General features: G+C 40.3%; 1 protein-coding gene, 1 non-coding gene and 3 pseudogenes across 4 annotated transcripts; 1 reads left to right on the top strand and 4 right to left on the bottom strand.

Annotated features, from left to right (window-relative positions):
• Positions 1-18,885: 18,885 nt before the first annotated feature.
• Trnan-auu (transfer RNA asparagine (anticodon AUU)) lies at positions 18,886-18,958 on the bottom strand. The gene has a single exon. It is a non-coding gene; the product is annotated as a tRNA-Asn (tRNA).
• Positions 18,959-23,416: 4,458 nt separating this feature from the next.
• On the bottom strand, positions 23,417-26,159 carry LOC139942657 (paraneoplastic antigen Ma1 homolog; annotated as a pseudogene).
• Positions 26,160-26,469: 310 nt separating this feature from the next.
• Positions 26,470-29,713, top strand: LOC139942656 (zinc finger protein 862-like; annotated as a pseudogene).
• A 31,515-nt stretch (positions 29,714-61,228) lies between these two features.
• On the bottom strand, positions 61,229-67,099 carry LOC139943243 (uncharacterized). Of its 3 annotated transcripts, XM_071940066.1 has the most exons (10): positions 65,293-67,099; positions 64,721-64,875; positions 64,332-64,547; positions 63,992-64,237; positions 63,775-63,851; positions 63,461-63,666; positions 62,821-63,183; positions 62,581-62,727; positions 62,269-62,479; positions 61,229-61,917 (listed from the first exon to the last, which is right to left on the bottom strand). In XM_071940066.1, exons 1-10 carry the CDS (start codon positions 66,331-66,333, stop codon positions 61,610-61,612), a joined length of 2,970 nt encoding a protein of 989 aa, XP_071796167.1. In that variant the 5' UTR covers positions 66,334-67,099; the 3' UTR covers positions 61,229-61,609. The 3 variants fall into 3 exon arrangements, with proteins under 3 accessions (XP_071796167.1, XP_071796166.1, XP_071796168.1); XM_071940065.1 differs by having other exon boundaries at positions 62,581-63,183; XM_071940067.1 differs by having other exon boundaries at positions 61,761-61,917; positions 62,235-62,479; positions 62,581-63,183.
• Positions 67,100-68,655: 1,556 nt separating this feature from the next.
• Positions 68,656-71,129, bottom strand: LOC139942655 (piggyBac transposable element-derived protein 4-like; annotated as a pseudogene).
• Positions 71,130-72,089: the final 960 nt, after the last annotated feature.

Below are 72,089 nucleotides of genomic sequence, written 5' to 3'. Positions count from 1 at the left end.
GGATAATGCAACCAAAAACCTAGACCCAGTAACTCGGGCGCTGTACTCCTTTTGAAACAATATTTGACTTTATCTGTCGTACTAGCGCCCCAGAGAACGGAACAGAATTTTAACAAATACACTGTTTTTCGCGACACCCAGCCACAACAAATGCCTCAAAATGACAAAAAGACCAAACAAAATCGCTCAAAAATCGCCTACTCTATTCTGGATACGTCTAGGATGTAACATCGGGCATTTAATTGTACTCACGATCATTTTTTAAACTCCAAATTGATGATTTTTAACTCCGCATCGTGGAGCGATGACAAGTCTGCGATTTTCGGATGTGTATGATAATGAAACATGGCGTCCCAGTGTTTAGATCAGGTGGTAGTCGCATCACGCGTCTTCGGTTTGCTGGTAACGCGTTGTGGGTGGATGTCCATCAACGGCTGTTTAATGCTACACTTGTTACAGGCATTGCAGCCAATGCTATACATTGTACACAGGGACGGGTACAGGCGCTGCAGCTAGCGAGTGCCCACGTGCGTTCAATCATGAGCAACGTAACTTATCCACGGTGCCGGGTTGTTGAAAAATTAGCTAATAAGAACTAGAAAATGTCTCACGTGACCTAATTGTAGCTGAGGGCTATTCAGACTGTTTATCAACGTTACTTTAGGCTAACATGTTTGTCACTCAGATTCTACAAGCATTCATTTTGTGATTTTACCCCTGTATATTATTTATTTTTGGTCCAGCTATCTATTTTTGGTGACCTAACTGTTTCGCGTGACCTAATTAGGTCAGGTGACTCAGACAGTTGTTTGGTATCTTTCTTTATGCTTGTTGTATGTACATGCCTCTTGTAATCTTCAAGTTCAATAGTGTGAAGCAAGATACAGGTAGTATTTTCAGGCTCTTTCAGGCCTAAGTGTCAGAAAGTTGCAGCATGTCAAGTCCATTATGTTCGGTGTGTGAGGCAGAGTATCCCTTCACTGGGAGGAGTTGGAATGAACGGCGGGCAAACCTGTGTACTCCTTTGAAACATGTCAAAGCGACAGGGGATTCTTCAATCGGTTTATTTCTGACGAAGTTGCTCGGAGTTGATCCAATATAAGTAAACATGTATTCGAAATGGGTGTGCTTTGATTGTCACGTAATGATCAAGAAGGCTCATCGCTCCCACAGCATTTTTAGTGCTTCAGAAGTAGAGTTTCGTAATCAGTTGAGCTACACAGGTAATTAAACATTGATTACTAGTCTGTTAATGGTTGGGTCTTCCCTTCCTCTCTGCTTTCATTCAAGTGCTTCATTCCCACCACCTGAGCCCCCCCCCCCCCCACCCCCGAAAAAAAAAGTATTCATATATATAAATAAAAATAAAATTAATAAATACATAACTTAATAAATAAAAAATAAACATAATAGTAATGTAAAATAAAACATAACCAAGAGAATCCCCTATTGGAGTGACGGATAGTAAACATCTATCTAAGCGTCAGTTTTGAGGGGGTACGGTAAAATAGGGTAGCCGCGTACGTCCAAAAGAATGCAAAAGGCATGGACAACTCGTACGCACGCAATTATAATTTACTACGTGTTCACATGGGAAACCTCTGAAATTAAGAAGAGGGACCTAAACAGCGTAACACGCCATTGGGGTTTAGGTAGTGAGGGTGACACGCCTCCCGCCTTCATTCAGAAATTAAACACAGGTAAACATTTTTTTTTTTTTCTTAATGAGGAACCCAATAACAAGGGTTAATGCGTTTAGTTATTAAATTTGTTGCTACCGCACCCCGCCTTTTTTGGTGTAGCTGTGTTCCTCTACGATTTTTTTTAAAACATTACTTACACAAAAAGGCTACATTGGACAATTCGGACATTTAACAAGAAGGAAAAGGGAACTGTCTCCCCTTGGGACACCTCTTAAGACGCGTAAGCGACCGTATGCGACGAGTACACCAATGCACGGACAAGAGTATCCTGTTGCTACTGAAAGTCTGTTGATGTCCCCTGTAAGTGCTGCAAGTGCTACACCTGTCAGGCCTAAACCATTTCGAACGAGGAAAGGAACACGTGTGTCGATGTCAAGTGTCAGTGCCGCATCTACTTCATCAACCCTAGTGATGCGATCTCGTCGTTCATGTCAGGAAAATAAATTAAACTAAGTGTCTTAACGTTTGACTCAATCCTAATCAGATTTAAACAACTATGAGATTAAAAGATTAATACAAATACAGACATATACTAATTTAGTAGATATAGTCCTATCCAGGCCCTTTACCGTGAATTGTTTTTGGTGGGGGGGGGGGAGGGTGGGGGAGGAGCGAATATTAAGGAAAAAGTATATCGGCGCGTTAGGGCTAGAAGGGGGCGTGTAATGGGCTTAAGTAGCAGCCCATATGTAGAAAGCCTATGTACACCATTTTCATAGTGTAAAAAACCAAAACAACACGGAAGTGACATTCGTAGTTCATGGTGTTTTCGTGAACAGCAACGTTTATGGATTTGTAATTTGAGGATCGGTTTTATAGAACTTCTTTTGCACTGAATTCTTCATGATTTAGGATTAGTCGACGACGCACATTGTGAAAAAAAAATTGCCGCGGGGGCGATGTGTTTGTGAGTACGAGGCTATAATTTTGAATAAAATATAATAGGAACGAGATTGACATTAGACTCAACCGCGCGTCTTCCAACCCTGGAATTTCGAGTTGTGTGTTTCCCTTCTCGTCCACGTCTTCATGGAAGACCGCAAGCCGCATATCGGGCCAGCTGCCGGGGCGGCAATTTATTGTTAATGTTCAGTTTTTTTCAAGCACACCTTGTGGTCCCGCGATGTAAGCTTATAAAGGTAAACTTACAGTTTCTGATTAGAGAAGAGTGTTTCACGAAATCCAAATGTATACCCCCTACAACTCACCCCAAAATTTTACATCAAATTCACACTGAACTCGAAGACCACAGATTTGGAAATGAAAAATACGGAATCCCGGTTTAAACCGGAAGATCCTTATGCCTTGCAAAGTATACAGAAGAAGCGTTCCACATATATTTTGGGATAGGGCAATTACTACTCACAGCACTCTCTCTCAATATGCATTTTAGGAGTACATGAATCAAACTGATTTTTGCAAGGTTGACCGAGGTCTCTCTGTCAATACACAAGACCTAAATGGCAAGTAAACATAAAATTTCATGAACAACTTTGTAATTTTGTAACACTATGCTCTTGGGTTCAGTCCAATTCACTCTCATGGAATTAATGTGTAATGTAAAATATATTTTTTTATTAGTATGTTGTGTTAACTACAACAACGTCTTTCAGGAATTTTCAGGTTTGTATTACTAGAAACTCAAAGCAGTATGATTTCTTTGTAATATTCATACAAGTCTTTCAGCAAAAGGGCATGGTGTCCAAAGGATGCATTAGTGATACAATGTATTAGTTTTCCTATCGATTAGAGAATGCATACCGGAAATGATTTTTATTAACAATGTCATTATGAGAATCACCATGAGATACACTTGGCATAACTGGAACTTACGCCATCATTATCGTCTATAAGATTGTATGAAGTATATCTCAAGCATCCATTAAACGTGTATCAGTAGAAGAGCAGTTGTACAATTTTCAACAGGGATTAGTTCTATATAGCACGCGTAATATCTGTACCTGTGATTCCCTGAAGAGTCATGTTGCTTGCATTACGAAAGCGTCTGGAACATCAACTTCAAGCAAATCTTTCGGAAACAAAGATATATTGTCTTTTTACCGCCTTTTTCTGGGTTAAAATTAACATCATTTTGTTTTTCTAGCTACGGCCAAAATGCATGATCTGCAAATGCAGTCAACTTTTAGATGTGTTTGTTTTTAATTCAATCTAGCACACTATTTTTTTATGGTTGCAAGATGGAAACATCTTCAAAATATTCCCGACCGACCACAACGTGCATATGGCACACAGTTTATTTTTCTACATGGATGAGTTTTCGTCGACGACGAGTGTTTGTTCCTTGATGGGGGTGATTGCTGGTTAGGTGTTGAGTCACGACGTATCTATATTTGTAAACCAAGAGTCGCTGTTGGGCGCGATCGGTCAATCTGCGCGATCAACCGATCGCGCTGCGCTATTGAACAATCAAATTAAGATCAATTGGTCGCGCAACAATCGGTCGATCGCGCAATGACATCTTTGCGCGATTGACCGATTGCGCTACGAGTATTTTTTCCCGTTATCAGCGGATCGCGCAGGAAAGTCTTTGCGCGATCTACCGATCGTGCAGGAAAAGTTTTGCGCGATCAACCGATCTTGCAGGAAAAGTTTTGCGTGATCTACCGATCGTGCAGGAATGGGTTTGCGCGATCGACCGATCGTGCAGGAATGGTTTCGCGCGTTCGACCGATCGTTGGGGCGATTTCTCAAAGCAATAAAATTCATAGCAGGACAAATTTTCAGTATCACCATAGTGATTTATATAGTGACGTCACACTACGATTGATTTGCAGTTACAATCAATGTTACATCTTTGTGAATTCGGCCCCTGAACATCAGCCGATCGCGCCAAACAATTCCTGCACAACCGGCCGATCGCGCAAAACCATTCCTGCACAATCGGCCGATCACTCATAACCATTCCTGCACAATCGGCCGATCGCGCAGAATCATTCCTGCACATTCGGCCGATCGCGCCGAGCCATTCCCGCACGATTGGTTGATCGCGCATGTTCGTTTCCAAATGTTGCGCGATCGACCGATTGCTGCGCGACCAATAGATATTTCAATAGCGCAGTGCGATCGGTCGATAGCGCAGCGCGATCAACCGATAGCGCAGCGCGATCAGCCGATCGCGCAGATTGACCGATCGCGCCCAACATCGCCATAAACAAAGAGAGGAGTTGATACCAATGAACGTTGCAATGCACCGTGTAATAATTTTCCTAGGTAAAAAGTGTCCTTTTCATGTCGTTTTAATTTCATTTAAATAGGCAACGGGAAACAGAAACGTCTTTTAGCTACCAGTAGACGCTTATATCGTTTCTGTTTCACATCCTCCAGTTTCCGTCTTTCTTTCTTTTTTGCCATCTTGCTTTGCATTGGTGTATGAACTTTCAGATTGGGGGTTCGTATTGAATATGATGGTAACAACTGGCGTGATGTTGTCATTGCATTTGGGATGTGCACATGCAGGGAGGGGCCGTCTCGTCTGTTGAAAGAGTTTAACGGGATCAGTTGAGGCCAGCGTGCTCGAAGTCAATTTCTCCCACACAATGAACTTGCTTGCTGTCTTACAATACTTTTTTTTCCATGATGATCTTTGTCGTCGCCCTCTTGGAGGTTGGCGATGAGGATTCAGACTTGGATGAACAGCAAGAGATTTAAGGAACGGTTTGTTTGGAAACGCTGATCGTTTTCCGATGTTGTACTTCAAGAACATTCCCAGTACCTGCATATTCAACATTTTGGTTCAACAGCAAAAATTATTGCCAGGTATTCAGCATCTGCTCTTTTGTGTTTGATTCTTTAACTGCAAACAATACAATTTTTCTAGCGTACACGTAGTGTATTGTTTATTTGGATGTCTTTTTTGCAGTAACTACCTGGCGACAGAATCAAGTCAAATTTCCATCGATACGACCAAACAGCATTATCCTGCACACCGCATTATGCGCCCCTCACTCGTTCCCAGCTTGATTGTTTATGTTGGGACGTCAACTTGGACCCCTTCACAGGACCACCAATAACCGCTTTCTCCTAGATATGAGGTCGCCAGCACAATGTCCCAATTATGTTACTTCAAAGGGAACCGTTTCTCAAAATTTGTGTATGCTATCACCAGCTCGCCAATGCTTGTTACCAAGTAAATTGTAATGGTAACAATCATTTTGAGTAATAAAACATCGGTAACAAGTTATTTTTATACCCATTGGAGATGGGTGATTGGCTTTACCGCCTTATATTCTGTGTCACTGCTCCCTTTATTGGATCGTTAATGTTACCCTTAAATGGCACGTTGTAAGCCAACACGAGTCCACAGGTGTTGACTTTAAGGTTGGTTTTTTTTTCCGAACTTTGTATAACCTAATTGAAAAAAGCTTGTTTGTCCCCATGTTTTTAACAACTTTTGTGTGGCAGATAGGACGTCTCTCAAATACTGAATTGAATCTGCCAGCTTAATGTGGTATGCCTGTCTTAAGAGTCAGTTCAGGTAAATAGTTGACATACTTGCTCACGGTCAAAAAATGAATTTTTTTTATACTTCGTTGGTGGAAGGGCCTTGGGGTGCAAGTAAACAAAATTGCATTTTCAATTCTATATATAGCCCGATGCCATGGTTACGGCTCATTTTGTTTTTTGGCCATTTTAGGCCGATTTTGGGGTCTGAAAAACTGGTTTTTAGCTCATATTTACAACTCCACCCAACCAAAATGCAACATTATTTCAAAAAACCTTTTATATCACTACAAAGTATCATCCTTGGCCTTCCTTGAGAAAAACATTTATTGCTTTAAATAACACCCTTGTGCTATTTTTGCATTATGCCTTACAGTATGTTTTTAGAACTTGCAAAATCAACATTTTTTCCCTATTTTTGGACCCCAACATGTCAACGTGGGGTCTCAGAAAATTTCCCTTTCGGCTGTGATTAAGGACGACAGTGGTCTTTCAAAATCTGGTGTCAAAAACTTGGGCAATTGTGTCCTGTTGTGACAGTACTGCCTCAAAACTAGACTTTTTTCCCCAAAACATGAAAAATGCCTTCTTAAGGGTCTTTTCCCATAATATCGAATTACGTGTCCACGGTAAAAAAAAAAAAAAGAATATTTTTCATTTTTGTGTGGATGGTAGGATGGTAGGGACTTGGGGTCCAAATAAACAACATTTCCTTATAAAATCATAATATAACACGTTGCCATGGTAACAGTTCATGTGTGTTTAGGCCACTTTAGGCTGATCTTGGGGTATGAAAAACTGTTTTTTAGTTAATATTTACAACTCCACCCCACCAAAATTATTTCATAAAACCTTTTACATCACTACAAAGTATCATCCTTGGCTTTACTTGAGACACAAAAATATTGCTATAAATTTCCCCCTTGTGCTATTTTTAGAATGTGCATTAGAGTATGTTTTTAGAACTTGCAAAATCAACATTCTTACCATATTTTTTGCCCTCAAAATTTCATTTTTTCAGGGGTCTCACAATATTTTCCTTTCGGTTTTGATCAGGGCCAAAATTTGTCTTTTTTATTTCTGGTAAGAAAAACTTGGCAAGTATATCCTGATGTTAACAGTACTGTCTCAAAAATAGACTTTTTTCCTCAAACAGAAAAATGCATTTTGAATTGTTTTTTCTTCATATTGAATTTCTAACATTAAAAAGTAATAATTCTATCAATCTTGCAGCTTTTCCTTAGCACTTAGTGGATTACCCAACATTGATCAGGAACTGTTGATGACCTTAATTTTACAATTTGCCCGGCCCAGCCCCAATCATATTTCTTGACATTGCATAAAACAATGTTTTGTGAATAGCGCCTCTTTTTGTGAAAGTATTCACTTTCGGTTGTTATTGGTGTTTTCATGTCTTCTGGGTAGAAACACTGTGTTTATTGTATCCTGTTGTGACTGATCATGCCTTAAGTATAGTAATTTTTCCAAAAACAATGCATGCTTGTTAAAAATCTGGCACTGTTTCCATGCCCTTTGAGTAATGAATACAAAGTTTTTATTTAAACATAATGGTATCCAACCAAACCATAACCAATGCTTTGCCACTGAGAGTTCTTGATTTGGCTACTTTACCTATTGTACAGGTATGATTCCCATTGCAAGTAGAGTGCGATGAGCATTCTTTACAAGTTGTCTTTAATACGGTTACCGCTCGATAGTCCGAAGGTTCGATGGTCCGAAGGTTCAATAGTTCGAAGGTCCGTTAGTCCGAAGGTTCGTTAGTCCGAAGGTTCAATAGTTCGAAGGTCCGACAGTCCGAAGGTTCGATAGTCCGAATGGCCTGTTAGTCCGAAAATAGGATAAGGTTAAATATTCCGAAGGTTCGGTAGACCGAATTGACAATAAGGTTCGATAGTCCAAATTGACAATAAGGTTCGATAGTCCGAATTGACAGTAAGGTCCGATAGTCCGAATTGACAATAAGGTTCGATAGTCCGAATTGACAATAAGGTTCAATAGTCCGAATTGACAATAAGGTCCGATAGTCCGAATCGACAATAAGGTTCGATAGTCCGAATCAAAAGCAATAAGGTTCGACAGTCCTCGTATAGCAGGCGCACCTTGGTGTTCTCCGAGAAACTGAGTATAGTGACTATCAAACCCCGAAGGCCCGTTTCCCGACAACTTTTTCCTAGGAATTGTTGACATTGTTGACCCCAACATTAAGTACTTAGGAAATACTATTGATAAGAAAAGCTGTTTTGTTTTATTGTATTTTCTTTTTGTACACTTATAAACTAGTATATCGACTGTGTAACTGTCACACGAATTCTTATTACCTGTAAAAAGTTATGATATTGACACTAATATAAACTTAATTTACAATTGTATTGATGTCGACTGTACAATGCTGCGGCAGCTGTGACCGATTAGTGATTAAAAACGGAGAAATCAAAGACACACTGGGTGTCAGTTCAGCTACATAATTATAGAAATATTTCCTCAAAACTACATTTGACCAGGTTCTTATATATAGAAGAATAACTTCAGAACATACCTCGGAAACAATTTTTGGGTATGTCTGCCCACTGGAGTACAAAATGAGGCGATTTCTTGTCAAGGTTGGGGGACGGGGAACTAATAACTGTGAAGCGCTATCACTGGGCCGCTGTGTTAATTTCAGCCGCAGATTAGAAACCTAAACCCGATGACATAAAAGGGTATATATCAGGGGGGGGGGTAGGCAGAAGATTATTATTATTGTTATATTATAATCCCTAATTACCTATTGCCGGTTATCTCCCTAATAACCCATTGCCGGTTATAATAATAATAATTATTATTATTAGTTTTATTTGAGTGGGGGGGGGGGGGGGACACTCCCGTTGCCGTCCGATCGCGCGATATAATGGGGAGGGGGCGTCAAGTGTCATTATGTCATTCTGCTCCACCTTCCAATACGATGGAGTCAGACTATTTAAACAACTTGTTTTGTCAATTCGGACTATCGAACCTTATTATCGATTCGGACTATCGAACCTTATTATCGATTCGGACTATCGAACATTATTGTCGATTCGGACTATCGAACACTATTGTCGATTCGGACTATCGAACCTTATTGTCAATTCGGACCATCGAACCTTATCGTCGATTCGGAATAATGAACCTTCGGACTGTTGAACCTCGTTTTTGTTTCGAACTATCGAACCTTTGGACCAACTAACCTTTTTTAAATTCGGACTACCGAACCTTCGGACCAGTAAACCTTCGGATCGATGAACCTTCGGACTAATGAATCAGCGGCGAAATGGTTAGATACTTTGGATACAGTACTTGCTCACTTTTAGAGCCTCTTTGTTCTGATTGGGATGAAAATGTTTAGTTAGGTAGCGGGCAGGGGACCAAGAGGACTGTTATAAGGCCATGTAAAGACAAGAACAGTAAAGCTTGCTCATCGCACTACTTCTCTTCTTGCAATGTGAATCACACCTGTACAACTAGGTAAAGTAGTTATGACAAAACAAGAACTCAGTCGCTTAAAGAGCATGGAAATAGTGCCATATTCTTTTAACAAGCATGCTCGTTTTTGTTTTTTATCAATTCAAACTAAGCAATTCAAAATGCATTTTTATTGTTTTTGGAAAAATTACCAGTTTTGAGGCAGAAGTGTCACAACAGGATACAATAAACCAAAGTGTTTCTCCCCAGTAGACATGCAAACCATAATGATAGCCCAATCAAAACAAAACGGGAAATATTCCGAGAACCAATAAAACATTAAAGACAGTACAAACTTTCTTGATGTGCAAGGGGAATTAAAAAATGTGACTTTCAAAAAAGAGGCGCTGTTCACAAAACTGTTATTTTATTTTATGCAATGTCAAGAAATATGATTGGGCCAGGGCCGGGGTGGGGCAAACTATAAGATTTAGGTCATCAACAAGTCCTGATCAATGTTTGGTAATGCACTAAACCTACAAAGTGCTTATAAAAAGCTGCCAGGTTGATGGAATTATAGCTAACTTCTTCATGTTATAAATTCAAAATGAAGCAAATATTTCAAAATGAATTTTCTCTATGTTTTCGGGGAAAAGGGTCTATTTTTGAGACAGTTCTGTTACATCAGGATACAATTGCCCGAGTTTTTCTTTCCAGAAATAAAAAGACAAATTATGGTCAAATTATGGTCCTGATCAAAACCGAAAGGAAAATATTCTGAGACCCCTGAAAAAATGGAATTTTGAGGGCAAAAAATATGGTAAAAATGTTGATTTTGCAAGCTCTAAAAACATACTGTAATGCACGTTCTTAAAATAGCACAAGGGTGAAATTTATAGCAATATTTTTTTGTCTCAAGTAAAGCCAAGGATGATACTTTGTAGTGATGTAAAAGGTTTTATGAAATGTTTTTGTTTTTTGGTGGGGTGGAGTTGTAAATATTAACTTAAAAAAACAGTTTTTCATTCCCCAATATCGGCCCAAAGTGGCCTAAACACAAATGAACTGTTACCATGGCAACGTGTTACATTATGATTTGAAATGTTAATGTTGTTTATTTGCACCCCAAGTCCCTACCATCCACAAAGTATAAAAAAAATATTCCTTTTCTTTTACCATGGACACGTATGTCGATAATGTGAAAAGACCCTTAAAAAGGCATTTTTCATGTTTTGGGGAAAAAAGTCTAGTTTTGAGGCAGTACTGGCCCAACAGGATACAATTGCCCAAGTTTTTGACACCAGATATGGAAAAACCAATGTTGGTCCTAATCACAGACGAAAGAAAAATTTTCTGAGACCCCTGGCAAGTTGACATTTAGGGGTCCAAAAATAGGGTAAAAATGTCGATTTTGCAAGTTCTAAAAACATACTGTAACGCATGATGCAAAAATAGCACAAGGGTGATATTTAAAGCAATAATTTTTTTTTCTCAAGGAAGGCCAAGGATGATACTTTGTAGTGATATAAAAGGTTTTTTGAATTAATATTGCATTTTTGTGGGGTGGAGTTGTAAATATGAGCTAAAAACCAGTTTTTCAGACCCCAAAATCGACCTAAAATGGCAAACAATTAAAATGAGCCGTAACTATGGCAACGGGCTATATATAGAATTGAAAATGCAATTTTGTTTACTTGCACCACAAGGCCCTTCCACCCACAAAGTATAAAAAAAATTCATTTTTTGACCGTGAGCAACTATGTCAACTATTTACCTAAACTGACTCTTAAGAAAACTAATCACCATATTTACAGTCGAGTGGTGGAAATTGCGGCGAATTAATGTTTATGATTTAAAACAACAACTCTAGAACTAGGGGAAAGTTAGATTAGAAACATTGTGCACTTTTCAAAACACCACACTTTTGGCACTGGTACGAGTATGACCCGCCACGAATCATGGCAGGGTACATAATGTTCGGTAGTGAGGGCATTATGTACCGCAGCATACAAAATATGCACACAAGGTGCTTGCATCTCATCTGGCACAGGATTTGGTAAAACGTCCTACTTAAGAGTGTGTCCAGTTTATACAGACGTGCTGTGTCTAGCTTTGAGTTCTTCAACGTCTTCACTACAATTTCGGTATCACTGGAACTGCTTTGAAGTGGTTTACTTCATATCTGGAAATCGCACCCAAAATGTAAAAATTGACGGGTCCTTCTCATCCAACACTACACCACGTTTTGGCGTCCCTCAGGGGTCGGTGCTCGGTCCAGTGTTATTTTCCTTGTACTTTTCACCTGTTGCGAACATTGCTCGTAACCACGGTCTGTCCGTTCAGCTTTTCGGGGATGACGCACAACTATATCTGCCATTTGTCTCCACGGACGCAAACACTGCAGTTGCTCCTACAGAAGCGTGTGTTGCCGAAGTTAAGGAATGGATGGTCGCAAACAAACTTCAACTCAATAGCGACAAGACAGTCATCCTCTTGCTGAACTCCCAAAGTCAACATCACCACAACACCATTCACAGCATCCCGATTGATGGCCATGTCATTCCTTGTAGCAACACAGCTAGAAACCTTGGTGTCATCTTTGACAGGCACATGAACTTCACAACCAACGTCAAAAACTCCTCCCGCATCGCCATGTACCACTTGAAGAACATAAACCACATCCGCTCATTGCTCTCTGACAAAACAGCAGAGCAACTCATTCACGCACTTGTAACGTCTCGGCTCGACTACTGCAACTCACTCTTATATGCACTTCCAGCTTCCACCTTGCATCACCTTCAGAGAATCCAGAACATTGCAGCTCGTATCCTAACACGCTCAAAAAAGTTTTAGCATATCACCCCGGTTCTTCAAGCAATACACTGGCTCCCTGTTGAGCAACGCATCATCTTCAAACTCCTTTGTACAACATACCGTTGTATGACAGAGACTTCATCCCCGTTGTACTTGCAGAGGCTTCTCCTGTCGTATAAGCCCGTTTGCCAGCTAAGGTCCAGTGATGCCAACTTGCTTGCCGTTCCACCTTCCAGGTTGAAAACCTATGGGATAGAAGTTTCTCGGTTGCAGCCCCCCGCCTGTGGAACGGCCTGCCTCTCACCCTTAGATCACAACCTGACATTTCTTCATTCAAATCCAATCTCAAAACTTACCTCTTCAGTCAAGCCTACCATTAATTTTTCCCTTGGTCATATTTTGGCGCAGTGAATATTCTAGATACCAGCGCTTTATAAGATTTACTATTATTATAAGAAGAACTTCAACAAAATGAAAAAAAGGTACAAAGTTTCAATCGTGCACTGAACAATAAAAACAGCTTGCTCCAGAAAAATACTAAAACTAAAAAACTAGAACTAAAATCTCTCCGGCAAACGGTGGGAAAACTTCAATGCACAGCTACAAAGAATATCATACGAATAAATACAAAGAATACCGACAACATCACGCACGCAAGCACGCATCTCCTGGCAAAGCTGAAGGAGTTGAGACAAAACATCTGAAGAGTGATTAACAGCTTACCGAAGAGGAAATGAACTTTCTTCGGAGTGATATCAAGCCACCGCTTATAAATGCATCAGGTCACTTTTCTGACACTGTGGAACTTGCCTTCATGACATTACCTAGCCTGGGAAGCTCCCGAAGGATGTCTGAAGTCACCCGAATTGTTCGTTGAAGGTTTGGCAAACCTACTGCCGAGAATGATTTGAAGGTTGTAATTCAGCGTCCACAATACAAATTGCTGTTGAATTCGGCAATACCAAGCATGCAACCTTACACAGCGTAAATACCTCTTTGACAGTGCATTGTTTCTGTCTGTCTCAGGTGAAGCATTCCTTGTGTAAACAGGCCATCACTGAGACCATGGGTTGCACTGCAGAAAGACAAACAAATCATATGTTGTCACTGCACCTGAATGGCTGGACTAGGAGAGACATGTTCGCATGCTGCTGCATCCATAATTGCTCTTGAAACCATTAGGATGAAATCAAGTATAACCTGTACACACTACCATGTCAGTGGCTTAAACGATCAAGTTATGCAGTTGAGTATGCGGTAGGATCAAGTATTAATTTCAGCAACCCGAAGAAACCAAAGCCTTGCACCACTACAAGTACAAGTACAGAAAGAATCACAAAACGGAAGCAAATCACTCCACCCACAGCCGAAGTGAAATACGCCTTTTACGAGGCTCTGTCAGAGGCTTATTTACTTGTTACCTGGATAGCTGCTATTCGATTATGGAATTCAACGGAGTGCATATGATGATGGCACTCGCCTTCGTCCATGTTGACATCTGTGGTAACATTTTGAATAGTAGATTGCTGCCAAATCCAGTCGGTAAAACTGCGAGAGTATCCTCTGTAACTGCTTTTTTCAGCACAGCGCCTGCATAGGCTTTAAATAACAATGGCATTACGACTAGTATTGATATTGGCCAAGGCCAGCTTCGACTTGAGCGTAAACTAAAAAATTGCTGGATTTAGCCTGACAGGACTGACATTTTGATTCCATACCGAACATCAACGATACTGTCCGAATGTTGACAGAGCCTAGTCGGAGATTGTTGGTTCTGGGACCCAGACTAGTATCCGCTCGGATACACTCTCCCGATAGAGGGCCTCCTTTCAGTGGAGGTTGGAATAACGCTAGATTGGATATAGCTGACAGCAGTGCTCTGTCAAACCCATGCACGTTGGGCGAAACGAGTCCGACACGTGAAAACATAATGCAGTAGCTCAAGCGTTGAATAACTTTAGAACTTTTTGAGATATATAGCTTGGAATTTGGGTTGGTCCGTAAATGATATTAGGAATTGGTGGTTGTGCAGAGCGTAGTGATTTTGTACACACAGCAATTACAGATGCGAGTATGCGAGCCCTATTTACATATTAATACATCAACACATTTTTTTCAACTTGCCCAAGGGATCAACCTATATGTCCCCTTACTATTATTTGTATTTATGGCCGATTATTATTATTTTTCTTCTGTTTTTCCCTTCGAATTCCCCCTTTTTAATGAGCATATCTTGTCTTGTACTGAATAGTTTAACTCGTTCATTACTAGATAAACTTGTTTTAACTTGGAATGGTATGGAAACCCTTGAATGGTGTACATCTAAATAGTTACCTAATTGGGAATGTCATTAGCAACATAAATGCAAGAACCTTCTGTCTTCCATCCCCAAGGTTATTAGAGATAAATAACAAGCGACCCTTGGCATGAGTCCCATTTTTAGCATTTTCAATGATGGCTCAATTGAGGTTGCCAACACGGAGAGGAAAATGATCTGTCATGCTGCTGAAAGATGAGTGTGGGTTCGAATCCCGGTCGTGACACTTGTGTCTCTGAGCAAGACACTTGACTATAATTGCTTCTCTCCACCCAGGGGTAAATGGGTACCTGTGAGGGCAGAGATGGTTCTTGTGGTTGATTTAGCCGAGTAGCGCATATTAAAGGAACACGTTGCCTTGGATCGGTCGAGTTGGTCTTTGAAAAGCGTTTGTAACCGTTTTTTATAAAATGCATATGGGTAGAAAGATGTTGTAAAAGTAGAATACAATGATCCACACAAACATGCTTCGAAATTGCGTGGTTTTCCTTTTACCTCGACGACTATCACGTCGGCCATTTATGGGGGTCAAAATTTTGACTCCCATAAATGGCCGACCATGTTAGTTCGCACAGTAGAAGGAAAACCACGCAATTTCGAGGCAAACTTGTGTGGATCATTGTATTCTACTTTTAAAACATCTTTCCAACCATATGCATTTTATAAAAAACGGTTACAAACGCTTTTGTTTTGACCAACTCGTCCGATCCAAGGCAACGTGTTCCTTTAATGTTGCACAGGCTGCATACTCCCTACCAGGGAGCTGAGATGGTTTAAGGAGTGAATTAAGACCCAGTGACCAGGGGTAAACATGTGAAGTGCTTTGGGACGCCCTCCAGGTGTGAAAAGCGCTATATAAAAACGGGTTATTATTATTATTAAGATGGGATTCCGGCCGCAAGGTTTTTAGGGCTGTCCAGTGTTGAACATGCGAGAGCAGTTGGTGTCACAGCGAGCGTCCACGAAGCTTTGGGGAGTTTAACATCCAGAGCAAGCTTATGATTGCGTTCTGCTCAGATGGGGGCTGCAGTGAACATGGGCCATCGAGAGGAGTTGCTGCTTTACTTCAGAAGGGTTCACCTTGACTCGTTTCAAACCGTTGTGTGAACCATGTCGTGGAGTTGGCAGCCAACGATACTGGGGTTGAGATTGTGGTGGAAATGCTTAATTCATTGTATTTCCTTTAAGAGAAGAGTGCTAAACGATGAAGAGAGTGGCAAAGGGTGAGTGTTACAATACATTTCTCTTCATAACTCGTCGGTGTTAATTGATCTTTGTTTCAGTAAGTACTGAGCTCCGAAGTCAAGAATGAAATGGTGAACAGCTGATGTAAGATTTTGAAATTGTTAGCAGGGACCTTTAGATTTGGGTGAACGCGGACTTAGTTCACATTGTAACATGCTTCGCTGGGTCGCTACTCTCGCTGGTCTCTTTTCTTGAGTGGCATTAGTGACATGGGTGCCGCGTGCGCCTTTATAAAGGCTTCCTTCACGTCGAACACGGCTGTGGTTTTTAGAACGTATGTCCTCACCATATATTATGGGTTCTCAACTTGTGCAGATAACGTTGGTGACGACTTGACGCATGTACGTATAACAATGCAGGGAAACGTGAAAGGATTGGATTACAGAGCAATTTGCATGATGCAACTAATGGACAAGTTAAACAACACGTTAAAAGGTAGGGTGTTTTCAAAAGAGGTATTGGGTTTGGGGCTGTAGACAAATCTGGTTACCACATACAGCTGCAAATGGAGACAGTATTTATAACCAGGGCCTATATAATTACCAACAAAACAAAAACGAAAAAATCCTGTGTTATTTTACACTTTATTTATGGAAAATAAATATACAAAAATTATTCAGCTATAATAAAATGGAGGGTAATGGTGAGCTATTCAACACCAGTGTTTGTTTGTTGCAATGTGTTGGACTGTCTTTAGTTGGTGAATCCGGTGTGATTCTCTATGCTTTCGGTGTGTGTCATGTATTATTGTGTGGTTTAACATTTATTGTTAATAAAGGTAAAAAATAATAATGCATGAATAAGTATGTGTTTTATAATTAATTGTATGTAAACAATTGCGTTTAATATTTTTTTTTTACATTCGCGCCCCATAGCGTCATGACCCCTAAACTATGGTTATGACGTCACTTGGAAAAAAACACAACTGTGGTCGACGTGAACGAGGTCTACGTTCACTTGTGTCACATCCCGGAATTTGAATTTAGCAAAGACATAACCTTCTGTAGTTTTGTTTGATACACACACAGGAGAGGGTCAATCACACACAATATCCACAGATGCATTTATGAATGAAACTATTTACATTTATTCACAAATCTCCCTATTTACAACACAATAATTATTATTTATACAAGAGAGCAATACTAAAACACAATTTGCTTATAGACGTTGTCACCACGGAGGCTCCACCCGTAGTGTTTTTTGGGGGTGCGGTACGTGGAGTGTCGGCACCAGGCCCGCCGAATACCAAAAGTCCTTCTCGTCTACAACAACTCTTTCGTTTCGTCCTTCCGGTTTGTCTACATCTATCTCTCTCTTCCACCATGTGCGGTTCTCCCTTCACGGGTAATAGTGGGGTTTCTTCTCCCAGATTGGGACCAGGTCATTCTTTCGATCCTGGCCTATGAGTAGTATAGTAGTTGTACGCCAATGGAAATGCTTAATGATAAGTTGAAAAATAGGTCGCACTTGATACACTCGTAGCACTCAATTGCTCAAACAGTAGAATACACAGAATTTAATCTGGCAACAGCTCAGTTCTCACTAACTGGCTCTTAATATCGAGGCTGACAAACACCACGTCCTCTCCTCTGGGGCCAATTTCATAGAGCTGCTTAAGCAAAAAATTTGCTTAAGCACGAAAATAGCTCCCTTATTTTACACATGTTACTGGCCAAAATTTCCTGCTATATACATTGCTTATGACTAGTATTAAGCTGTTGTTTACTTAGCATTACAATTGAGTGGAGTCTTGGCCGGTAATCTGATTTTACTAAGCAATGATTTTTTTTGCTTAAGCAAAATCTTTTGCTTAAGCAGCTCTATGAAATTGGGCCCCGATCTCAAGTCGCAAGTGCCAACCCAATTAACATTTTCTCCAGACGAAAGATTTTTGAAACCCGCGAAAAGGTGTACCCCGTGACTTCAATGTATTGTTACAAAAAGGGGTGCATCATCGAAACAGAAGCACTACTGGCCCCATATAAATTACAGCCAATCACAGACGATTCTGTCAACCTTACGTAACTCTCATTCATAAAAATGAAGTCTACGAACGTTACGGGCCCATTGGCCATAAAACCCAAAATCTTGTTACTCTGTAACGCAAACTTAACTTTGTACAAAATAGTCGTTTCTCAAAACTAATTCACTTCGTGACAACTTGAATCTAAAGGTCCCTGTTATCTTATTTAAAGGAAGCTAAGACCATGCACGAAAGTGTCAGAAAACCGCAGAAGGCAATGGTGCCAGGTGGGTTCAGCACAAGGCTCGAGCCTGCAAGGCCTTAGTTTCATCATATACGCCCACCATCATATATCTCGAAAAGCATTGACAAAGCCCACATGGCCAAGGAATGCACGAGATCTCAGGATGCATGGAGACGACATGTCAGATTTCCTGGAGAGTTGCGGCTGATCGCTGGAATGATCATCGTGTAGTGAGATCTATATTGTTCATTAGCTCCGCAAGGAAACAACATTGTCAAACCAAAAGTCTTCAGAGGATATACAATACTCAGAGTCGTCAAGATCCTCAGCTGCGGATTATTCTAACACAAACTATCACAGATTTTTGTGGTTGAACAAAGAATCGACTAGAGTGTGAGTCGAACCAACGACCTCCGGATTAACTTGCCGGCGCTCTACCAACTGAGCTATCTAGCCCAATATTGGCAGTGTCCCTATTTTGTCAATATCATTGTTTGGGGGTGCCAGTCAGAAGCCAAACAACCCTTAACTGCCGTGTAGCCAGGGATCACACCCAAATTACGATACAACCTGGGAAGCGGCAGCTAGGGGATCACCTTAAGGGGATGCGACTTTTTGTTCAGATATCAATAGAAACCACAAGGAAAACTGACTGGGTAAATTTGTAAATGATTTTTGTGGTTGAACAAAGAATTGACTAGAGTTGGATTCGAACCAACGACCTACGGATTAATGTGCCGACGCTCTACCAACTGAGCTATCTAGCCCTATATTGGCGGTGTCCCTATTTTGTCAATATCTTTGTTCGGGGGTGCCAGTCAGAAGCCATACAACTGTCAACTGACAGACTTGCTTACCTTCAAATCGTCAGTGCAAAAGCATTGTGGATGACTGGCAGTATCTAAAAACTACCATTCACAAAACATGTGTCAACTCCAGAAACAACCTACAAAGAACTTATGCCCCCCAAAAAATCAGAGAAATAAAAAACAACTGGTGGCAACTTAGAGCCAGAGAGATCCAACAATTCGCTGATCCAACACTTCGCTGATAATCATGATACTTGTTACTTCTTCAGTGCAACAAAAGCTGTGTAACACCTAGCTCCCGAGGACCTGCGTTCCCTTCATGGTACAACCCCGATTCACAATTCAGTATCAACACTTGTCGAAAAGAACACTTTCAGTCACTTCTAAAGGGACAAGGACAACTACAGTAGGTGCTACACATGCTCCAAATGCAACCAAGCATTTACACGCTCCCACGACCACACCAACACAAAGTCTTTTGCAACGTCAGTGTGTTGCACCAATTCCCTGATGGCGCCTACCACAAGGGAATCGACATCGATGAAGCGCTGCTTTACTACCCCTACAGAGCTACTTTGATTTTGAAAGTTACTTTCAACCAATCCCCGGCAATATATAGCCCAATGCAGACGCCAATTTACAGTGAAAGTTGGCAACATGTCCCTTTGAAAGTCAGCGTCATGGCCAATAACATCCTAAACCTCGAGGCTCCCAGATGTTTTGTGAAAAGGGGAAATACTGAAGAGCTTGTGTCACAGATGGTGGACTACCTCTAAGAAGTACGCCAAGCGGCCTACTACTGTATGTTGGAACAGTTTGAGGGTGTGTTGGCACTTGAATGATGCCGTTGATCAAGAAAACGGCGGCGTTGACCAGAACCACGCTACGCCACAGGTTACGGAAGAAGAGAACAAGAAAATATCTGCGCTCGAAAAAGTGAAGGAGTATCTCAACAAATTCCTGAGCTTGACTTTTACTTGGGGTCGTATGACTTCAATCTCATCAAACACTTCTTGTACCGTAGGTTGCAGCTAACGGACCCCATTGATTTTCGCATCAAGCGAACGAGAACATTGATGTTTGTCAAGAAAAGGATGCTTCCCTACGAGTGGATGAACGACTTGGCCAAGTTGCAACTCCGTGTCTGGACATCTGGAGGGATGAGGAGATGACTAAAGTGTACTGAGCACCACTTCGTTCCTGTTCCAGTTTAAAAAAATCTATGCAAACCAACTCCAATGGGTAAGTAGTTGAGATAATGATCAAAGGAGCGGAGATCTTGATGGGTGTCTTATGCGTAACACATCTTTTGCAACATCGGATCCACTCCTCTACGCCAGACACCATCTTTGGCCAGTAGAATCTTGGTCTAACTAAAGTGACTACCCTCTCCACACCTAGATGTCTGAAGTCCAAGTGCAGGCCTTTCATTGCTTTGGTTCTATAGTTCTTTGGTAACACTAACTGGAATCTGGCATGACCGTTGGAATCTATCGATCTTCGATGCAATATTTCATCTCTCAGAACAAGACGATTGAACTGGCCGAGCATAATGCTCAAGTTCTTGGAGAAATCATCAGATACTAAACTACACTCTATTACAAACGCATTTATAAAGCGCACTTACAAAAAATGTATCACAGTGCTTTACACAGAGAGAAAAAAGAAAAGAAAAAAAAATGACAAACATACAACAAAATTTAGAGTAATATAAATATGTTTTGAGGGCTTTTCTGAAGACTGCTAATGAAGATGATTGGCGTATGTTATAGGGTAGTCGGTTCCACAAAGTAGGCCCTGCAGCAGAGAAACACCGGTCACCAGGGGGATGATCAGAACTCTGTTATGTTTGACAGATTGCAGTCCTCCTTTAGTTGGAACATATGGATTAATTCTTTGAGATATAGCAGAGCATATGTGTCAGTGATACATTTAAAAACAATTGTGATAAGTTTTCAATGGATGCGTTTTGAAATACAGAGCCAATGAAGTTCACGGATAAGTGGAGAGACGTGGTCATATTTCTTGGCGTGGAAAATGAGCTTTGCAGCCCGGTTTTGTAGATGTTGAAGCCGTTTGGTGTCTTTGGAGGAGAGACCCGCAAGCAGAGAGTTAACGTAGTTGATCCTTGATGTTACAATTGCTCTTACTGCGTACCGGCAGGCTGGTTGACTAAGGAAAGATCTTATCCGAGACAAATTGCGAAGGTGAACATTGACAGCACTGGATATAGAAAAAACCTTGTTTGACATGCGCATTGATTGGTCGAATACAACACTGAGGTTCTTTGTTGTTGAAGCCGGAAGAATTACTTCAGAGCCAACCTTAAATGTCGCAGAAGTTAGCAAGTCCGTGAAAAAGGGACTCGCAGCAATGAAGAACTCTGTTTTAGTTTCATTTAACTGAAGCATGGTATTTGCCATCCACCTCTTTATGCTCAGAATATAGTTGGAAAGGGAAGACAGGGCATCATTAACTTCACATTGATTACGAGGGTCAAACGAAATGTACAATTGCGTGTCATCTGCATAAAAGTGAAACATACCAGTTTTGTCGTACCGCCATCTTTGACAGACTTGATAAGTTGACTAATATCTGCAACAGCTTCTTGCTCCTTCCTTCAATCAACATTATCCAGACCGACCATCTTTGTCTCAGTGTCTGGATTGCAGAAGAGTGACGGAACTGCTTCAGCACTCATTGCCATGGAGTACACAAGAGGTTAGGATCATCATCTGCATTTGAAGATGGACTAAAAACATCACAGGCAAGATAACGAGCACAGATCGCATCACCAGTTCCTTGCCACAAGTACGGTATCTCTCCTCACTGTCCTCTTTCAACCGTGCCTCTAGATCACGGATCATCTCGTCCTGGTTAAACTCTCCACTACCGACAGAATTTGGGTCAGGTCTCCATTAAGCTTGGGCGGTTCCAGAAATTTGGGGCTCGATTCCGGTTCCGAAAAAAAGCTCGGTTCTGAGACATACCCGGTTCCAATTCAGCATAAAACATATGCCGCCCGTCCCGAGCTCACACACACACACAATTGAGCTGATCTATTTTAACTGAAAATAACCACGTTAATCAGACATCGGGCCCGAGCTCACACACACACAATTGGAGCCGATCTATTTTTAACGAAAATACCAGAATACCCACCCCAAGTCAATCAGACATTGTGCCACCGAGCACCTATTCTCCCTGCATTTAAACAAGTCTTTAATTTAGCCGGCAGTACGTCCGTTGTGTAGCAGTACAGTAATTCTGTAGTGCACAGCATGTCCGTAGTGCATGATGTCCGTAGTGCAGTACGTCCATAGTGCAATACATCCGCAATGCAGTACGTCCGCAGTGCATGCAGTGTGTCGTCTCTGTACATACAAGTGTACATGCCTGTACATGCATACAGTACTGTGTGTTTTGTGCGTGGGGCAAGCTTTTATGAATATGGATATATCGGCAGCCAATCACAACGTGCTGTCTATACATGCACATGTATATGCATGAGATGTACATGTATACATGTGGTGGTTGTAGATGTCTATGCATTGGAGGGGGCTGTGCACTGTGTATGCAGCCACACGTGACAGTTGATACTCATGTCGGCTTAAGGCCTTTGCACACTGTATCTGCGGTCACCGCTTTATACATCAATCCTCAATTTCTAGAGCCGGTTTGTCGCAGGATCGGCTCCACAGAGCCTTTTAAATTGAGACTCGGTCTTTTAAAATCAGAACCGACAAAAGCGGGTACCCAGTTCCACAGAAGAGTGGAACCACCGGTCCGGTTTTCAATTTGGAACCGGGTAGAACCGGGTAACCGAAAGAGCCGCCCAAGCTTAGTCTCCGCGATTTTGGCTGCAGTGACCCAGCTTGCAGTGAATTGTAAAGTCAAATGTGGCCAGTGCTGCTGGCCACCTGTGTCCAGTCGCATCAAATTATGCTGAGGTAAGTATATACGTGAGCGGGTTGTTATCTGTGTAGATATTGGTTCCTCGGGCCGAGTACAAGTAGTCTTTAAATTTTTCAGTTACAGCCCACTTTAAGGCGAGGTACTCCAACTTGTCAGCACAATAGTTTTTATCCGCTGGGCTCAAACGGCGGCTAGCATATGATATAGGTCGCACTTTGTGATCTATTACCTGACAGAGTACTGCTCCTAGGTTGTCACGACTGGTATCTGTATGTAGAATAAAAGGACTGGCCATGTCTGCAAACGCTAACACAGGTGCAGTACAAAGCCGCTCTTTCAAGGTATGAAATGCTTTTCAGTCTGGTGTCAAACGTGGTCCAACTGGAGCTCTCGGTTTGACAGAATTTCCCTTAGTCACAGAGTCCTCTTTCTGAACACCCCCAATCAGCCCCTCTGGAACGTTCGTGTCGACTTGACATTGATAACTTGTACTGCATGGCCTTAGTTCTGTTGGGGCATCGCATCGGCTTCTTTGGAATGCCCTTTCTCGTTTCCCTGAAGATAGAATTGGATAAACCTTTTGCTGACTTTATCTGGGTTGGATGGATTGGCACATTGGGACGGTAGTGGCCTTCTAAACCGCTCTTGCAACATAAGTTGGGACGCTGATTTGCTCTGCCTTTATCACCTCTCTGGTCAAACTTACAATTTTTGGCCTGTGTTAGGTTGTTGTTGGATGGAGACTGCAGATGGGTTGGAAACGGACTCGGGCTCTCTATGGCTGACCTTTTCTGCTTGTTCGGCCTCTTCTTTCTTCACTTTCTGAAGAGGAGATAGATACGTAGGTGGTGTTTTTACTTTACTCTTAAGTCTAAGGTTGATAAGCATAATGTCATTGTATAGTGTTCCCCGAATGAACGGAGACAACAGCAGTGAGTTTGCTGAATCCGCTGGTGCACCCCCTTTTAGAATCAGCTTCCGAAGAATGCTGGTGAAACTTGATTCCCAACTCCTCTGCTGATTGTGCGTCACCAAATGCAATTTCTAAAGCAGTTAGGTAATCAGCTGCTGTGGCTTGTGGGTTGTCTATCCTATAGTCAGTGATCATGTTTGCAGCTGGGGCACGCAGTTAGTAATTGAACCGTAGTCTCTTTCTCCTCTCCCCTCCATCGCTTTCCTCTTCTAATTGCCCATGGACAAAAGATTTAATTTCTTCTCCATGAATTTCAGGTTGTTTCTCTGCTGAGGATGGCAAGTCTTTAGATGATGATGGCAGTAAACCTCTAGACATTAAGCCGGCTATTGTCACTTTTTCAAGGGGAGATCCAAATTGATGAATTATGAACACAAGTTGCTCATCAGAAATGTCCAATCGGATCCTCCCATCATGCGAAAATGTAACATCCTTCATGGCCTGGTCAAACTCAATGTGAAGTACAGTTGGGTTGTCATGGTCATGGTCCTGGCGTGAGACACTGGTGAGATGATTAATAATAATAATAATAATAAGACTTGTAATGCGCACATATCCACCCTGCTGGGTGTTCAAGGCGCAGTAAAAACCAAAACAAGACAAAAACAAAACACACCACAAAGAAAAACAGACACAACAACATTAATATTCATTGAAAACCTGTGACATAAGATAAGTTTTGAGAAGAGACTTGAATTTTGAGGTACAAACACAAGATCGAAGATTAAGTAGTAGAGAGTTCCACATGCGTGGCGCGGCTGAAGAAAAAGACTTGTCACCCCATGAGTGTCGAGACTTGGGTTCAATGAGGAGAAGCATGGAACTTGATCGAAGATTCCTTGATGGAGTGTAAACTTGAAGCAGTTCAGAAATATAGTGGGGAGCCTTGCCATTGAGAGCTTTGTGGACAATGAGCATCAGCGTGAAGATGATTCGTTGAGAGATAGGGAGCCAGTGTAGTTGTTTCAGAATGGGGGTGATAGAACAGGATTTCCTAGACAGTGTCACAATGCGGGTAGCAGTATTTTGGAGCCGTTGATGTCGGGAAATCTGGTTGTTAGGAAGACTGTAGAGAAGAGCATTGTCATTGTCAAGACGAGAAGTAACAAATGCGTGAATGACCTTTTCAGTGGCACTTTTGTCCTAAGTACTTGCAAATCTTACCTATATACCTGATGTGATATGATGATAAACAAACAATATTGTTGATGTGTGGCTGAAGTGTCATTGAGGAATCAAAAATAACCCCCCAAGTTCCGATCTTTCAGCGAGGGAGCTATCCGAGCATCAACGATGGAGATGTATGGCACTGAAACCTTAGTTAACTGTTGACGTGACCCAAATAAAAGGAACTCTGTCTTATCATCATTTTAACTTCAGGAAGTTTTGTTGTGTCCAACGTCGAATCTCTTGGATGCATTTCTCAAGTCTTGCAATAGATGCATTGGCGTTTTCTTGAGAAGATTTAAACGTGATGTATAGCTGGTTGTCGTCTGCGTACACATGGTAATTCAGATTAAATTTGACGATGATGTCACAAATCAGTAAAGTGTATAGCGTAAACCACTGCGGGCCGAGTACCGAACCCTGTGGCACAGAGTAGTTCAAAACAACAGGGTCGGATATAGCAGTGCCAATACAAACATGCTGAGTTCTATTGTGGAGATACGATTTGCACCATGCTAGGGCTGTGTCCTCTATGCCAAGGTGATTCTGGAGCCGAGAGAGAAGGATGTTATGATCAACAGTGTCAAAAACAGCACTCAAGTCTAGCAGGACTAGTGCTGTGAGGTTACCATTGTCCATAGAAGAGAGAATATCGTTGCTCACACGGACTAGTGCAGCCTCGGTCCCATGGAAAGGCTTGTTTGCTGACTGGAACACGTCGGACAGGTTGATAGTATGAATGCAGGCCTCGAAATTACCGACGGCACCGTTGTCGTCGGTGCCCTGTGCCATTGTCGTGATGCCCTCATAATTACCGACACTTCACGGCAATATATTGCGGTGCCCTTTTTATCCAACTGCTGTCGGTTGCCTTTTATTAAATTGTAAAATTTACATGCATATATTCAATGTCAAAAGACTCGTTTCGAAAGACGCAATTAGGCGAGAAAAAACAATCTTTTCGCTGTTGTCAAACATTTAAAAAATATACCCGAGTTGATTTCGCTAACACTACAGTCACACTATACACATAAAAGACGTACGCATAAGATCCCGGCCCCAAGATCGACAAGAAAATTGGCTTACCGTTGGTGCCCGTAACATCATGATATTAATATTAGTAAAATCGGTTAACAGGTCCCCACGTTGCAACCTACGTAGCAGCTTAGTGCACACTGCACTGCACTGCATTGAAAAAACCCTAAAATTAAACCACCGGTGTCCACGCGTGATGGTGTGTGTTCAAGTGCGCGTTCAATTGTACCCGTACAGTAGAAGTTGGCCAACACGCATACACATGAACAAGATGGCAGCGCACCATCTGTGTGTTTAGTTTGACAGTCCCTCACGTGCGTTTGTTGATGTACGGCTCGATGCCTCCGTGATGTGGGCGATCGACGAAGAGTGATTTAAAATGAAGTTAGTGTCACTTTCATCACGAAGTGCAGCGTGGAATCAGAAAATCATTAGCTAACGTAAAGCATGCGTATAGCAAATAAATGAAGATGATGATTTGTACAGCATTTAAGTATTAATTAATTTTCGGCATCGAGAGGAAGCACATAGTTTTAGGATCACTGTTGAAAACAAGCGCAGTTGGCATGCAGCTACGAGCATGCGCAATCGCCTGACAAGGCTTTCGCGGTATTTACAACAGTTTCAGAATAAATTGAACTCATAGTATACTGTACTGTAGCAAATAAAGAAAGTCACAAAAATGCCCCGAAAAGATCGCTGTAAAAGAGCAAAGGAAAGTGCTTGATTTCTTCTTAAGGTACTTGGGTCTTTTTATGTTGCATTTTTGTCATTATAATTTTTGGGCTAAAATATAATCGACTATTCACTAATAGTATTGGCCTAATTTTAGTTTTTCTGTTTCAGTCAATTAAATTACTTGTTACTGACGAAAGGATAAAGGAAAAACATTATTAATTTATTATTATTACATAGGTCTACATATAATTTAACAATTTGTTAGTGAAAAAGTATTTTAACAAATCTTATTCTGTACTATTGGGTTGACTACCCATAGGGGAACCTGTGGCCAATTTTTCCATTCCATGCAGTAACTAAATAATGTGAAATTACCCCTTTTATTTCTCTGTCTAGCCTAGAATAATAAAATGACAATTTAACAAATGATTTTTGAACAACTTATTTTCAATACTGATCATTATTCTTTATTTAGTTTAGTATTTGATATATAAGATTTTAAGACAGTGAAAACAATTCCTTCCTGGTTTTTAAATATGATTTTGCAGTTATGGCATACGCATTCATTTCAAAGGTTTGACAAATTGTATCACAATGGCAGTGTTAAAAGTTACAACTGAAGTTATAAATTTAAACGGTTTAAAATGTTTGTTTTGTTTGTTTAGGAATTCTAATGGTGTTGAAGTCCATCAAGAGCAAATTGAATCGTCATCGACAGTGCATGAGAACGACCAATTCGTCCTCTGTGATCCACAGCGTGAGAAAGAGTCATCACCACAACCCCCACAAGCTGATGACAGTAACTTGGTAACAGCAGATAGTGATGAAGCACCATCAACATGTCCAGCTTCAAACCCCAATAAATCCAAAACAGCTACTTCTGTGAAGCTCCAGACATTGTTGTTATGGGATTTTGATTGGTTGGCATACGAGACTTCTCCTGATAACTGTACAGTAACAAAGGTATGGTGCGAGGTTTGCCGAGATGTGTATTCTTTGCAGAACAGTTGTCGTAGTGTTAATGCAGGTCAAGAGTCTGTGTGCAACCTTGATGCCTACGTTACTGGTACATCTACAGTTAAGAAAGCCAATGCCAAAAGTCATTCAACTTCACGTTCTCACCTCAACGCTCAATGGAAGACAGACCAACAAGACAAAGATTCTATCGTCAGGCAGTTGCTGAGAATGGATGATGATGTTCATAATCGGATGTGCAAGCTGTTCGACTGGGCATACACTATTGCCAAATCCGAACTCCCATTTACAATGTTCCCGACATTGGTTAAAATGGCAGCAAAACATGGAAGTGAAATGGGGAACAGGTACAAGAATGACAAGCAGTGTCATAACTTCATCATGGCAATTGGTGATACCCTGGTTGATGACCTGAAAGACACTTTCTCAAATCGGCCGTTGTACTGCTCCATACTCTTCGATGGGAGTAGTGACAAGACGTTGTTTGAGAAAGAAGTTGTCACTGTCAAGCTACTACACAAGGGATCGCCAAAGTTCATGCTAGTGGGTATATAGCACATCCATCAAGCTCAAAAGCCCAAGATGTTCATGAAGCAGTGACAAAGAAATGCAAGGAGATGGGGCTTGACCTAAATAAGTGTTGTGTTGCTGCAGCTGCTGGTTAACTTTGGTTCACAGTCTGGGATACTCTCTCGATTACAAACTGAAATGCCATGGATGCTGACAGTGCATTGTGTAGGCCTTAGGCTAGAGCTGGCACTGAAAGATGCACTCAAAAAGACATACTTTGTAGATGTAATAGACGACTTAATGATGCAGATCTACTACATGTTCCATCGGTCAGCCAAGAAGTGGAATGAGTTGAAAAGGGTTGGTGATGCTCTCCATGAACATGAACTCAAGCTGGTAAGAGCACGGGACAAGGTGGATTGATCATCGCCGCAAAGCTTTGCTTGAACTAGATAGGGATTACCAGAGTCTGTGCACCCACTTTGAGGAATGGGGATCCTGTCGGCGAAAAGATGTGACACCAGCAGATGCAGCAAAAATGAGAGGGTACTTTGTCACACTGAAATCCCACAAGTTTGTTTTGTATTTTGCTGCCTACTTGGACATCATAGATGATCTGGCAGACCTTTCCCGTTCCCTGCAGGCAGACGACCTCCCAGTGATGACTGTCAGTGCAAAGATAGAGTCTATATGTACTGTCGTACATCGCAAGATTGAACAGCCAGGCCTGCATCTGAAGAGTGTGCTGAAGGAAGTCACAAAGGAGAAAGGATGGAAGTACCGAGGTGTTGAACTCAAAACTACCAAGAACACAATGGATGAGTTCCAAAGAAACCGCAAGTTGACAATGACTGCTATCTTACAGTGCTTGGACAGCCGATTTAATGAGATCATTTATGGACAGGGCAATTCTGAAGGCTGCAGATGTTTTTGACCCCACCAACTTGCCTGCAACTGAAGATGAAGTAGAAGTGTACGGCAACGACGAAATTGACGTGCTGAGTGAGCACTTTCAAGTCATACTAAATGAACAAGGATGCAACAGGATGGCGCTAGAGAGGGAGTGGGCAATGCTCAAGCTAGAAATGTTCAAAAATCACCGTGGCAGTTCATTTTATATCTTCTGGGAGAAAGTCATGGTGTCTAAGTGGGATCACTACTCCAACATTTTGCACCTCGTCCAAATAGTGATGGTTTTCCCTGCAGCCACTGCACAAGTTGAACGTTAGTTTTCTTTCATCAAAAGAATCCTTGGTGACTGGCGTCTGTCTCTTTCTCTACACACAATAGAGACCCTGCTGAGAATATGTGTAAATAGTCCACCTACTGAGAGCTTTGAGCCATCCAGAAGTGTAATCAAATGGTTCAACTCTTCTTCATTTAGTAAGAGACCCGGAGGCCAACGCTCCAAATCACTTGCTATGTTTTTTTCTGCTGGTAAAGCTTGTAGGGTGTGTTGAGGATTAGTGCCTGCATATTTACATTGTAAACTTCTCAAGTTTAATTCAGACAGAAATTTTTTTTTTTTTTTTTTTTAATTTGTCCAATCTTATCAAATCATACAGTAAGAGACCTGGAGACCAAGGCTCCAAACAACTTGCTATTTGGGGGGGGGGGGGGGGGGGGGGGCGCTGGTAAAGCTTGTAGGGCGGGGATCAATGTCTGCATATTTACAATAACAATTCTCAAGTTTGATTTCCTTTTTGTAAATTGTCCAAGTCTAAAAGCGGATAAGTAAAGAAAAGATAAAGCAATGTTACCTTAAATTGTTGTTGTTTACCATTTCACTTCAGCCTCAACCTTTGTCTTGCATGTAGTCTTGGTAAATTAAGTTTTTGCCATGGTGCCCCCCAATTCAACAAAATTGCCGTGGTGCCCTTTTTACACTTACAAAATTGCCGTGATGCCCTTCAAACTCTAGAAAAAGCAAGGTAATTATTGCCGTGCCCTTTTGAACACGAAGTTCGAGGCCTGTGAATGTGATCAGAAATACGTGATGACACTACTCGTTCGATGACTTTTCCAAGATATTTTAAGTTTGCAACCGGTCTGTAGTTTTTGAATATCTCCTTGTCCAGGTTTGGTTTCTTGATGAGTGGCCTGATGTAGGAAACTTTGAGGCTATCGGGGAAACAACCGGAACTGAGAGAAACTGATTGACAGTTTGGTAAAGAGCAAGGGCTATGGCGTCTGTGGGACATCTCCAGTCAATTGAGGGCGCTATCACTATTTTTAGCTCTGGGCTACACAAGTTTATGCGGGTTTTGGAAACGCAGGGTGCGGAGGGAGCCACTTTCTCACAATGTTTTATACTATCGACCTCTCCCCATTACTTGTGTCCAAGTAGGGTTTTAGTAATTTTTGAGTAATTACCATTAGTGCCCACTGCCTTTAAACACTGTTCGTAAAACAACTACCTCTGCTGAGGTAACTCATTTTTGAGAAAGAGGTGATTTCACACTCAAATATTTGAATCTGAGAAAGACTTTTTAAGTCCTCAAGACTTGTTCATTTATCTGAAGACACAAAATGTTGTGTAACAATTTTTCACAAATTAGTAATTTTATTCGTAGGTTGGAATTCATCAATGGTGAATACGGGTCTTTGACAGTTACCAAACGTGTCAATGTCCTTTAAGATTTACACATTTAAACACAGCATTCATAAGTTTCTTGTGTCTTGAACAATTAGTTTGAATCACGAAGTCCTAATTGTAAATATGTCCCAGGAACAACAATAAGTCGAATGAACAACATTTTTATGCGTGGTTTGCATATCTTTTGTAAGTCCCCTTGTCTGTAAAGAGTGCCTCATTCCGCATTAAAGGGCAAGCTGCTGTAAAAAGGATTCAATGAATGTACACATTCATCAAATAATCACCAAAGGGACGGGCATATCGATGTGCAAAATACATTTGAAACAAAAATGGGCTCGTTGCAATTTAAGTTGTTTTTGAGTTAAAGGAACACGTTGCCTTGGATCGGTCGAGTTGGTCTTTGAAAAGCGTTTGTAACCGTTTTTTATAAAATGGATATGGGTAGAAAGATGTTGTAAAAGTAGAATACAATGATCCACACAAACATGCCTCGAAATTGCGTGGTTTTCTTCTTACCTCGTCGACTAACACGTCGGCCATTTATAGGGGTCAAAATTTTGACTCCCATAAATGGCCGACCATGTTAGTTCGCACAGTAGAAGGAAAACCACGCAATTTCGAGGCAAACTTGTGTGGATCATTGTATTCTACTTTTAAAACATCTTGCCAACCATATGCATTTTATAAAAAACGGTTACAAACGCTTTTGCTTTGACCAACTCGTCCGATCCAAGGCAACGTGTTCCTTTAATAGGTTTGAGGAACTTGAGGAGAAAATGGGTTGAGATAGTGTAATCAATATAAAACGATTGAAATATATGTAAACTTAGTTACAGAATAAAATGTTTATTACTTTTTATTTCTAAAAATATACCACAAACAAATTCTCAGACAGGAGTGCAGTATATATATGTAGATATATATATTAAGTATAACAATACTATTTTCAGCAGTGTCATACCAACTACACGACCGAGATGTAAAAGGTGGACATCGGATCACAACAGTCTGGATATGACATAGCATGAATATTTTGTATTATGAATAAATATCAGTGCCACTACATTAAATGCCTGAAAGAAAACAACGACAGTGCTCATCAGCAAATTGAAGACTCAGTTAAAGTGCCCCATGTGCCGTAGAATGTGCAGAACCGAAGCTGGAGTACAAGACCACCTCGGGGCAAAGCATCGGCTACCGTTTCCCCGTAAACTTGCTTCAAAGGTATGTACCATGTACCAACTTTCTTGTCACTTGTCATTGCCCGAAAAATATTTTAACATTGACACTTGTTAGGTAACGAGCAATTGAGAGCTGTTGATGCTATACAACGGCTCCCACTGTAGTAAGGACGGGATTCCCAAACATTTGCAATGCATTGAAAACAAATGAAAAGGCTTGTCGAATTTCAGTTAAGTGGCTAATTACTGTATGACGTAATTGCTTTGATGACTTAAATGCGTTAAATTATTTTGTTTAAACAGACAAATGAATTGAAAGTGACTCAACCGATTTGGTGGGAGGAGGGCCACACCATTGAGTTGTAAAAATGTTGTAAAAGCAAGAGTCAGGTACTGGCAGGGGTTACTAGCAAATGCATAACCCTGTCAGATCTAGACAATAAAACACTTCCAAGAGTAAGAGTCACTTCAATTAAATCAATTTGATGGGTCAAGAGAGACAACAAACATGGAATGAAAGTTATCAGAACAATTTGGAAGAATAATACAGGTAGTGTTAAGGACATAGTTAGGCGGATATCAACCAGCGCGAGGAAACAATATCTAATTGCCCCTAAAGTCGTGGGTCAAAACGGGCAAATGAACAATATTGCATATGCCAGAGTACTTACAAGTAAAGACCAGAGCATGGACGCTTGTGATAACTGTGGTTTGTGGTACCACTATTCATGTCTATTTTAAAACCTCAGAGAAAGGAAGATTCCTTTATGGAACATGTAAATTTTGGTTGTGGTACAAATGGATGCAGCTACAACACTACAACACCGATAATCACACTGAAGACGGAAACCTAAATGAAACATTTTCATCTCGAAAAGGTGAGGTGAAATCTGAAACGAACAAAATAAACACGCAACAGTGATGGTCAGCCTGAGAGTAATGACTGTGGATCTAACGAAGAGGCCCACATAAATGAATCGGTTTCTAAATTAGCCAGCCACAGTCAGTCTGTAGACAATTTAAATACATGTGATGACGTTTGTTCTTCGCGTTCATCAAGTTCCTTTGAAGACGATTGATAACAACTTCACAACTCATGTTCAATCTACTGATAATACAGTTTATTTAATTACTAGGGTGACATCTCTAGTTACTATCTAGTCTCTATCCAACTGAATGAAGAATGATTATTAAAGAGCAAACGAAGAACAATTACATTTTTCGTAAGATGGAATCAGTGATGACAGTTCCGACATTTTCAGTGACAAACCACATGAAGTTATTTCAGAATTTTGCAGTAAAGTAAAAACAAAAACAAGGTAGCTTCCGGAAAGAAATAAAAATACAGGAAAATTAAGTCCCCATCCCAGGATTGTTATAATTACATTGACAGCCAAAAATAGGATAAATTGAAGAGAAACCAAAATTGACACAAATTGCCCGCTTGGTAGTTGTGTTTTCAAAACCTCTGAGAAAAATTTATCCGTACTGCTCTCTCCAATTTTGACGACATATATGTAAAGCGCAAAAACAACATGAAGGACGTCTACTTACGCTTTTTCGGCAAATGGCTATTGCAACTTCAGTGATTGTTATGTAACGTTTCAAACAAAAAGTTTACGTTACTGGTCACCCTACTCATTCTAAATCGGAAATTAAAGGAAGATATGTTCGTTTAAACAACAGGGACAAACTGAAGCAGACACCTAAATTCAAAACGCAACGTAGATAATTTCAAGACAATCTTCAAAAAGGACGATGTGAACAACTAGCAAGTCTGTGTTCGGAAAATTTCTAGTGAGGCTTAACAAATACCATTTTTCCAAATTGATGAGTACCACAGTTTACAAGAAATAAAACGTAAACCGGACTTACACGGAGGTAAATAACTTTGTGCTCTGAGAAAAATCAACTTGATGCCTTCCGCAAAAGTTATGTATTTCCACTCGAGCATAAATATTTTCACATTACATTTCAAGACGAGGCAATCTATATATCTACAGATTCTATATTTAAAAACAACAAATGCTTTGGTAGCTCAAAACAATACTTTCTTGTTATCAGGCACCCGATACTTGGAAATCCACCTTTTGTTATTGCATCACCAGTTACAACGGACCAAAGTATAGTCTCGGTGTAATATTTGTTAAATTCCTTTTGCATACGGACACAATGGAGTCGAAAATCCTCTATTTATTATGATAGATGGAAGTCCCATGCTACTTTTAGTGGTTCTTTTGTTTCTCTGGCGAGTTCGTTGAAAATTATGTCATGCCTTGTTACAGAGTAATTACTGGAGGAGCACAGGTTGAAGACTTAAACAAACTATTTGTACATCAGTGTGCAAGCCACTTCATAAAAAACGCGTCAAGAAAGTGTAGGAAGCTATAACGCGCTAACTTTTATGAAGGAATGTAACGGATTAAGGGTTCTGTTAAAGTCTACTAAAATTGAAGAGATTGACAATATAAAAAACCTATGAGTTAATTTACTTCTCTGTAAAAAACCATCGATAACGATTTTGACAGTTAAATGCAGTTAAAAAGTAAGCCTACACTCAACAGTCGAAACTGCCTATACTCCTAGTCATACCTAAACGCATGTCTAAAGGGGCCGGGCCTAGCCATGACCGAGCACCGAACTGGTCTTTTGAAGAAACAAACATTTTGACCGAGTTTGTGAAGGGACACACTGTCGAGTTATTCGGCACACGAGGCAAGGCTTTGGACCAGGTGAAGGTGGCGCACTTAAAAAAGGCCGCAGAGGTAATCTAAGAATGTGGAGGAGCTAAGAGGACATACAATAAGGTGCAGAAAAAGTGGCAAGATGCACGAAGCCTTGCAAAAGGTTATCACAGGGAAATGAACAAGACAAGTTATAAGTGAACTTATTCAGTCCACTAGCTTGTGTTTGAGAGAACACTATTAAACGAGAGTATAACCCCTTTACTTAAATTTAATTAAACTCTAACCAATAGAAATCGGGTACAACATTTAATTTTAAGATTATTAATTTCAGGTATTTTAGTCTCTCAATTTCAGGAGGTCCTAAACCACCGATTGGTGAGACGCACGAGGTAGTATTGGAGGCCAAGGCAGTGGTGGCGAAAGACGGGATCATTGAGAAGCTGGAGCACAAAAAACTACCAATAGACATTTGAATGTTTTTAGTTTGTTTCAATCAATGAGACGTGTTGGCATTAAAAAGTTCAAACTTATTTCGAAAAAATAAACTTAGAATGGTCATTAAACTTAATATAATTCGTTTAAATCATGTTAATCTAAGTTGCTTAGATGTTTTCCTTGCCCAAAAGGTTTTAGTGATGTTATCATGGAGGATGTGGAGGTCTACGAGAAAGAAGGCGAGGGTGAAGGTGCATGCTGGAGAGGGAGGGGGCGGCGAGAGTAATCATGGTCAGGCAGCAAGTTCGTCATCTCCTGTCGTCAGCAGAAGAGCAAGACCAAAGAAAAGCACAAGAGAGACAGACATATTGGCAATAGAGAGGGAAAACCTTTTACTGGAAAGGGAATGGCTTGAAATATGCAAGGAGAGTCTCAGGCTCTCCTCTTCTATGACCATTTCTTTGAAGGACATTAGCCACACCCTTCAGGTGTTCATGGCTTTAACTGTAGAAAAATAATTGGGTTGTAGTTGTGCCAGAGCCATAAATAGATTTCTGTTGATTCTAAGTATTTTTCATTTTAATATTGTACACAGAAATTTGCAACTAGGGGATCCCATTACCAATCCTCGAACCAAGTTTGTAGTTGATACGCCAAGTCCTTCTTGAGATATCGCTCGGATAACACTTTTTTGTTTTAGCCATAACAAGCTTAATATTTATCTGAGGAGATCCAAAAACAGGCTTTTGAGGGAGCCCATGACCAATCTACAAACCAAGTTTGGAGTTGATGCTATGGAGGTTCAAAATTGGACATCTGTATTTCTGCTATCAGAGAAACAAGTTCGACGTTGTTTCCTGATGCATTTTTTTTATTTAAAAATTATACACTTTCGGTAAACAGAATTGACCAAGTCCCACACTTCGTGTCTTACAACTTATATATAAAATAACAATCCTGTGGAAATTTAGGCTCAATCGGACATCGGAGTCGGGAGAAAATAACGGGAAAACCCACTCTTATTTTCGCGCGTTTCGCCGTGTCATGACATGTGTTTTAACAAATCCGTAATTTTCGCTAACGAGAATTTATATTGTTTAACCGCTTTCTCAAAAAGTAAAGCATTTCATGGACTAAAATTTCAAGAGAAGTCTTTCACCATTACCTTCTAAAAACCTTGTAAGTTACTTGTAAATCTGTGATTTTTTTTTTTCTGTACCGAAAGGGTCCAATGGCTTTAGTGGATTGAACGTTTTAATAACATCCACTTTCTGCTTTTCTGATTGCAGAAAAAGCAAACTTTACTTGTTCACCTAAGCTGATGGTAAAAGTGGACATTTGCTTTTTTGGTTTCCTGGAAGCAGAAAAGTAACATTTCCCAAACTCCTGGATTCTTCAGAGTCAGAAAGCCAGGAGGGAGAGGATGTTGTCATTCTTGTTGACGATGACACTTAAAAATAGATGATGTTGAAAACTCCCTCCCTTTCAAAGTAATCGGAAGCACCTACAAGCTTGAAAGGCAAGACATGTTTATGAATGTTAAAAAAGAGCTCGCCAAAGATTTCAGTGGTTAGGATATAGCCAACGTAAACTTACTGAATTCATCCATCCGTCAAGGACCAGTCTTTTCACTTGGTGTATTTCAACATATGCATGAAATAACAAACCTGTCAAAATTTGACCTCAATTGGTCTTCGAAGTTGCGAGATTATAATGAAAGACAAAAAACATCCTTGTCACACGAAGTTGTGTGCGTTTAGATGGTTGATTTCGAGACCTCAAGTTCAAATCAAATTCGTGGAAAATTACTTCTTTCTCGAAAACTACATCACTTCAGAGGGAGCCGTTTCTCACATTGTTTTATACCATCAACCTCTCCCCATTTCTCATTACCAAATGCGGTTTTATGCGGATACTTATTTTTAGTAATTACCAATAGTGTCCACTGCTTTTAAGCTTACAGGGTTTGAAGATAATGATAATGGAAAGCTTCCCTTCAAATATTACTAACTAAGGTTGTGTAGTTTTTGAGAAATGAGTAAATCAGTTGACAAACATATTTTAGCATGTAAAATCCCCTTAACCAGTTTTGATATTTTACCGAAACCGTGATGCTTTGAGGTTTACCACCATTACCTTCGTAATCTGTTATACATAATCAATCTGGCACTGACAGACCGTAATTATGGTTGTCCTTCAGTACGGTCTCAACACTAGGCTGTGGCGGCTGTGGTGCAAGTGCGGGCTGATTGTAGTTTATACCATAATGCTCCTCAGCAGCTTCACCGATGGATTTTTTTTTTTTTCAAATTGAAAGCTTCAAGTATGCATGAAGGACATGTAAATTCAAAATGAGTAATTAAACTTGTAAGTAATTTCTACCAGTTGTGTTAGTGGTACATATAATGTAAACAGTTTCAGTGCAAGTTACAATTTAAGTACTTTTTATATGACTTTATTTCACGAGCGCGAGTGTTATTGAACTTTTGTCTTGAATGTTAGTCTCAATAACGAATTAATCTTACAGAACCTCATTTATAACGAGTTAAAGGGACAATTGAACTTTTATAACAACTTTATTTAACAGTTGTTGAAACCTGTAGATATTACAAGGTAGAATGTGTTTGTTAAATTTATGATGACAAAAATAAAAGAGACTTCTAAAGTTAATACCTTTAGACACTTTCCCTGTTTAACGTTTCTTTTTTAAAAACCTTTGATAATGACCAGTGTTTTTAACCAGTTTGTGAGCGGGTACTCCACTGTGACGAGTCCTGGTGCGAGACGTTCCTTGTAACGACCATGCAGGCGCTGTCGATGAGTCGGCCACGCTGTGTTTGTAAGGGAAAACCAGGCCGGTTGCACCAAGACTATACTTGCATGAGAAAAACAGCACTGTTGCGTACCCGTTTGTCCATACGCAGTGTAGCTGCTTCATGGAAACCATCTGTACCTGGAGATTCTCCACAGGGAAGCCTTTGTCGATACTTTGAGACCGTGTACGCTTGCAAAGACCCTTAGTCACACTGCCCGTTTTTCCACACTCTTTTTTTTCAGCTCTTTGTATTGTTGTGTTCAAATCTGCATGATTGATGGGTAAAGAGCATTGTTATCAATCATAGCTGCTTCAATTCCATGCCCTTCATCCAGCTTTGGCAACTGAACCTGGAGATTCTCCACAGGGAAGCCTTTGTCGATACTTTGAGACCGTGTACGCTTGCTAAGACCCTTAGTCACACTGCCCGTTTTTCAACACTCTTTTTTTCAGCTCTTTGTATTGTTGTATTCAAATCTGCATGATTGATGGGTAAAGAGCATTGTTAGCAATCATAGCTGCTTCAATTCCATGCCCTTCATCTAGCTTTGGCAACTGAATCGGTAATTGTCCAATTTGATTTAGAAACACCAAGTATTTTGACAAAGAACTGTATCCATCTTCAGAGTCTTTCCTTTTAGATTGTGTTGGAATCGTCAGCGGCTCTAAATTATCTAAGACTTCTTCACAAATCATACACAGCTTCCAGTGTGTTTGAGTTGGATGATGTTTTGAAAGTTGAGGGGCTAAGCACCCTGAGTCAACAAGTGACATCTTCGACTTTTTGTCTTGTTAGTCCTGTTACTTGTTAATCAATCGCTGTACTAGCAACACTTTTATCTCAAATACATGTAAGGCCTTTGAATCACCTAGCATTAGTCCTGAAGAGTGTGACACAATCCTGTGAACTAATCCTAATTTGTTATTTGCAAAACCACAAATCCGCCTGCAACTACAGCCTCCACAATAACTGAGATTATACTTCAGTACAGTTATGGGTATTAAAACACCAACAAATAACTAGAGACCATACAATTTTACTGTCTAAAAAATTCTGTATTTCAAAGACTTTAAAAGTATGTAGAGTAAGCTGCTGTATTTATACCCTGATCCCACGAGTAAAATTGCTGTAAACGTGTCACAAATGTAGCACTAATGTTATACAATTTACATGTTTTACTTAATGTAATACATAAACTTGACCTGGTGATCTATTTTAGTGCGCATGCAGTGGCCCACTGTTACCAGGCAGATCCAAATCAGAGAACATGTTTGTCAGCTTTTATGTTATTACTGGGCAGATCCATAATAGGGGGAAACGTGTAACTGACGACAATTTTGAATAGTGGCTGCCACTATATAAACAGAAGAACTTCTCCATGTAGTGTCGCTGATTATTTTCAAGGATTTTGTAAGCAACTATGGGAACTTACACCTGCATATGCGACAAATGGTCCATGGCGGCCATTTTGGAGGGTGACTTTTGCCAAACAAATGGACCTGTCTATCTGTAATACGTGTTTAGTAACTTAGTATTAGTTGGCAACCTGTGCAGACCAGTTAAACATGATCATAGCGTCATAGAAGCTCACACTAAGAAGGTTTGGCATTTGACATAGAGCCAAAAGTGACTTTTGGCGGAATGGCCGCCAATGCCGCTAAGAGCAAAAACTAAAATGGCCCAATATCAAACTATTTTTGTTACACATTTAATTACACATATACCAAATCTCTTGCTTTAAACAAAAAAATTCACAATTGTTATTTGATTTTGTGTTATGCCGCCCCACTGTATTGACAAAAGTGCTGGCATATAAATTCATGTACACACGGTTTCTCACCCCGACTGCTCGGTACATATACCATAGCAACCATAGCAAAACACAAATTTCAGACGCACCGGCAACTGGTCCACACATGAAACCATTAACTGAAGGTACTATTAAATTTGAACGTTACATTTTGAAATTCATAAAAGTTGATTGGATAGAACGGTTGGATTTTTTCTATAAATTGCACAATGTTACCTAACTGTACATTTTAAACAAGAACTTCAACAATATCGGGGGTAGAATGTACAATTTTCAGTTTCTTCGCGTTTTGTGACACTGTTTAGGGGTGTTCAAATTTTCTTTCACAGCAAATATAAACATTGATTAACCGTACAGTGCTGTTGCCTGGCTATGCGCCTAATGTTGGAGGGACGAATGCACTTTCAACATAGTCTTTTATGAATATTTGCATATTATTCCACTCCAAGATCCTGACAAATAAACTACACTTAGGTGATTGGTAAAATATTGCCTCATTTTATCTTAATTAATCCACTCGTGTCAGTGTAATTTTAAACCCCTATTTTTATAGTGGTATTTTCACGCAGCATCGGGGAAATTACTGCGCAATATCGTCCAATCATTGCCTTACAAGATAGACTTGAGCATTATAATAATTCAGGACACAAAATGACTCCCATATTCTATAACACAACTAATTATATACAAATTTAACACAATCCTAATGGCTCCCCGGAGTTCAGCTCCCCAGAGTTCAGCTCCCCGGAGTTCAGCTCCCCGGAGTTCAGCTCCCTGGAACTCTTGCGGCTCCCGAGAGTTCTCCTTGAGAAAATGTAACGTATCTCCTTAAATAGCTCCACAGTTCCTTAATAACTATCTGGCTCCACAGCTCCTCTAATGAACTACAATGAAGCTCCCCAATATTTAATCTATAACTCCAGAACTCCTCCAAAGCTCCCGAATAAATATTGGGCTGCACAACTCCCCCTATTCACATCTCATAAAATGGCAAATAAATCGGTGAGTAATTAATTTAAATATTCACATAAATCCAAATTGTTTCCTCTTTTAAAGTTAAAAAAAACAGAACTTCACATTACTGTGTTTAGACACCTCTCAGGCTCAGCGGAGTAATCCAACAAACTCAAATTTAGGAGATCCAGCAATACGATACACTACAACTGTCAAGGTCAAGGATAATCTGTAGGCCAGGGCAAGGGTCGATGTAAGGGTAAAAATTCACTCTGAAACCTCCCCTGTTAGTGTTCTTTGAACTATGCTCCATACGCATAGAAAAGTTCTCACGCATAGTAGTTACGCCACGCCCCTAAAATACAACATAGCTCAGAATCACATCTTTATACAGTTTGATTCTTAATGAAAGTGGCAAAATATTCTGTGATAATAATCCTTTCCATTAATAAAAGAATTAATTAAGAAAACTTAGTTCCTCAGCATAAAAACAAACCTTACTTTCATTGATAAAAATAGGATGACATCACCTCATGAGCATTAATGAGCCTTACTGGTGACTGGGCAGACTATAATCTGCCTCGTTTTTCTACTTCATTTAATCTACGGAAAAATTTCATTCCAATGTGCACCAAAACCATAAAAGCTTGTTTAGTACGAAAAACTGTAAATCCTTACTCATAAAGTAAGATGTTTTGGTGGCTATTCACAAACTAGAAAATTATCTACCAGCTTCCAACAGTCGCCATAACACACGTGTGTAAATGTCACCTCTACACACCAGTGGATTTATACACCGGAATTACCTCTAAATCCAGAAAAATTTATGGAAATAAATGCTGAAAATATAGTGCATCCAAAGTAGAGTGGGTCAAAGGTAAGCCTGACGAAAATCAACAATTTTGTCACACAGCCTTGCCCTTAGACTTTGCTGTCCTCAGCAAATTTAAAGTACATAAAAACGCGCTGTACAGAATTCCTCAACCTAAATACATTTGTAATTTAATAGTACAATCCTCAACATTCAGTACTTTAAATTATTACATTTACATAACATTGGCATATTAAATAACAGTCATTGAAATATTCCCACTTTAGGCACTTTCTCTCTTCATAATCATAGAGTTACCTAAAAGATAGTACATGGTTAATAAGACCAACGAAGTCATGGAAGTACAAGTAGTCTGGAAAGGCTCCTCTCAATCAACTGCGAAATTTCTCTCAAATTTAAACAACTTGGTGGCACTTCTTAAATTGCTCTTATATGTACAAATAAGGTAATGCATCTCGATGGGAAACTTCTTAAACAAAACAAGTTTCAAACTGATATCTTATTGATTTGGATGAATGGCAAAATTATTTAATAATGTTGACTCTTAAGTTGCCTAGTTAAGTTTTACCTAAAGGGGCCTTACTCCTAGCTTCTTGCCATCTCGTAAACGTGTTTCGTAGGTCTTGACGGACCACTCTCCCCTTAACCGTATATTTCTCAGTTACCTTGATAAGTATCTCCTTCAACAGCTCCAAGCATACCGGCTTCTATCTGCATGTTCTTTTTGTGGGGATCTCTCCCATTTCCTCTTCCTTCGCTGGTGGGGGGGGGGGGCGTTTCCCTTGACGGCGGTGGGGTTGTTTTGTTCCTTTCCCCCTTCTCCTGTTAACTTCATCGAAAATTATGCGCATCATTGAAACTCTTCGGGCTTTCTGACTCGCTGCATATTCCCTGTGGATCTTGCTACACAGTGTCCCAGCAATCTGTTCGCTGGTAGAATAAGCACTTCTTAGTTCAACAAGTTCTCCATTTGGGACTTCTCTGACTTCAGGCAGTCCATAAAATTTATATCACACAACTTTTAGACAGCCTCAAACGATCCTTGATTTATTTCTCCACTTTCAAACTCTCTTTGCATTGTGCGAATGTTCTTTTTAACCATATTATTGAAAGTCAATGTTATGACGTCTTGGACGTCTTCAGTAATTTGTTTAATTGTTGGTGTTGGCAGATCCTTATATTTCATATGAGAAATTAAAAATCATGTCCGAAACTAACAAAGCCATTTCGTCTCGCAAGTTGCCGTCTCTTCATTTGAAGAGAAAACATAGCATCGACAGAATGTGCATCTGCCCTATTCCTTGGCAAAAAGGAAGGCATGATTCAGTCATCCCCCTTAGTGTTGGACCTCTCCGTGTATATCATGAAGAGCCCGAGATAAGTGGGCGAAGTTGCTGGTGTGAGTAGTAAACCCTGGCTGTTGCGGATACAAATATTATAATTTAAATACAAAGTGTTACCCCAAGTGAGATATTTTTCCATACAATTAATGGCAATAAAAACTTACTTGGTTAGAAGTACAGCAGCTTTCGATAGTATAAAACATTTTGAGAATCAGTTCATTTCAGAGTAATGTGGTCATGGAGAAATATATAAGTTTTTACCCTTAAAAAAAATGAATCCGAGAAGCGTTCCTGTCAGAAACGTTTCCTCAGATTGTGCATTCCATTCGTAGATTATTCATCCTGCGTGGACATAACCGCTCCAGATTTTCAGTGATATCTCAATAACGCTTCCATCATTTGAAATGAAATGTACACAGGTTAGTTTAATTGTATATCAGCATTTAATAGGACTAAAGCGATCAAACGGTATAAACAAAACGAACGTATACTTTCCCTTTAAAACAATTTATTTTGTGAACTTTTTCTAGCATTACACTAAATGGATCCCACAAAACTACACTTTTTTGACTTCTAGCATTTTTATATTTCTAGGGAGGTGTATTATCATTTATGAACAATATGTTACAAATCATGGGATGGGATCAAGACATTAGTAGAAGTACTGCGTATGCCAAATTAAGCCCTACTGTTGACCACGACCGCTGTTCATTGATAGCACATATCTTTGCCGGTATTTGTGAATGCTGATGGATCAGACAGATAATTATTTGAAGGATCCAGGATTGCTGTGGCCATGATCACTGGATGATCCTTGGAGCTAGAAAATCAGTTCCCGATGCAGGATACAATAGAGACGTTGATGTCTATTGTCTGTTGTTTGCAGAGTAAGGCGGCTGTTCCATTGGCAGTGGCTTCGTTTACAGCAGCAAGTACTGGTCTCAGTTGAGGGCCTGGAGATGTCTTCTTCCTCCTTGAACTTTCTTCAGCAAGCACGACACTGGTTCTCACTGAAGAAAGAAGTAGGTCGTCACGCTGAAACTCAAGAGATATCTTAGTTATGTCGTCAACCAAATCTTGATTTAGTGCGACATGCAGAACACTCTTGCCGAATTTTAATAGCTTCAAGTAACCTTTAATCTTGGCGGCGTCAGCAGCTGGTACATACTTTCGCTGCCCAGTGGCCTGCCTGCTCTTTATATTGTGTTGCCACGCACTGATTATTTGTAGCCAGAGTTTTTCGTCTGTGATATATCCAACTGGTTCCTTGTCCTCGCGATTGCTTAACTACACTAGCATTCAAAACCTTACCAACAGCTGTTATAGCTTACGCCACTTTTTTGGTGATCGTTTGTAGAGGTAGTATGAGCATCTCGTCAGTCTGTAAATAAAGCTAAAATATAACATCGTAGTAAGAAAAAGACTCAGTATTTTGAGGAGGTAGTTTCCTGAAATGCATAATAAAAGACTAAATTTTGTATTTGTACATGTCAATTAATGGAACTTGTCTAAGAACACTTAATGAAGATAATTGCGGAATATAATTCAGTTGTGAGTTAAATTAATATTTTGTGGTTATGGAAAATGTATTACTCACCTCAACTCTTGTGTATTATGTACTGTTAAGGTTTTGTTTTGTAAGAACTCGTTAAAACACATTCTTGAAGATCACAAAAGTGTTCTGCGGCACTTGTTGTCCGCAGCATCTTTCCATAGTGTCAACTTTATCTTTTTGATGGGATCTTTGCCGTCTTGTAGTTCTTTCTCCTTCCTCTTGGAACGAGCCGTTGTCTTGACCGGAGAAACCTGTAGATAATAACAAGGTAGAATGTGTTCGTTTAATTTATGATGACAAAAAGATGTGAGACTTATCAAATTTAGTTAATTACTTCACACAGTTTGGCTATTTCGAGGTTGTTTTTTAACCGTTGATAATGACCAGTGTTTATAACCAGTTGTGAGCGGGTACTCCGCTAGTCTTCGTGCAAGACGTTCCTTGCCACTGGCCATGCAGGCGCTGTCGGTGAGTTGGCCCCGCTGTGTTTGAAAGGAAAACCAGACCGGTTGCACCAAGACTATACGGTCGTGCATGGGAACGAACGCAACCGGAAATTGTCGGGAATTAGGCATGCAACACACAAAATTTATCAGCAGAAACCATCAGTCAGGTATCAAGGGGAATTTGCTTGGATTTGATTCAAACAACATGCATGGCAATAGCAGGAGGGTTATTTTGTTGTGCATATGGAAATGGTCACCATTGATTTACGAAATTTTGTATTAAAGATTTGAGGAAACGAAATACATGGTTAATAAGGGCAGTAGACAATATTGGTAATTACTCCACATAATTACAATAATTAACCATATTGGTACCGAGTAATGAGGTGAGGGTGGTTGTATTAAACAGCTCCCTGTGAAGTGACGTAGTTTTAGAGACAAAAGTTATTTTCCACAATGTTGTTTTTAAGACCTCATCATTAGAATTTGAGGTGTCGAAATCAAGCATCTGAAAGCACACACCTTCGCGTGACAATGTTTTTTTTCTTTAACTATTATCTCGCAACTTAAACGACCAATTGAGCTCAAATTTTCACAGGTTTGTCATTTTTATGCATATGTTGCACTAATCGAGAAGACTTGTCTTCAACGAGTATTAGCAGTTAGTGTCCAGTGTCTTTAAGATGAGCCTTATTCGAGACCATTTGCTCAATGGATTATCACAAACAAACATTGATTCCATCGAATTGTCTCCTGAATATTTTTTTTAATACTGTTTAAGCGTCTCCCAAATGATTGTTATTTGTTATCAAGACATAATAACATCCAAAGGGATGTAATTATTTTTGATTCAAAGAGTTTCCCCTCAGGTCCTTTTTTTTTAACAAAGATGTCTCATATATTTTCGGTGAAGTTATAGGTGTTCTTGAAATCAGACTCGCCAAACGCTGAAACAATCACTAAGATCATTGTTGATGAGCTACACTGCTTGTGGCTTTGATTTTTCACTTGTATGTCGTTACCAAGTAAGGTAATCTCAAGCTCCTGACCAAGTTGAAAGCGGCGATGCCAGGGATCACAAAACAAGCGACACAGTTATTGCCTAGCAGATTAAAGGGTGGGCAAGTGAATATAATTTTACAAGACAACAAGATGGCCTGAGATGATGATTTTAACGGCCAAACTTTGCTTCAATGTCCAATTTGTCATCGTTGTTAATGCTTAACAAACGTTTTGATGTTGCTGTTTGTTCCGGTGCAATAATACGGCATTGAATATTGTCTGTGGGGATTCACAGGTCGTCTGATGATGCATGCAATTTGCAGAGCTCGGGACTTATTTTCACAATTTTGTATCTCTTCGTTACTGCATGCTAGGCCACTTTGTTATACTGCTTGTTGTTATTGTATTTGTGTTTGAATAGTTTGTTAACGGTGAACTCAATTCTTGTTAGTTTTAATTATGACAGTGTCAATTAAAGGCAGTGGACACTATTGGTAATTACTCGAAATAATGATTGGCATAAAACCTTTCTTGGTGATGAGTAGTGGGGAGAGGTTGATGGTATAACACGTTATGAAAAACGGCTCCCTCTGAAGTGCCATAGTTATCGAGAAAGAAGTAATTTTCCACGAATTTTATTTTGGGACCTCACATTTAGAACTTGAGGTATCGAAATTAACCAACTAAATGCACACAAGTTTGTGTGACAAGGGTGTTTTTTCTTTCATTATTATCTCGGAACTTCGATGACCGATTTAGGTAAAATTTTTACAGGTTTGTTAGTGTATGCATATGTTTAGATACAACAATTCTGAAGGCTAGTCTTTGACACTTACCAATAGTGTCCACTGCCTGTAAAAAGTCCGATGACTGCTATTTTAAGGGGTATTCTCATGGCACAGGAATGGAATGTTCTCAACTTTTCAGCGAGTGGAAATACTGACTCCTGCACACGAGCATGCCCCCAGTATAAGTAATTGGCATTATCACAGCCGAACCAGCTATTCTTCTTACTGTGCTGTTTCTGTTATTAGTTATTGTAGCCGCCAGAATATCCTTTTTGTTTACCTTTTTTGTGCTGCGCCTCGCCTTTTAAAAAGTCAATAGAGGGCACGATTTTTCATCACACTTTTTTTTTATCGTACAATTGTCACATCAGCAAATGGCCATTAGGACAAAACCCATTATTTTTAGACATCTATTGCCACTTGAACCTAGGCAGCTCAGCAAATTGAACCACCAACAATCCACCAAATTACCTATCACCAATCACTAGACTACGCCAACCACCAACTACACCGTTGTCACCAAACACCTTATGGTACGCCACCTTATCAAAGCAATTACCGTCAACCTACCAGTATAATACTACCGCCATCCAGTTAGTCACCTCTATTTCACGAGTCAACCGTCAACACTAATTAGTATTCTTGTATACAATCAGAACTCAATCGTTGAATCAAAGTTTATTCGTCACAGTAATTATAAAGTAGTTCTACCTGCGGATCAAGAACAATAAAGAAAGTTTTACAGTTAATTTGGAGCATCTCATTGCTGAGTAAAATATTCCTGAACTTAAGTAAAACGACGATCTGTAGCATCACAGGCTACATTAGTTCAATTTGGGCTTTTGCGACATTAGTTTCCGACCTTCACAGCCATTCCATTGTGACTCGCGTGACAATCTCACTGGTTTTTCAACTTTTGAAAGATCTATACTCCAAAATATAAAACGTGGCTCTCGTGTAACTCAATTTATATAAACTTAGTAAAGAGCCCTATAATAAAAAATAAAAAAACGAATACAAATTGTGTAGGTAACATGTTTTTATAGGTGTTCCAAAAATGTGACTCGCGTGACTGCCAAAAAATGAAAGGTATTGTATCCCTGTATGCCGTTGCCCATTCGTGAGAACTCAGAGAAACTTTTTAGTCCCGGATCACTTTTTTTTTAAGTACAAGAGAAGCACTATACTTTACAATAAAAAGTACAAAATAAAAAGTTTTTAAAAAATTGAAAACTTGTTAAATGCAACGTGACTCGCGTGACAGAAGTTTGTGACTCGCGTGACAAGTGAGAAAATATGCAATAGCTAAACAGGATACTGCATAACAAGAACAATTTATTTCATTCAGAACACTTAAAACTTGAAATTGAATCTTTTCATCAAAGGAAGAAACACCTGAAGCAACATTTAAAGGAAAATTAAGAACCTGAAGAGGCTTTGACTTAAACATGGTAATGTTGGGACGGTTCTGAAAAGAATTGGTGGTTCAACAACACTGTCTGGTCGAAACCTAGAGTTGTGAAACCACCAGTTCTTTTCAGAACCACTCAAACTCATAGAGAGAACCCTTACTAGAAATTATTATATTGTTTTGTGATTGGGGGAAGGACCTTTTTCTCACTCTGCTTGGCAGAGTAGGTTGATAAGAAACAACCAATTTTGGTGTCAAGTTCTAATGGCATTAGACTGTGTTAGGCTGAGTACATGTACATCTGTTTAGTAATTTCTTTATTGATGCCCCTCTCCAAATCTAACTTAAGAATACTGTCTTAAAATACCCAGTTTCATCAAATATTTTTGTTCGTTCTTGTTTTAAGTTTATCATTCCTTGTATTATTTAAATTATGCAGATGTGAATACACTGTACAGTGCAGTATGCAGTGTACACATGGTACATGTAGTTCAACATGATCTGCTGACAGTGTGCCAAGTCATAATTGTACACTCTAATAATTCCTTTTTCTAACATAAATTTATAAATTCAGGGGCATAGTAGTATGTTCCAGTGGGCTGGGGTGCTTTTTTAACATTCCATGTAGACATCATCCCCAGAATACTTTGGTAGCTTTTGCCAACCATGTGCATTAAGTGCATTTGCCGTGACTCGCGTGACAAACTCGAGGGTGTTTTTTTTAAAAAGTAGAATGCCTAGGTAAAAAAAAAATAATAAATTCTTGAAAGACCCTTTGAAAAGACCACTATTATGAGAGAGAAGAAAAAAAATGTTGAGGGTCTATAACAGAAAAAGTACTATAATCATTTTTTTTGTGACTCGCGTGACAGTAAAACGAGGGTTAAAATTAACTCCCATTTTTCAAAAGTCAATAGTTCAAAATGGTATATTTAATTTTGGCTGTCCTTACTAATGACTCTTTGTTGTTTATACATAATGATTAAATCTGAACACCTATTGTTTCATGATTTTTTTTTCAAAACCTGAATTTCAAGGATTTTTCAGACTTCAGTGTACACTTTTTACCCTTTACTCCCAAGGCTGTCACAAAAACAATAAAGAATATTTTTATAAAGTCTTTTTAGAAATAGAAGCACTAGGTGTTCTTGTTTCAAAATAAATGTAAAAACTTCACTGATAACCATTTTATTTTTTTTACTATGAAGCGCAAATACCATGGAATGGCTGTTCAGCATCAGTTAAAATTGAGCTTCAAGGACACTTTGAATTGTACTTCAATGAAGCCTCGGAATGCGGTCTTGTACACTAGATAGATGGCGCATTATAAATGCATTATTATTATTATTATTATTATTATTATTAAGTATGAAATTCATCATTTAATAGCCAACTACCTTGAGTACCGACAGTAAGGCGAGACACTGAGATGGATACCAAGCTTTCAAATTCTGCTGACCAGATTGCGACAACCTTTGAGTACATGGATTCATTGAGCCAAGCTGGCAGCAGAAGTTCAAGGGCAACAAGCAGAGCCGGGAGACGCTAGACACCATGGACAAATTGTGTGAGCTTAACAACAGCAGAAGTTTGGCTCATGTTGGAGAATGTACCCTGGGATGTTCGCAAGGCATGGCTGAAAAGGTTTACCATATAAAAACTGTTGAATCCAGGTCCCCTACTCTAGATGACGTCATCAATTTTGTACAGATTTCATCACATCAAGCAAATGACCCAGTCTACAGCAAGCTCGTGAGCAGAGACCGGGCTGACAAATCAATGAAGGATGTCAAACGCAAAGATACTTCCGTGTCAAAACTCCGCTTCAATTTTGTGACACAAGTAGAGAGCATCCTCCCCTCAAGGCACTAACAATATTAAAGGGTACATATCGGAATGTAGATTGGCCAGCAAATGCATCATCAGAAGTGAGTGCCAGAAATACTACACCTCCACACTCCTGTTGGACATTGTCTGGTCGGCTGCCATAGCTGGAAATCCCTGAAAGTTCCCGACAGACTGAATTTTGTGCAAACAAAGCGACTGTGTGTCAACTGTCTGTAACCAGGACACAGATCCCGAGATTGTTCGAGAGATGCAGTATGCACTGTTCCTGGATGTGGTTTGAAACATACCAAGTTCTTACATCTCACCTGCACGGGCAACCCTTAAAGGAACACGTTGCCTTGGATCGGTCGAGTTGGTCTTTGAAAAGCGTTCTGTAACCGTTTGTTATAAAATGCATATGGTTAGAAAGATATTGTAAAAGTAGAATACAATGATCTACACAATTATGCCTCGAAATTGCGTGGATTTCTTTTTACCTCGTCGACTAACACGGTCGGCCATTTATGGGAGTCAAAATTTTGACTCCCATAAATGGCCGACCGTGATAGTTCGCGACGTAAAAGGAAAACCGTGCAATTTTGAGTGATACTTGTGTGGATCAGTATATTCTACTTTTAAAACATCTTTCTAACCATATGCATTTCATAACAAACGGTTTCAAACACTTTTAATAGACCAACTCGTCCGATCCAAGGCAACGTGTTCCTTTAACACCAACAAGTGTTTACCCTGTGAAGCAAGGAAATCAGCTTGTAAAAAATGCCAATCCTGTCACCGTCAAGGCTGTGCCAACGACTGCCTCAGCCAATGCAACTTGCAACACTTCTGGGGCCGGAAGTGGAAGGATAGCCCTATCCATAGTTCCAGTGAAAGTACGAAGCCACAGAATGCTACTAACTTTGTGACAACATACGATCTACTTAACAGTGGATCAACGCAGAGTTTCTGCTCAGAAAAGCTAAATAACGAGCTTGGAGTTAATGCAAAACCAGACACCATGAGGCTGGCAACCTAGACAATCACGATATCCTCACTGAAACTCTTATTGTACATCTTGAGGTAACTGACATGTGTGATGAAAATCTGGTTGTCATGACACACGTTCTGACAAGGCCAAAACTACAGATGGGCATTAGCACTTTGATAGATCAAAAGGAGATCAACAAATTGTCACACCTAAGCGATATAATCTTGCCAGATGCTAACAATGTATAATCGCTCATAGGCCAAGACAACCCCTCTGCTTTAATCACGAAAGAAGTCCGGGAAGGAGGCGTAGGAACACCCTATGCGACACGCACTAAATTGGGATGGACTCTCGATGGCCCATTTGAGACTGGACCCCTAAGCCGTTCAACTTCTTTCTTCATTGAAACAGACACAAGTCTACAGCAACAAGTAGAAAGGTACTGGAAACTGGACGGCATTGGAGGTGATGAGAGAGGTATGTCAATCAGTGATAAGAAAGTTATCTCTACCTGGGAGCAGTCATTTTGGCGAGATGGAGCACACTATAGCATGAACATTTCCTTTAAATGCGACCACCTCAACTACCCGACAACAATATTAATTTTTTGTTTTTACCCATATGGGTAAAAACCAAAAATTAATATTCTTTATCCCCGATGCAAATTCAACATCTACCTGACAACAAGGCAGTGGCCGAGCACAGACTCCATCTGCTGGGGAGATGACTAGACCGAGACTCCGACATGAGGGAGAAATACATTGCAGCCATCCAAGATTTGATAAATAAAGTATATGCAGAGGAGGTACCCCAGCAGGATCTGAACAGAGACGATGGAGCAGTTTGGTATTTGCCACACCATCCGGTCCTTCACCCACGCAAACCAGGAAAGGTGCGCATAGTGTTCAACTGTTACCGAGGTGTGTCACTCAACAACCAGGTTCATCAGGCCCGAATATGAATAACAAGCTAGTGGGAGTGTTGATTCAGCTCCGGCAAGAGAACATCACCCTGATGGCAGATGTTGAAGGAATGTTTCTCCAGGTGCACGTGAATAAGCCTGACCGCGACGTTCTGCATTTCCTGTGGTGGACTGACAACGACGTAAGTGGGGTTTCTACTAAGACGTTTCGTACGACATCTCACTTGTTTGGAGGCATTTGGTCACCAAGCTGTGCAACCTTGCCTTAAAGCGTACAGCACAAGACAACATGGAGAGTTTTGAGGCAAACACCATTGTTGCGGCTAGGCAACGTCATTTATTCATGCGTGACGTCAGAAGCGTAGAAATTTCTTGGTCAAATGAGGGCCCTGTTTTACATCTTTCGCCAGGATCGATCATAACATTCATCACTAGTCAGTCATACTTTCGTCATTATTTTGTTGATTTTTGGATGCGCCCAATGTTGTGAGTACAAAATTAGTTCAATCAAGTTACAGATTATAAGTTTAAGTATACTCTGCATCAGGGATTGTTGATAATAAGCGGGTAATTAGTGTAAAATTTTGATTGTAAAAGTGGTTAATTTTCTAAGTATGTCGTCAGTTAGATTCACGTGGGTTGCATGTACATGTACGTGTACTGTGTACGTTGGGGTATTGTGGCATACAGTACACGGTGGTGTGTGTGGATACGGGTCAAAGGTCAAAGTTGGGATAAAAGTTTGAGATTAAGTTCAGTCACTTGAGTTGAGGCAAAGGGGAATCACACACTTGGCACACATTTTGTGGGTAAATAGGGATTTAATCAGTTGTTATAAATACATAAAATTGGGATTAATTCGTTATTGTAATTGCTGTAAATCAAATGTTTATATTGTATTGGGTTCATTTGATTAATTGCAGATCAAACCATCATCACACGTTGCTACAAGCAAATGGTATCGTAATAAAGGGTTGGACATCAGTAAATTCTGTCATTGGTGAAAATATTTGAGTACACACGTCACAACCATAGACACCATAGACAAAGCTTCTACGTCGACGATTGCCTCAAGTCAGTCACTACAGAGCAAGAAGTCATCAGCCTTGTCAGACAGCTTTGTGAGGTTTTGGCCTCCGGTGGATTTCGTCTCACGAAGTGGATTAGTAACTCCCGGGAAGTCCTGAGGTCAGTTCCTGAATCTGAACGAGCGAAGGAAGTGCCAACATTGGACCTGGACCAGACACTTCCTGTTGAGCGAGCACTGGGTGTGCTGTGGGACATCGAGTCTGATGCCTTCACATTCAATGCGAGTGTGACAGAGAAGCTGTTGACACAACGTAGACTGCTAGAAACAGTGAGTTCTGTGTCAACCCCCTAGGTTATGCCAGTCCGTTTGTACTCACTGCTAAAATACTTTTCCAGTCGCTGTGCAGAATGAAAATTGGATGGGACGATCCAATCCGAGACTCCATCAAAGAGCAGTGGATCCGGTGAATGGCCGATTTAACACTTCTTCAGAAGATATCAATACCCTGTTGTGTCAAGCCACTAAATTACGACACCATCACTTCAGCGCAGTTACACCATTTTGCGGATGCTTCTGAAAGGGGTATTGGAACTGTTACTTACCTGCGACTTCAGGATTCCAGTGGTTTGTTACATTGTGTGCTGCTCATGGCCAAAGCAAAGCTGGCACCTCTGAAGACAACAACAATTCCCGGCCTTGAACTTGCTGCAGCAGTTATTTCTGTCAAGCTTGATGGAACAATGCGTCGTCATCTTACACTACCATTGCAGGAGAGGGTCTACTGGAGCGATAGCATGATTGTGTTGCAGTATTTGAGAAATGAGAAAAACATATTCCAAACCTTCGTTGACAACCGTTGTCAAAGATACTGGAGCATTCCACACTGCAGCAATGGAAGCATGTTGATACGAGCTCAAATCCCGCAGACGATGTCTCCAGAGGACTTCAAGCACAGCAGCTCATTGACAGCAAACGTTGGCTTCATGGACCACAATTTCTTCAGCTCAAGGAAGATAAATGGCCCAATCTACCTGAATTTGACAAGATGACTCTGCCCGTAGACATGGAGCTTAATACAGTTACACAAGTATTCTCAGTCGAGGCAACCACTAATACACCTGAGGCTGTAGACACCCTATTGGAGAGATATTCTTCATGGTACTGACTTAAAAGAGCAGTCGCATGGATTCTCCGTGCCAAAGCCATTCTTCTTGCCAGAGTGAAGAAAACAGACTTGGACTTCAAGCCTTCCCGGTATTTGACTGTCACAGAGATACAAGCTGCTCAGAAAGAAATTACCAGACGAGTTCAGCAGGCCAACTTTGACGACACCCTTGTGAAATCCGGTGGCTACTGCAAGCTGAACCCTACAAGGTCAGGTGATGGTATAATCCAAGTTGGCGGACAACTAGCCAATGCTTCCTTTACCGACAACATCAAGCACCATTGGATATTGCCAACAAGACATCTGCTGACAACCCTGATAAGGCACTACCATACCATTGCTTGTAACTCTGGAAGCGAACGTACTCTTGCAGATGGTCCTTTCAAAGTAAAGCGAGCTAGAAGTATGCAAAAGAGATATGATTGTATCTTTACATGTCTTGCCACCAGGGCAATTCACATCGAAGTGAGCCATAGCTTGGACACGGACTCCTTCATCAACGCAATGCAGCGATTCATCAGTCGTCAGGGAAAGCCAGTAGAGATTTATTCAGACAACAGAATAAGTTTTGTTGGAGGTATGCGAGAACTCCGTCAAGCCATCCAGGAATGGAACCAACATCAGATTGACAGCTGTCTGTGCTAAAAGGAGATTCAGTGGATCTTCAATCCGCCTGCAGCCAGCCACTTCGGAGGCGTTGGGAAGCGGCAGATTAGAACAGTTTGAGCAATCCTCAACAACTTGCTTAATCAGCAGACACTCAATGATGAAGGGCTCCTAACAATCATACGCCTTGTCAAAGGGATAGTTAACGGACGACCCATCACCAAGCTGTCGGACGATATGCGAGACCCGATGCCACTTACCCCAGATCACCTGCTGCTTCTTCGTTCGGGTCCTCAACTACCGCCAGGCAAATTTGTGAAACAAGACATCTACAGGAGACGCTGGCGTCAAGTACAATATCTGTCAGACATATTTTGGCAGAGATGGCTCAAGGAGTGTCTTCCACAGCTGCAGGAGAGGCAGAAATAGCTCCATCCTCAACACAACGTTCGCTCTGGAGATCAGGTGCTTGTTATGCATGAACACCACCAATGGCCTCTAGGACTTGTGAGAGAAATCTTCCAAAGCAAGGACGGCAAGGTCAGAACCGTACAGTTGAAGACACAGTCAGGAGTTTCCACCCGACCCATCGATAAGCTGTGCCTCCTAGAGGGTGTTGAGATTTAGACCGCATAACCAGCAAGGATTGGACTGACTCTCTAAGAACATTTTGGACACTGAATGTTTTGACTAATATTCTGTTGATCTTTTGTTTGTAATGCTGTACAGTCATTGGGGCCGGGATTTAGCCGACAGAATATCCTTTTTGTTTACCTTTTTTGTGCAGCGCCTCGCCTTTTAAAGCCGTTATACACTTTCGGTAAACAGTATTGCCCAAGTCCCACACTTCGTGTATCACAACTTATATATAAAATAACAAACCTATGAAAATTTAGGCTCAATCGGTCATCGAACACTGGAGAAAACAACTGGAAAACCCACTCCTGTTTTGCGCGTTTAGCCGTGTCATGACATGTGTTTATAACAAATCCGTAATTCTCGCTAACGAGAATTTATATTGTTTTACCGTTTTCTCAAAAAGTAAAGCATTTCATGGACTAATATTTCAAGAGAAGTCTTTCACCATTACCTTCTGTAAACCCTGTAAGTTATTTGTAAATCTGTAAACTTTTATTTTTCTTTCTGTACCGAAAGGGTCCAATGGCTTTAAAAAGTCAATAGAGGGCGCAATTTTTCATCACACATTTATTTTGTCGTACCATTGTCACATCAGCAAATGGCCAGATATAGGACAAAACCCATTATTTTTAGACATCTATTGCCACTAGAACCTAGGCAGCTCAGCAAGTTGAACCACCACCAATCCACAAAATCTCCTATCACCAATCACTAGACTATGCCAACCACCAACTACACCGTTGTCACCAAACACCTTATGGTACGCCACCTATCAAAGTAATTATCGTCAACCTACCAGTATAATACTACCGCCATCCAGTAAGTTAATTGCCACCTCTATTTCACCAGTCAACCGTCAACACAGTCAACACTAATTAGTATTCTTGTATACAATCAGAACTCAATCGTCAAATCGAAGTTTGTTCGTCACAGTAATTATAAAGTAATTCTACCTGCGGATCAAGCACCATAAAGAAAGTTTTACAGTAAATTTGGTGCGTCTCATTGCTGAGTAAAATATTCCTGAACTTAAGTAAAACGACGATCTGTAGCATCACAGGCTACAGTCAGTTCTTACAATTGTGAATGATGCGGCATTCTTTGAAAAAAATTATTGACGAAACAGCTATGCATTTGTTCACAAATGCAATTATGTCTAGTTTGTGTTAATTTTTGATAATAAGGTAGGTCTATCTAGTCCTAGTGTTTTCTTTTCATGAATGGTATTCTAAGCATTCTCCTCCAGCACCACAAAAGCGTTGATCCTGTTCCTGTCTGCTTTTCCCACAGTCAATGCTTCAGACCCATAGGTGGCTATTCGGAAGACGAGAGCATTCATGAGTCGAATGTTTGTAGTTCTGGAGATACCTGTGTCCTTCCAGATGTCAGTCAAGAAGATAGCTGGTGTACTGGCCATAGCAAGGTGCCTTTTGATGTCCTTAGAACTCCCACCTTCGTTGACAATCAAAGAGCCCAGAAAAATGAGGTTATTAACTACTTCAATATCCTCATCATCAGCTTGCAGTGCTTGGTTTTGATCGAGAGTTCCTCCATAAATCATCGCTTTCGTCTTCCTTGCACTAAGAAACAACCCATAATCTTCGCTGGTGTTGGACGCAATTAAATTAAATTAAATTAAATTAATCAGAATTTGCAGATTTCCAATCTGAATGCGTGTTCCTCTCCTGCTCCGAAATCCAGCTTGCTCTGGTGGCAACTCACTCTCCAGTTTGTGTCAGATTCTCTCAGCGATTATGTGAAGCATCACCTTACTAGCATGTGAAATCAGTGAGATTGTGCGGTTGTTGGCACACCCCATCAAATCCCCATGTTTGGGTGGTTACCGCTTGATAGTCTGAAGGTTCGATTGTCCGAAGGTTAAACAGTTCGAAGGTCCGTTAGTCCGAAGGTACAAAGGTCTGACCGACATTCCGAAGGTTCGATGGTCCGAATGGCCTGTTAGTCCGAAAATATGATAAGGGTAAATATTCCGAAGGTTCGATAGTCCGAATTGACAATAAGGTTTGATAGTCCCAATCGACAATAAGGTTGGACAGTCCGAATTGACAATAAAGTTTGACAGTCCAAATTGACAAAGGTTTGATAGTCCGAATCGGCAATAAGGTGTAGAACTTATTCTGGTTCGCCATGGACATGGTAATGATTTCATGTTCGATAGCCGACGCGCAGGAAGTGCACGCGGCTTTGGACGTGCTTAATGTCACGTGCCGACGGCAACAAGTCACGTGACCTAGGCAACGCACAGAAAGTGAACGGGAGATAGGTCAATGGCGGACTCATGCCAGAACCCCTGTATGTACGCGCAGCCGATCTACTTATTTCAGTTATTTCAATTTTATATCTATGAACAAAACAAAATTCTTGTTTAAGTTTCCCTACGGTGTGCGTCTTTCCAACCTTAATCGAACCTTATTATCGATTCGTGATTATCAAACCTTATTGTCAGTTTGGACTATCAAACCTTATTGTCAATTCGGACTATCAAACCTTATTGTCAATTCGGACTATCGAACCTCATCGTCGACACGGACTACCGAACTTTATCGTCAATTCGGAATAATGAACCTTCGCACTGTTGATTCATGTTTTTGTTTCGAACTATCGAACAGTCCGACAAACTAACCTTTTTTAAATTCGGACTACCGAACCTTCAGACCAGTAAACCTTCGGATTGATGAACCTTCAGACTAAGTAACCTTTGGACTATCGCATCATATGTGACCCGCTCTAACATAATGAGGCATGTCTAGTGAATTTCACTTCTGCGTTTTTCATAATAATCCAATTAAGCAGCAAATCTTAATATTTTAAATCAACTAAAAATCAAGACCATACGACCTTCCTCACTGAAATAATGAGGAATTTTCGACGACCTTGACGCTTAATTTTGCAACCTGTTTTGGAAAACACAAACTCCAGAAAAATTAATTTGAAAAAACGCAACGTCTCACACACTCGTAATGAAAACATCAATTTTTAACCCCCCGTAGTCAGCCAAACAAAATTACCAAAATGAACAAACAACTCAAAGAGAAATTAGATTCTAATGTGTAGACAATTTCAACAATAAGTTTGACAATGTTTTCTGAAATTTTAGAGCCATTTACGTTGATATTTCCAACTCGAAATGCAATTTTTGTTCCGTCAGGTCAAAACATAGTAAAGACAGCTGTCACTCACCGCATAGCATCAACCCCAACGGGTATACTTGGCTTGAAGTCCAGGAAACATTCGCAATTTCCCCATGCATGTTTCTCATTATTTTAGCGAAGAAGTTTAACTGAAAGATTATTCCTTTAACATTCAGAATTATTTGGGTTTGGAACAATTCAACCTTGAAAAACCACGAAACAATGTTGGAAATTAGGCACCGTTTTCCCAACATTTGATAAACAGTCCACTGTTCCACACGTCTTACGTGTATAGCAAAGTTTGTGCAAAGTTTGTCTTCGTGTGTCTATTGTTGAATTACCAGCGCTGCAACTAGCTTTGGCAACAAGACCGGGTGGGGTGATCGGACTCTCACGCTTCATGGATAAACATACGCCTCGGTCAGTGAGCCCATACTAAATCTTGCGTTTGGATTTATGAATGAGAGATGTCATCGCTGATAAAACGGGGTTTGCCTTTGGTGACCTTTGAACCCCTGTCATTGATGACACGTGTTTTTGGTGGCTGTATTTAGACACCTCTAATCTTTGGCATTCCAATAGTACTCTTGGTGGCGCTATGCAAGTTGTGTGAAAAGTTTTGCGACGCTCGCCAAATTTGGTGTTTTCAATGAATGTTCGCTATCTGTCCCATGGGATTTGGAACATTTTTTGATTATTACGTCATGAACTTGGCTCAGAAATCGTCTGTTTTTACATCTTTAATAATCTTTTGACGAAAAGGTAAGACCATAGTAAGTTTAATCAAGATTTAGGCGACCTTGAAAAGAGCATTGTCTGCATCCCCATCAAAGGGACCTCAGTGACTGAGGCTTCCGGCCTACCTACATTCCCTGCCTAGACTCTGAATGCCAACAACTTCTTGAAGAGTTCACTAGCTCAGATCATCCACACACTGCCGACCACCTCATTGAGTGCCTTGACAATGCCCGCCAATTAAGATTGGAGCAAACCACCAGCAACTTGAACTTCACACACTCAAGCCGGAAGAGCTGGAACCTCATCCGCCAACTCGGCTCTAATCAACAACCGTCCAACTCAACCAGACCATCAGTCAAACCAAATGCAGTAGCTAGCCACCTCATCAAAGTGGGGAAAGCTCTGATTGAGAGAGAGACTAAACATGAGATCACACAAGAATGGCGCTCCTTCAAAAAGTCAAGACCAAATGCTGAAACTGCAACCCAGATCGCCTTAGAAGAAGTAAATACAGCTTTGAAAAACCTGAAGTGTGGTAAAGCCCCAGGGTATGACAACATCCACCCAAAATTCCTGAAACATCTGGGACCTGCAGCAAGAAACTGAATAGCCGCCTTCCTTTCACGAGTCGTCTCGGTGAATAGTCGTCCTAAAACTTGGAGAACTGCTACAACCATCGCCATCTCAAAACCTGGGCAAGACCCAAAACTGGCTTGCAGCTATCGCCCGATCTCCCTCCTCTCAATGTGCTACAAAGTATTAGAGCAGATCCTCCATCGGGTCAAGCCAATCACAGAGGAAGTACTTCAAATCGAACAAGCAGATCAACTTCTCGCACTCACCACCTACATCGAAAACGGATACCAGCAAGGCCTGAAGACTGGCACAAAGGTCTGCTAGTCAAAATCTCCAAAGTACTACGGTAACCACGCTGGGCCGTTGATATCGTTGAACTGCTGTTGCAACAACGACAGTTTCGTGTCCATATGGGAGCACGGCTGTTTCACGCAAAAAAAAGTGCGCCCTCTCGCGGTTGTTATTGCTTAGCGCGATTTGCTTGTCAAAACGCGTGACGTCATTGTTTATTTAAAGGACGAAAGATAAAACTCGCCAGTTGTCGATGTTGTGACGTACTGCAAATTCTGTTCGTTCATTGGCTATGACTGTCAAGTCGTTTATTTTTGTTTGGGATTGTCTGAGTTACGTGTGCTACAGTCTTTTTTCAATCCCAGTGGGCTTGTTTGCTGAACTTCTTGACGTAGAGACTACTTCGGAAACTCCGATGTGTGCGGCCAGGCGACGCGAAATGTGGCTTGCTCTGATGTGAAAAACGACGTGAGATTTGTATCATTTAAAAAAAGCCTGAGCATTTGTTGTTGCTATCTTCAAGCAAGTCTGTCATCTAATGACCTTTTCAAGTGGATATGTGAAAGGTAAGTCTGGGACATTTGGTTTTAATTAGCAAATCGTCTTCTAACTTTTGTGATTTTTTTTGAGTTTTTTTTGTACACGCACACGTGGGGATCATGTTTCGTGTGTAAACTACATGTATGTACAATTGGTACATACATCACAGTGTACACACGTTGGGCCTAAAAAAACCTGAGTAAACGTAGGCCTACTTCTTTTTTTTTGTCTGTTGATGGGATCATGGATAAAGATAGGTGGGTAGATGGGGTGGGTAATTATTATATAATATATAGTACAATTCATGGCAAAAGCAATTGCTGTGCTGGGTAATTATTATATAATATAGTACAATTCATGGGGCAAAAGCTTTTGCTGTGCTGTGTTTACAGGACACTTAATAAAATAATTATTTTGTAATTAAAATGAAAATTTAATTTATCAACAATTTTAATATATTTATTTTATTATTATAAACAAAAACTCTCAACTCAAGAAAATAAACTGACACTTTCTGACGGTCCATTAGTTTTATTTTATTTTGGAAATAGAATTTGTTGCGCTGTTTTCAGTTGAATTGAAGCATAATAAAGTCTGGTTCATACTTCCTGCAAATGCGATTGCGAAGCAAATGTTGGCGTCACGCATTCGCAATGAACAATTCGCAGCAGTTGAACTCTGTTTGACTCACTTATGAATAAAGCTGCGAAAGGAGGGTTGTGACGTCAAATTCGCTTCGCATTCGCAGGAAGTATGAACCGGGCTTTAGCCGTTGTTGGTTGAAAGATGATGGGATTAATTACTAAGAATAATGAATAGGATCTTGTTTTTGAATGTCGTATTTTTTGTACGAACAGACTTCGTACTTAACATTAATTATCACTCGGCGCATGTTAGTTGTTGTTTGTTTGCTGTTCACATGCAGGTTATTTTAAGCAAGAAGTGATGATTTTTACACTTTCAAACTAAAAACCCTTTCTTGGTCAATATTGGCATGATCCGCATCACTAATTTATAATTTTGTCTTTAACATTCATGCTTTCTGGAGGTTTTGGCGATGTTTGTCTGCACTTCTGGTGTTGTGCCCACAAGGTGTCTTCTCATGACAGCCATCAGTCGTTGAAGGGGATCCCTCATTCCGTGCACCACTCGTCCAGTTCTGTTGAAGTCTGTGTGTATCAGCTCGCCACCTTGTTCATTTAGCAGACCGAATCCTACCCGGAATTTTCTCAGCTGCTCGACGGCATGATCTTCCAAAAGATGGAGCTTTGGTGAGATGTTGGAGCTTGGGAATGATGCACGGAATGAGTTCAGGAATTCTTTGATGCAGATATCTACATTTAGCACAAACACAAAAATGTAAGTGGTAATTATCTATCATAACAATCTAAGTGTAAGACTGAAAGTGAAAAATTATGAAGTTGCTGACACCAGTTAACTTTTCACAAAGATTATCCAGCCGGCAGATTGTTCCATGCCCACTTGTCTTGTGTGAATTTGCTACAAAGTTGGCTCAGAAAAAATTCTCACTATAAAAGTTTCTATGCACCAAAAAATGGTCAATTCGAGTGTTCAGTTTTGTTTCAGCTTATTAATGTTTACTATAGTGTAGCAGAAACCAAGTGCAGGAAATATATAAAAACCAACGTACATTTTTTCAAAGCAGAATATAAAACAAAGATTACCAATCTGATTAAGTTCTTGTGGTGAGATTGCCCTCGCATGGTTGATGCCATGATGTACATCTGCGAACTTAAGAAATATGTCACTGTATTTTTTCTTTATGTTCGCAGATTCCATGAGAAGTCGTTCGTGGGCTGCAAGAGGAACATCATCCGTCATATTTTCCAGCATGACCTTCATTGGAGCCGCAGTCAATGCTTCAATGACTTCAACCTGTTGATGGAAAATGCAGCTTTTGTTTATAAACTTAACTGAACTTTGTTTGGAGTTTGCGAGATGGCCCTCGCGATTTAATGCATATTGCTGGTACTTACAGTGCAGCATCGATGAACATGGTTGCCCACAAATGACTTCCCGTGGTAGGCCTGTCGCTGAACATGAAACCTTGACAAAACTTTGTCCAAGGAGCTGACAACAGGACCAGTTCCATAGGCAAGGTCAGCACGATTCATTTCGATTTCCTGCGAAAAACAAATGGACACAATAATTTTGCATGCTAAATTCATTATTCCAAGAATATTGAGACTGCATTGTGTTTTACATGTCAAACTCACCAGGCCATGTACATCGACTCTCAACTGATATGTCTCAGTTGCCATCTGACGGAATTCAGCATCCACATCTTGCTGCTCAGTGTGCTGGAATACATACAGGGGTAGATCATCCTCGAGTTCTTCAAGGCGTGATTTTTTCTTCGTCAGTTGTTCTGCAATGTGGTTTCGCTGCTTAACAGAAGTGGCAATTTGCACATCAAAGTTAGTGTCGCGATGTTCATCTTCATCCTCATCTTCATCCTCATCTTCCACTTGAGCTCGCAACTTGAAGAGGTGCTCGTCTAATCTGTGGCAGTCACTCTCAAACAGGTCAAAGAGCTTCTTAAAAACTCCAAGTGAGATGTGAAGACTGGGAAGTATAACCTAATGATAGAAGAACATGTACATAAAAGTTGCATACTTTCCCAAAAGATGTATACATGTGTACATGTATATAAACATGCAAGCTAGTACTGGTAAGTCATTAAATAGTAACAAAGCAGGCCTGTGACTCTACATGGAATTGTTAGCTTTTCAAGCAGAGAGTGTGCGTGTCGGTGTTGTAACTGGTGAGTTGATAATTCCATGTACAGCAACAGACCTGCTTTGATCATGACAACATATCCCCTTAAAAAAGTTAATTAAGTTACATTTGACTTACATGATCAACTTCTATGGGGATAAGCGGCTCACTGACAACACTGAAGGAAATATCTTTGGCTTGACTCCTTTTGGCACCACTTTTGAGAAAGTGTTGGTGGTTGTCTTTAATATCATTCAGTGATCTTGCAGGGGATAGTCCACGTTCAGCTAAGGGTTTTTGCATCATTTCTTTGGAAGCTTTGCAATAAATGCAACAGTAACGAGCTGTAATGATGCAAAAAAAATAAAATTAATTTAAAATCTACATTATTTTTTCAAAATTATAAAAGTCATGATTTTATTATTATTAACCAGAAATATACATGTACTTACCGTTGCAACCACAAAGGCCGTAAGTCTTGTTCAAGAGCTCGTAATCTCCAAAACATAGAAGTCGAAAGGACTTGTCTCTGCAAAAGCGATTGCCACCCAAAGAAAACAAAGGGGTAAACAAGGTTAATTTTTTGCATATATTATCTCATAGAAAATGTTACATGTAACTTATTTAACTTAATTGTAGTAAAATCACAGGTTAAAGTACACATCTCACCTCCACTTTACTGTTGCCAAGTCAGCTATCTGTCTCATGAGTTTGGGGAGTGTACATTGCAAATTGACCAGGGAATCACTTCCCTCAAAAACAATGAACACAATTGTGTTGCTGAGTGAATTTGGATGAGACACATTCACTATCTGGAAGTTCATCATAAAAGATGTCCCTCCCTTGTCCCCGCCAATTTTCAACCAGACTTCATCCTTCGGAATAACTCCATCATGCCACACCAAAAGCCCAGCACTGTTGAGAAAAAAATTCAAACTTGTTATTTAAAAACATTGTCAAGCATACAATGTACTTGCACAGCTTAAATTGTACCTATAAGTAAATGTACCTGTCAAGGCGGTCAAGGTAGTCCAAAATTAGGGAAGGCAGGTTGTTGATATAAACAAAAGGGGTTTCTTTTGTTTCAAAGCCATTGATGCCATCTGCCTTGGTGGAAGGAAACACAAGCTTAATCATTTCCCCACACAGGTTATCCTTGATGAAGATGTCTTGTTGCTTCCTCATTTTCCTTTCTGATGAAATTGTGAAGCCTTTAGGTATATACCTGTACAAAAAATACAAACATAACAATATTAACTTGTTCTTATATTTCAAATTGTACATTAAGTCGGTGATCAAAGAGTGTAATTGGAGATTGCGGAAAGCATTACAAAAATGATGCATATAACTCAAATAGTCTAAAAACAAATAATAAATTTGCAAACAAACCAAATGTACCTTTTCAGCTTTCGAAGCTGGTCCCATGCAAGGTGGCAGTCACGCATCATAGCTAATGCTTGATTCGCAGACATCGTACTCTGCCCAGTATCAGATGCACTCTTGGCAGCAGACTCTAACTCGGTTGTCTTTGTCACTTTCTGAACTAACGCAGGCTGGAAAATACAATTTAAGTCATTTTGAATTCTTTAAATTTTTAAATTTTTTGTGATGTTATATGTTTTATCAATTCTGGTTAGCAATGTTTGTAAAACACTATCATATATTTATTGTACATTTAGTTTTGTTAACTTAAATTTAAATGTTTTGGGAGCAACTTGTGCAATATTATAATGACTTACATGTACATGATCAAGTAAAACAATCATGATGTTCAGTTAACAAACCTGTTTTAAGATGTTTAAATTATTCTTCAAAAGAAATTTTGTAAACGTGAAAAGTTCCTTCTTATCTGTACATACAAATTTTACAAAAAAAGTTAAGCCTGCTTTTACTGTTAAAAATATATTTTAGTTTTGAAGTTTGTTTGAGTGGCAATATTTTCTTAAAAACAATAACAATTTATTACTTACTCTTCCACCAGTGTGAAGATAAGCCTTGTGCTCTTTGTGTTCGTTCAGCTTGATCCAAGTCCATTTATCAGCGGCTTGCTCTATTTCATGGGGAATGGGATTGCCCTGTTGGTGATCGTTAGCAAGGGATTTTAGCAGTCTTGCAGCATCGGTTACTCTGGTGCTGAAAGTTGTTGTGCTTTTCGCCTGGGACTCGATAACTTTTGAATGTTTTACTATGGTCACTCTCGGCCGAACATCAACAGTCACTTCACATTTGTGACCCACAACTTTGTGGATGTTGCCAATTTGGCTGCATTTGTTACATGCAACATCCAAGCTGTCAAGCTGAACACAAAGAACCCTTGGACTTGCTGTTACTTTGTTGAAGTTGACCAGTTTCATACATATTGGGCATTTAAGCTCAGTCAATTTGTGATGTGTAAAGTAAGCTGACAAACATACTGCACAATAATTATGCTGGCATGGTGTCTGTACACAGGGTCTGCTTAAAATACACAGGCAAATGGCACATGTAAACAGACTTTGTTCAATATGTCCGATAATTTCTATGCTGGCTGAGACCTGCTGATGGAAGGTAGCCGTTGGCATTTGCAGAAAGCAGAAAATATTTTCTGATGAACAGTCATATGGAAGAATTATCTGTTGGGCGTTGACTTTCACAGGTTGTCCTCTTTTGGGTTTGGTTGATGATGGTTTGGGACCTCCTTGCGATTGTTTTTGGAGTAGTTCACACACATCACATGACCCTGTCCTTGGATGTTTTTGCCAGTCTTTCTGAATCCGCTGTGTTAGTGAAGTAATCTTAAAACCGTAATCACGAGTACCAGCTCTCTGGTGACGAACCTTCCTCGCACATAGTTCACAAAGATGATGGGGATGTTGATCAGGAGTGTCAGCCCATGTACATACATCAAATACATTGTAAATTTCCTTGACGAATTCTTTGCATACTGTTGGTTTTCTTGTTGATGTTTTTACTCGATTTGTACATACCCTACATATTTTTGTTAATCCTAACTGGTGGAATTTGAAACTCATGTTTGAAAGAGCAATAAATCATTATGAAACACTTAAAATGAACTGAAGTCTTTGTAGCATTTTTATTGTTGTCAGCTCTCTTCACGGAAGACCGTAACATAATCACAACAAATAAACAAAACTGTATACTGTAGTATTCAATACCCCCGCGCTTCTCACGGCAAAATAACTGGTACCATGCGCGCTGTGTGTGTTGTACCGCAGTTGATGCCTTTGTTAACCAGCGAGCAAAGTCGTCTGATGTGCATGGTTCGTCAAAACTGCGTTGTGGGATGCTTAATGTTTACGTTTTTCAAGAAGGATTTCTAAATTATTACCCAATGTCCCAAAGTCCGAGTAGGTATTTTATTATGTCAAATTTATGTAGTAATACAGTGGAAGTGATTAAATTTGCTGACTATGCTCAACTTGATGACATTTCAAGATTTACTGGAGCAAGTTTTTTTCCCGTGGATTTAACCTACGATCGAAAAAAGCACCACAAAAATACTTAAACTTCGAAATATTGTGACAATTATAAGAAACATTTCGTATAATCTGACTGGGAATCTCATTTCGAAGGATTACAGACCTAAAACAGTTCAAGGCAACGAGAAAAACGGACAATTTGACAACTTTTACTGCCGCGTATGCGGCGAGTAGCGTACGGTTGATTGCGCAATGGCTACCTATCAATGTACGTTTGTTAACGTAAGTGGAGTAAATATCGAAAAGCACAACAAACAAACTGCATGACTTAGATAGCGCGCATTGCATAGCGTGTGAAACAGCCGTGGGAGACACATGCAGCTCATAGACAATGCAGAAGAACGGCTTGCCACAAGGATTGGTACTGGCACCCACCCTGTTTAACCTGTACACAAGTGACCTCCCAGCCACTATGTGCGGAAAGTTCATCTTTGCTGATGATATCTGCCTCGCCCATCAAGCAAGAACGTTTGGAGACCTCGGCAGTACTGTCAATGATGACATTATCAATTATGACATAGCAAAGATCAGTGAATACTGTAAACGCTGGCAACTTCAGCCCAGTGTGGCTAAAACAGTATCCAGTGTCTTTCACCTGCACAATGCAAAAAGCCAACAAGAGCTAGACATCTTTCTCAACGGAAAACGTTTGAGCCACGCCCCCAAACAGACTTACCTTGGCGTCACCCTGGACCGCAGACTCACCTTCAAACCTCACCTCCAGAAAGTAGCTGCCAAAATCTAGACCAGAAACAACTTGATCCACATGCTCGGGGGTACAACATGGGAAGCTAAGACAGGGACACATCTGCTCTAGCCCTCTGCTACTCAGTGGCTGAGTACTGTGCTCCAGTCTGGAGGAATTCTGTCCACACCGACCTTCTCGACGTCCAACTCAACAACACCATGAGAACAGTACAAAGACAGACTGGCTTCCAGTCCTGAGCAACATTGCCCCTCAAGACATCCGAAGAGAGGTAGCCACATCTAGGCTGGTCTGTAAGATCCGATCCACCCCTGAGCTCCCTCTCCTCAGAGACCTTGACTTCCACCCTAGAGAAAGTCGAGAAACCCAATTTGGTCAATTGTCCCCCACATTGCAGCAACAGCAGAAGATCTATGACGCACACGGTGGCGAGACCACACCAACGTTCCCCAAAAGTTCCTGGTTGCTGACCCCACCATCCAACTGCCGGGATTGGACCTCCCGCGCAACCATTGGTGCGTCTTAAATCAGTTTCGTACAGACGCAGGGCCATGCCGCAGCAGCCTACACAAGTGGGGCTATCTTGCATCTCCGCTTTGTGATTGTGGAGAACCACAGATGATGCGCGACAGGATAGATGACTGCCCACTCTCTCACCTTGATGGTGGCATCAAAGCCCTTCACACCCAAATTACGATACAACCTGGGAAGCGGCAGCTTCCCTGAATACACGGCAGTTAACGGTTGTATGGCTTCTGACTGGCACCCCCGAACAAAGATATTGACAAAACAGGGACACCGCCAATATAGGGCTAGATAGCTCAGTTGGTAGAGCGCCGGCACGTTAATCCGGAGGTCGTTGGTTCGAATCCCACTCTAGTCAATTCTTTGGTTAACCACAAAAAATCATTTACAAATTTACCCAGTCAGTTTCCCTTGTGGTTTATATTGATATCTGAAACCAAAAGTCGCATCCCCTTAAGGTGATCCCTAGCTGCCACTTCCCAGGTTGTATCGTAATTTGGGTGTGATCCCTTAACCCAATAGAAACTGCACATATTGTATACATTGGTCATTTGCTCACTGATGGAATCCTATATAATATAATTGAAAACCACTCTCAACAAACAACTCGGTATACTTTTTTTTCTGTGAATAATCTTGTGTTACATGTTTTATTTATTTGGTAGACCATAAGATACTTTTACTCACAGGAATTATTTTTTTTCAATTTGACCTCCAATAATTGACCTTTGACCTTTTGAGTTTCAAACATCTTTAAATAACAATATGATTTGCAACATTCCTGTCTGCTGGTGTTCACTGTGTTTTTTTCATCAGCTTTTATGTAATTCATGAAGTGGTGGAATGATTACCCTAAAAAAAAAAGCAAAATTAGTGAGTAACCTTATGCCCAGGGTTGACCTTTGACATTGAAATGTGTCAAATAATACAAAAATCCAGTTTTACAATAAAAAACCTAGCTTGGCACTCTTGTTAGTCTCAGTGATTCACTTTATAGGTACAATGTATCAGCTAGTCTCACTTATGAACAAGTGAATATAACACACTGCAGATTTGGTTAGGTAAAGGGATGTTTTTTTAAAATTCACAAATGACCTTTGACCTTCAAAAGGCCAAAACTACTGAACACATTTAATTTGTATCCATAGAAAGGCGCACTGACTTTGCTTGAATTTATCTTGCTTGAAAAAGTTAGCATGTGTCTAAGTGTCCCCTATGAAACAGTAAATACAGCAATGAATTTATCCCTGGGTATTGTTGCATTTGATAAAGTTGACCTTTGACCTAACATTATAGTCTTTTTACACACTGTTTACATTCGTCCAAAATTACTCAAACTTTTTCGTAACAAATACATGTAAACACTGACTATGGCTTGAATTTACCCGGCTTGAAAAGTTACCATAAAACATGCGTCTTAGTGTCCCCCATGAAAGCAGCAACTATAACAATGAACATATCCTTGTGCAAAGTACATGTTGGTACAAAATATAGGATTCATTGTTCAGTATGCCATTCACCGAAACAATTGATTTTGCACAAGTTCACTGAGCATGTGGAACATCCAAATGTGGTCTGGTCTGCTAGATTGCCTTCCGTCATCCTGCCTTTGTGCTTGCAGCATGCGCATATGCGCTTTCTATCTCCAAACTGAACAAGGGGGTGGCCAGGGTGTAGATCTTTTGTCAGAGTTCGAGAAATAGGTCGCTTGACAAGACCCACTGATGTTTTTTACGCGATGAGAAATCATCCATCAGCTGATGAACAATTGACGTCTTGAAGGCCTTCAGTTACCAGCTCCGCTTTTCTTTCTTATGCGGTCTTGATGACAACTCCCACAAGATGAAGGCATTCACAAGAGCCTGGTTGAACAATCCCCAAAACAAGTACTTCCACCAACGTCTCCCTGTTCGTCTAACGTTATAGTAGGAACGGTATTGGTCGCAGTGGTCAACTCCTCCCATGTACCTGTTGTACATAGCAATGACAGAAGGAACGGATATCATCTCATCTTGTCGAAACCTTGTACGAGCCCTCTGAACATCAGCGCCATCATTATTGGTTGCAATGGTGTACACATTTCTCTTGTCTTTCCAGTTATTTACAGTTACTTGAGAATGATCTTTCTGCCATTTGACACTCTCATAGCTTTGCAAACGCACATTCTGCAGCTGTATGGGTATGCCTACCCTGTCCTTCCGCAATGTACCGCAGTAGTACGTATCAGCAGCAAACAGATCCTCCACAAGAGGTAAAGATGAGAAAAAGTTATCTGCAAACACATGGTGATGTCGCATCAGATAGTTCTGCATAAGTTCCATCACGACGGAATACGCTAAACCCAAGTCTCGTACCCGGTCTGTGTTGGCAGCACGTCCTGTATAGACACGAAATGTCAAGCAATAGCCAGTCATTGAATCGCACAAAAACCACAATTTTATTCCCCATTTCGTCGTTTTTTTAGGCATGTACTGTTTCCATGAAAGTCTCCCGTTGTACTTTATCATCGCTTCATCTACAGACAAGTTTTGTCCAGGGATCAACATATGTTGGAAGTTCTCATCAAGTGTTTCAACAAAGTTACGCACTTTGTTGATCCGGTCATTGTTATCAATGGGGTCAGCTGGATTGCTACAGTGAAAGAACTGTGACAATTTCTCTACCTGTTCTTAGACAAGCGTGGAGCTATGTAGCTGTCATTCATCAATGGGTCATTGCTCCAGTAGTCATTGTACTCTGGCATTTGTTTCAATCCCATATGGATATTTATACCGACAAAGGCCTTGATTTCATTACCATTAGTTGGTTTCCAATACTTGTCAGACGTAGCATATTGGTTGTTAGCATCTGGTATGATTGGGGGCCTTTTACAGACGGCATTCATATTTATAATGTGAGCCAAAATAACAAAGAAGCCATTTCCAACAAGGCAGAGCAAAAACTCCAACTCTTTTGCATCAAACGGAAGGTTGCACTGGGGCCCTGGGGTTTCGGTGTAGGGATGGATGATGGGCGCAGTCAGGGTATTGGACCATCCTGCTGGAGGGGCAGTGTCGCCATTGTTGTTTAAGGGCCCTCTCTTCCTCTTCCTCTTCCATTACACCCTCGGCCTCTACCACCTTGAGCACCGCCACCCTGACCTCTGTCAACACGACCTCTACCATTCCCGCCTCTTCGCCGGGAAACACTCTAAAAAAAAAAAAAAAGGTGTGCAAGTTTCCATTTTGTCCATTTATACTTGAATCTAAACTACCGAATTCAATTGTGTAATGTCAATATCGAAGCAACAAGCCTTTCTCTTTATAGCTGACGGCGGGATTTTTATCACCTTGCAGTGAACTTGAGCTGATTTCTAATTTTAAAAATAATCTTGGGTTCAATCCATGTCCAAAACTAATGATTTCATGTTAATTTTTGAAATTACTAAACACCCGTTTCAATGGTAAAAGTATTGGTATAGTTTAGAAAATAAAAGGGTGTTTTGTAGACGATAAAACTAGTATATTTTACATGTTTTCTAAAAATAGGCCAATAAGAAAAATGGAAAGGTAAAACCCAGAATGTTGTTTTGTAAACGTAGTATCTTTCCAAAATGAAAAGCTTTGAAAGTCACCAAAGAAAGTCAATGATGGCAAAATAATTACCTGTGAATCAATGTCACTAGCATCCATCCGAAGATCCAAATTGTCATCATCGTCATCAGAACCCTCCACCACAAGACGCAGAGCATCGTCCAATGTAAGTCGGGAAGCGCCGGCCATGTTTACCAATGTTTGACAACAGCGCCGCGTAGCCGTAAACTTGACTGAAGGTGATCTCGATCGGAATGTTTCGATACTTGACCTTTGAATGATGATAACATAAATGTTTTCAATGATTGAATGAATACAGTAAATGAGAAAAATTTACAATAAATATTTGCTTTTCATGGCTTTTAGTGTTGACAAGGTGAAGAGATAAAAATGAATGTGAATGAAACTCAAAACCCCTAAACAGCATTCTTCAAAATTGCACTAAACCACGTTTCATAAAATATTGTTTTTTTATAATTTGTTGT

The sequence above is a fragment of the Asterias amurensis genome, chromosome 10, assembly GCF_032118995.1.
Source record: "Asterias amurensis chromosome 10, ASM3211899v1".
Classification (NCBI taxonomy): domain Eukaryota; kingdom Metazoa; phylum Echinodermata; class Asteroidea; order Forcipulatida; family Asteriidae; genus Asterias; species Asterias amurensis.
Note: the sequence above shows the minus strand (reverse complement) of the source record. Positions and strands in the feature narration are given on the sequence as shown.

Bases quoted from the DNA above. Each gene is read 5' to 3' on its own strand.
- LOC139943243 (XM_071940065.1), bottom strand. From the start codon at position 66,333: ATGAGTTTCAAATTCCACCAGTTAGGATTAACAAAAATATGTAGGGTA. The intron at 62,480-62,580 runs GTAAGTACCAGC...TTCCATCAACAG, and splicing joins ATGTTCATCGATGCTGCACT to GTTGAAGTCATTGAAGCATT. The intron at 61,918-62,268 runs GTAATCTTTGTT...TGCTAAATGTAG, and splicing joins ACAAGAACTTAATCAGATTG to ATATCTGCATCAAAGAATTC.